Here is a 72089-nt window from a genome sequence, read left to right as displayed (position 1 = left end):
CACTGAACTTCACAGTGGTTATAAAAGGAGAAACCATTGCCCTTTATACATTGGAAAAGTTCTTATGTTCTTGCTTGCCTTGTGATCTTTTATTGCAAAACTTGCAAAATAAATTGATCTTGGCTGTTACCTGCACTTTTATATTTAACCCTCCTTCCTATGCTAAAGTTAAAGTCACAGACCAAATTATTTATCATAATCAAAGGAGAAGTGGGTCAAGCACAGATTTAATATCTATTTAATAGAATGTAATATCTATTTAATAGAACATTTAATAGAAAAATAATAACAATAACATATCCCTAAGGACCCTCATGACAAACAGTAGCCCTTCCTGAAATGTGAGAACCTGGCCACGTGCCTGTCTTTCAGAAAAAGGTCTGAATCTGATATGAAAATTCAGATGTTATTCATACAATATATTCACGCTGGAAAACTTGAACCTTTGGCCCAACAATCCCATTACTGGCTATACACCCAAAAGAATATAAATCATTCTGTTATAAAGACGTATGCATGTGTATGTTGATTTCAGCACATTCACAATAGCAAAGCCATGGAATCCACCTAAATGCCCGTGCGTGACAGACTAGATAAAGAAAATCTGGTCCATACATACCACGAAATGCTGTAAAAATGCCATAAAAAAGAACAAGATCATGTCCTCTGCAGGGGCATGGATGGAACTGGAGGCCGTTATCTTTAGAAAATTAACACAGGGACAGAAAACCAAGTACCACATGTCCGCACTTACAAGTGGGAGCGAAATGATGAGAACACATGGACCCACAAAGGGGAACAACACACACCGGGGCCTTTCGGAGGGTGGAGGATGGGAGGAGGGAGAGAATCAGGAAAAAATAACTGATGGGTACTAGGCTTAATACCTGCGGGATGAAATAATCTGTACAACAAATCTCCATGACACAAGTTTACCTATGTAGCAAGCCTGCACTTGTACCCCTGAACTTAAAAGTTAAAAAAAGAATTATCTTAATATAGATACAATAAGTCATCATTTCTAGAATTTAAAACGCATATCTTAATATGAATCAAGTGCATAAATGGTGGGAAAATGTTATTTTATTGGTTAATTTTTCATCCCTGACCTCTAAGAGGAATGAGTCCTCTGAAGAGTATTGACTCTCTTTTTCTCTTTCTTCCCTCCCTCCATAAAATGGCAATGGGTGTGGAAGGCTAGGATGAAGCATTGTCGGGCTTCTCAGGCCTTGCAAGGCTCTCTTTAGGAAAATAGGTAGAGGAATTAGACTCCAGTGTTACTGGAGTCGGTGAACCACAGTTACTCAGTGATTGCCCATCAAAATTGTTCCATCAGTCTTGGATTCTATTAGGTAATATTTTTATTTAGATTATGCATTTAGGTTCATCAGTGTAATTGAGCTATAGTCATAGTTTTCCTTTTTTATTTTTTAGGTTTATTATCAGTTATGCTAGCCTCATAAAATAAATGGAGAGTTTTCTGTATTTTTCCCATAGCCTGAAGTACCTTACATAAATTAGAAACTCTATTTTCTCAAAATGTTTAGTCTTAAGAACACTTTACACTCTTAAAAATAGAGGACCTCCAAAGCTTGAGTTTATATGTGCTACCAATATATCCATTGATATGCACCAAATTAGAAATTTAAACTAAAAAAATTTAAAATATTTATGCATCAATTTATTTTAGAATAAACCTATCACATATTAGCATAAATATTTTATAACAAAATACAATATTTCACCAAACAAAAATCATTCAGAGAGAAAAATGATGTGGTTTTATATTTTTGAAAATCGAATGAGTAGCGTCATAGAGGACAGCCAGAATTTCATGTCTGCTTCTGCATTCATCTGTTGCAATGTCATACACTGATGCAGAATTTTTGCCCCTTAGCTCAGCTAAATCCAGGTTGTTGTGTTGCAACCAGGAAAAATTAAGCACGTGGACACATTGAAGGGTGAACAGAGCAAAACTCTTTGGACAAAAAGGAAAAAAGAGAAAAATAGTGAAAGGGGGTCCTGCTAACAGGCCACCATCTCACAGATTGGGTACCAGGCCACCACACAGGAGCTGAAGAGGCCAGGCCCCTCTCCCTTGCACATGGCATGAACTTCCCATGGCTCCACTCCACTCTCCCAGCAGGCAGGGAGGTCCCCAGTCCGTTGTGGGCATGTGCAGACAAGACCCTGGGCAAGTTCCCTCATCTACACAAAAGCATCTGATGTAAACACTTGTGGGATGGGTTGGAGATTCTTTGGGGCCCTCCCTCATCTGTTTCCTGCATCTATCATTCCCCCTCTAAAGAAGTACTTCTAACTGCTATTAAGAGAAAGGATAAGGATAAGGATGACCACAACTTAAACAGTTTCTTGTTGATTCTGGATATTAGACCTTCATCAGATGCATAGTGAGTAGGCATGTTCTTCCATTCTTGAGGTTGTCTGTTTATTCTGTTAATAGTGTCTTTTGCTGTGTAGAAGCTGTTCAGTTTATTAGGTCCTGCTTGTCTTTTCTGTTTTTGTTGCAATTGCTTTGGGTGCCTTCATCATGAAATGTTTGGGCCTATTTCAGAATGGTATTTCCTGGGTTGTCTTCAAGGATTTTTCATAGTTTTAGGTTTAAAACTTAATATATTTTGAGTTGATTTTTTAATATGGTGTAAGGAAGGCTTTCCAGTTTCAATCTTCTGCACATGGCTCGCTAGTTATCACAGCATCACTCACTGAATGACTGCAGGTGTGCAGCATTATTTCTGGGATTTCTCTTCTGTTCCCTTGGTCCCTGGGCCTGCTTTTGTACTAGGACCCTCATGGATGACTTTGAGGAATTCAAGACTTCAGTGGAGAAAATAATTGCAGATGTAGTGGAAATAGTAACAGAACTATAGTTAAAATCAGAGTTTGAATATTACTGAATAGTTGCAATCTCATGATATAATTTTACCAAATGAGAAGCTACTTTTATGGATGAGCAAAGAATGTGGTTTGGTGAAATGGATTCCACTTCTGCTGAAGATGCTGTAAACATTCCTGAAATGAATGGATTTCAGAATATGACATTTAGAATATGACATAAACATAGTTGACGAGGCAATGACATTGAGAGAATATTCTTTTCCTGCTTTCATGTCCCACAGTGATGGAGCTGTCTAACAGAGCCTTTCTCAGAAGATAGCCCAGGCATTACACAACACATGACTGTCATTAATGACAGGGAAAGAGTTACTTGTGCCATTTTCTTTTTCTTTATTATTTTTTTTCCTGAGACAGAGACTACCTCTGTTTTCCAGGCTGGATTGCAGTGGCACAATCTTGGCTCACTGCAACCTCTGCCTCCAGGGCATCTGCATAGCTGGGGTTACAGGCTTGCACCACCACACCTTGCTTAATTTTGTGTTTTTAGTAGAGATGAGGTTTCACCATTTTGGCCTGAAACTCCTGGCCTCAAGTGATCTGCCTGCTTCAGCCTCCCAAAGTGCTGGGATAACAGGTGTGAGCCACTGCTCCTGGCTACTTGTGCCATTTTCAATGTTTTACTACTGTCTATAGCTTTTTGTCCTTCATATTCACCGTTACTATCATTTTGTAAGGTTGTGTGATTTTTTAAAATGACATTTGGAATCCCTTCTCATTTCCTGTTGAGTATATTCTACAGTTATTCTCTGTGATTGCTGTGGGGATGACGTACGATTTTATAATATTATAACAATTTATTTTGAATCAATACCAATGTAACTTAAATTTTATATAAAAACTCTCCCTTTCCCCAGGTTTTTACTCCACATTGTTTTGTCACTAATTAAAGCTTTCTACATTGTGTACATATTAACTTAGAATTATACTTATTTCTATACATTTATATTTTAAATCTTTAAGAAAAATAGAATACAATTCCAAAATTTCAAAAATACATGTTTTCATATTTTGCCACCTATTCACATTGACTACATGTCTTCAAAGTCTAAATTGCTGAAAGTTACTATCTATTTCCTTTTATTCAACCTGAATAATTCCCTTCAGTATTTCTTATAGAGAAAAAATAATGAAATCAGGGATTGGAGGCCCCTATACAATTTTGTTACATCCCAAATGTTCCTGAAACCAAGTATTGAGCTTTAAGAAATTCTGAGTAAGTGTTTGTTTGTTTGTTTGTTTGTTTGTTTTTAACTAAGAATTTTGTTGAAATAGAGGGTGAAGAACTGGAATAAGCCTGTAGCAGATTTAGTATTTACAAATGACTGCCCTAATGATTATTTCACATCTGGAAAAACATGTTATGCATGCTAAAGAAATTGGACATTTAAAATGTTTCTTAGGAACTATACACTTGACTAGTAAGTTTTAGGAAAATGTCACTCTTTTCTTCGTAATTACATTAATCAACCTTATTAGATGTGAAATAATTATTACTTAAAATAAGACAGTTGAGGTGGAACAGAAGGCAGTGGTTTACATGGTTTGTTTGAGACATGCTAAGGGTGAATGTCCATTAGGTGCTAACAGGGAGATGTAGAGCACACATCTGTTCTGTCCTGGAGTTTGGAGGGAAAAGCTCAGCTAGAAGTATTTTTGGAGTGTTTCTCAACCTAGAGGTGGTATTTAAAGCCAGATATCATTAAGGGAATGACAATAGACAGAAAACAGTCCAAGAAATTGGCCTAGGGCACTCCAAAGTGTATGGCCTCCCTCAATTTTAAGGAACAAATACTTTAAGGAAAGACTGTGGGCTGCAAGACGTGCTGGGAGACCTGGCTTGAGAAAGCCTCTTTGATGGGGTTAATGTGGCCGCCAGAGTAAGAACAGCTGAGAGTGAAAGTGTTAGCGTGCCCAGGTCAAGAACCACTGTCCTCAAAATGCTTTCACCAGGGTATCCCAAGTTTTCAAAAGAGTTGTCTGAAATGCAAATTTATGTCATGATTAGCTGATTTACTTCGTACCCCTAAAAGCTATGTAAAAGAATTACATGTCTTTTAAGAGTTGTTCCTAACATTTATCAAAGTTTGAAGACATTGTGCAATTTTGCAGACACAGTTTCCAAAAGATTTTTGGGATTTTGGAGAATTTGCTTTATTAGATGTATTATTCATCATTTTGATCTTAATTTGAGAGTAATATGTAATGGCTTTAGAACATTTTGTCTTTTATACTTTATAAGCATGCCTTACAGCTCTCTTCCCACTGTAACCACATGCCAAGGGCGAGGAAATTAACATGAGTGACCTAAACAGACCTTTTGCAGTAAAACACATGTTGATGAGATTACAATCCTGACCCCTAAAACCATCACTTACTTTATGTATGAAACTTTTAAAAAGATCAAGTATAATAATAGTATATTTTTGGAATCTAAGAACATTCTCTAGAGATGGGGTTGGTATTTAGGGGAATCCGATCAGTCAATGGTGTCCTCAATGTCCTGTCCCACCACAGCCCAATAGGGTCAGTGCTGTAACTGGGCACACATCAGAGGTCCAGGCCTGACTCTCTGCTCTAGCGTTTCTTAAAACATTGTGGAGAGAGTTTCCTTTTATATACAACATATAATTATCCAAAAAGTGGTGCCAATGTGTTTTTCCAAGCATACGTATACTCAACCCCCTCCTTCTAAACCTCTTCCATATCCCATGTCTAATCATTTCTCCTGGGTGGGTGCCCTCCCTCCTCACTGAACACCCCTCCCACAGGGTTGCCTCATTCCTAGGCTCTGGAAAGGAGCCTAGGAATCTGATCCCCACACTGCTGGAGGAAGTTCATGGATTCCTAGTCATCCTGTCAATATCCCTCACCCTCCAGACTCCATGCTGTGTGTGTTCTTGTTCCTCAAATAGCTAAAGTTGCACTGATCTATACCTGTCACCAGCTCCTTCTTTAGGAGTTGGAAATCATCCATGCCCACCTAAAAATGTCTATAAAATGGCTGTCATCATCTCCCACCCCCTGATCCTAACTTATAAGCAAATCACCATTTTCAGCTAATGAGTCAGAAAGAAAGAAACATACAAGTAATGGAGACTAAAGTAGGTAAAGAATCTTTAGAAGAGAGCATTCAATTTTTTCCAAGAGAAAAAAAAATTATTGTCTTTCCCTTCTGGCCTATGGACTTATATCTGGCTGACTGAAGTCACTAAGCAGGGTAGATTTGGCCAAAGGCGATGTGTCCAATCACCAGCATAAAGACGTCCTCTGTGTCACCATCCACACACAGGGCCTCTGGTAGACCTCATACAAAGTCCTCCATGTTAATATTCACCTGAAAATGGATAATCAGGGTGGTCAGCAAGACTGAAGAAAGAAAGGATAATGCATGATATGAATTGCAATGATTCCATTACTGGGAAGTAGCACAGTGATTTCCAGGAAGCTGCCATTGGTGTGGATGTTAAGAAGTTCATTTTCTGATCCCTGGAGTGTCTGCATTTTTTACTTTTATGAATATGACTTTATTGTATCTGTATTATCAAAATAATAAATTATTCAATTCTACTCCTTTGCCTGGAACTTAATACATACAACACAAATTCCGCCGGGCCCAGTGGCTCATGCCTGTAATCCCGGTACTTTGGGAGGCTGAGGTAGGTGGTTGTATCACCTGAGATCAGGAGTTTGACACCAGCCTGACCAACATGGTGAGACCTGATCTCTATTAAAAAATACAAAAATTAGCCAGATATGATGGCAGACACCTGTAATCCCAGCTACTTGGGAGGCCGAGGCAGGAGAATCATTTGAACGCAGGAGGAGGACATTGCAGTTAATGGAGACCATGCCGTTGTACCCCAAGCCTGGGCAACAAGAGCGAAACTCTGTCTCCAAACAAACAAAACACACACAAAGTCAAATGTTCAAACATATTCCTGTACATCTGCCTACAGAGCAAAGAGATATTCTGACCTTTTCTGTTTCAAATTCTCAATGGAAGTAGGAACTCTTTCTGCCCTACTTTGAAGAGGAAGAAACAAGTTATACACTCATCACTAATAAATGATTTTGAGTGTGAAAGGTGGACTTTCTTTTATTACTTTATTTATTATTTACTGCCTGCCTACCATATGCAACATATTTGGTTAGTTTCAGAAATGTAAATTGTTGTATATGATACAGGGTCCGATATCCAAGAAAATACAATGCATTAGAAATGTATATGTAGACATAACACAAAAAATAAAGGGACAAATAAATGCCTGCTTCTCATTAAATATTTCATTGGTGGTAAGAATTACCGATGCTTGCTATTGTTCCTTTTAATTAATAATTTTCTTTTTATTTTTACTTTCCTCTATATTAATACAATATCAACCATGGTATCTACCAGTTTTTGAGTTCTTACGATGTGCCATTGTGGTTACGTTTTTCACAAATTATCTCATCATTTCTATTACTTCTTAAAATGTCCACTGCCAGCAGTTACGTAACTTCTCTTTTCCCTCATTATGTGAGTGACCATCTATGACTCCTAAAACCTTAAAGCATTTGAAAGGCAGTCTTCAAATAGATAGAAACACCTGAAATCAGTAAAGATAGTAGTTACATGGCCTTACTGTCCATCAATACTGGGTTGCAGTCTTTTTTTTATCTTTTGTTTTAGGTCCAGGGTACATGTGCAGGTTTGTAAATTGCATGTCATGGGGGTTTGGTGTACGGATTATTTTGTCACCCAGGTACCAATCACTTGAATAGAGAGTCCCTTCCCCAGTGCTTGTTTTTATTAATTGTCAGGAATCAGATGATTGTAATTGTGCAGCATTACTTCTGGGCTTTGTTCCATTGATCCATGTGTCTGTTTCCATACTAGTCTCATGCTGATTTGGTGACTATAACCTTTCAATATAGTTTGAAGTTGGGTGATGTAATGCCTCCACCTTTTTTCTGCCTTGACTATTACAATCTTTTTGCTTCCATGTAAATTTTAACATAGTGTTTTTTTCTAGTTCTGTGAAGAATGTCGTTGACAGTTCGATGGCAATAGCATTAAATCTGCAAGTTGCTTTGGGCAGTATGGCCATTTTAACAATATTCATTCTTCTTGTCCATGAGCATGGAATGTTTTTCCATTTGTTTGTGTCATCTCTATTTCCTTTGAGCAGTGTTTTGTAATTCTCATGGTAGAGATATTTCCCCTCCGTGGTTATCTGTATTCCTAGGTATGATGCTCGTTTACCATTCCAACAATCCTAGGGCACACACACACATACACACAGGTACACACATATACATGGAGACATGCACACAGGCACACACACATTCACACACACACATACACACAGGTACACACATATACACGGAGACATGCACACAGACACACACACATTCACACACACAGAGACATGTACTTGCATACACGTACACACTAGTACACACACACACACACACACAGGCACACACACGTACACATTACAGCACCTATTTTTGACTAACAATAATAAATGAGTCCATAACACCCAACCTTCCCAGTTTCCAACCAGCTGAGGCCTTCAGATCATTTATGATTCTTTTTATCCTTCGTTCCCAAGCAGTTTTTTCACATTGATGCCACAGGCATTTATTGAGTGCCCTCTGTGTGGCTGACTTCTCAGCCTCGAAGCGACGAAAGTCAATGTGCTGGTGTCTCAGGCAGGGGGTTATGCAAGGCTGTGCCCTGCTCAGCAATATCAGAACCTCTGTGGGAGGTCTGAGAGGGAGGAACGTTGCAACCAGCGAGAGCAGCCGGATGCAGAAGCAGAAGCCCGAGAGCCACTCCCATGCATGTGACCAGCTAGTTTCACCCATGGCACAGACCTCATCTCACCAAGCTGGCCTTGCCTGTGGGCAAAGTCAGGACCATAGCAAGTGCACACTGTCCCTCAAATTTCAAACAGGGAGAGAATTAATGACTCAATCTGAGAGACTGTGCTTGTGAGTGTCCCAGAAAACAAACCTTGCAGGACAAAGGAACCCACAGTGCACACTGGACCTGCTTCCTGTTCCTGCAATGCTTCGGGTGAAAACGCAGAATGTTGAGGAGGTTTTTATTTCACTTCCCACTTTTTTTACTGTATGAATTTTAAGCACACATGTATTAATTTTATTTGTGTCAGCGAGGAAATTATCGGACATTCTGTTCTGTTCTCTTTAGCTCTGTTCTGTAGTTAAGAACAGTAATAAAAGGTGGACATAAGGTATGTAAGACTTATGCTTAACTTATGCTTAAGTTTTCACAATGGATAAGATGGACAATTATGCCATTGAAAAGAAGCTGCCTCTGTCTGACAGCTGTTATCTGGTGATCTCTCATGTCACAGTTCTACCAAGACTGAGCACATTGGTCTCTGTCATTTTGGGGGAAATCCCTCCAAAGCAAACCCAAAGCTGCTCCTACTTTACCATAACCAGAGTGTGCCACTTCAACTTCCCTGCAGTGAACTGCAAACGGGTGTGTAATGCATTTGGTGAGAAGTATGAAATAAATCAAACGATTTTTCCCCAAGTAGTGCTCCTTAGTATAATGGATATTTTAATATTAAAACCCTGCAAGATCAACAACCAATCGAAGAGTCTATTTCCCCTATCCACATATAGCTAGAACCTGGCCCACAAAGGAGAGTAATGTCCTTGCACACCTCTTGTTGTCTCATGACTCAGTACAGAAAAGGTTAAGACCATAACTAGGCCTTAACAGAACCTTTTCAAAATAGTGACTGGCTCCAAGGATCATGTAAATTCCAAAGAGAACTATTTACCAGTTAATTACTGTTGTCTGAAACAGTCATTCTCCCCAGTAATCATTTATTTTCTCCCCAAATAATTGCTTCTCTCCAACCTAAAACAAACTGTTTTACCAGAATTCAGGCCCCCATTTTTTCTGTAACCTCAAGATGGGATACAAGCTTCTGCAACTCACTGGGAAGCTGAGTCTTCATCCTGAAGGCTCCCATGTATACACAATAAACAAATGTGTGCCTGTTTTCCTATGACTCAATCTGCCTTACATCACCTGATTTTCAGTGAAACTTTAGGGCGCCAAGAGCCTTGGACCCCACAAGCACAATCTAGTCTCTCTCATGACTTTATGCCTCCTAAGCTGTCCTTCCTCATTATCTAATTTTTGGTGTCACAGTGGCGTCTTACATGAGAAAAGATTTAGTTGGTTGATATTCTCTGGCAAATACTTCCAGCCCCAAGAATCTCACAGCAAAGGTGCCACCAAGTATTCATGGCTTCCATTTACTTGCGGAACCTTGGCCATTCTCATATTTAAGCAAGAGAGTTGAGTGGCTCTGACCAGGGTGGAAGATGAGAGCAGCCTGAACTTAGACTGTGAAAATGTAAGAAATACATAAAAATAAGAGTAATTACAAGGAAGAGTTGTTAAGAAATTAAATTTTAAAAGTATGTAAAATGCTTAAAATACACAGAAAGCACTTGATATCAGTTAGGTCATGTTAATAATGATAACAATAATACTAAATATAATCTACCCACAAAATTATCAACCTCAGAATCCTCAGAGTCATGAGCTTGTCATGTCACTTTCATGCAGAAAAAGATCTCTGTGACCTTGAGAGGGGCAAGTTAGAGACAGAGAAATGGAAGCTCAGATGAGCCCTTCTAAGCACCCACTGTCCACCAGGTGCAGGGCTCCTGCCTGCTGACCACCGAACAAGGACAGCTGATCTAGGACCCTTCAGACCCCGGGGTCCACTTGTGTCTTCAGGAGCATCAGTGCCAAATCCCAGCACCTGCATGAAGTGTCCACCATTCAGCCTCACGGGATGGCTGTGCTTCATATCCATCATCAGCCCCAGCTAATCTGACTGTCTTTCCTCCTTTTCCTCTGTGAGATCCCAGCAGAAGACAAGGCTCCCGCGTTCTTTATTTCCACCAACCTCAATATGTGAAGAGCTCATATTATAACTGTCAGTGATTCAGAATGAAGCTGGAATTGATCTATTGCCTTTTTTTTGTTTCAATTCCTTCCTATCTGTGCAGGTGTATCTTACAGGAACATTCAGAAATGGTATGCTTGGTATGCTGAAAGAGGAGTTTGAATGTTCTTCTAGGCATTGTTCACTCTTGATACTTAAGTTGAAGTATTAAACATTCCAGTCTGTCTTTGTTAAGGATATAGGACTTAAACTTTACAAGATACAACATGATTATTAGATTGGTCATTTCTAGGCATTGATTCTACAAGAAGGCCTTAGTTATGTCTCACACCATCCATTGTATCACAAATCCCATCACAAATGGCTTATTGAGAATTCCTCGAACAAAGCTAGATTCCTGGTCCCAGGCCCACATGTAATGAGAGTCCTTGGAGGCACCCATTTCTACCTTCATTATAATGAAATTCTCCTGTATCGTGGCCTCATTTCATTTTGTGACTGTCTCTGCCTCGATACCTTGAATCTTGTTGACACAAAAAACCTGGTGTGAGATCACGACAAACATCTCTGTGTTCTTGTTTTTTCCAGCCCTTTCCTCTTTCTAGGACAGCCTGCTCGGCTTGCACCCTGTTTCCAGCAGGTTTCTGATCTCTTTCTTGTCCTAAATGCACCCAATCCAGCCTCACATGTTTTAGGAGTCCTTTTATGACCCCCTGGATAATGTTGGCCACCCTTTTCTGTGTGTTCTTCATTTTTATTGCTTCTGCTATGCAGGTCAAAGAACAACATTAGTAGAAGTTCATTCTCAAGGAAATTTGTCTGGATAAAATCACTAAATGGTGTTTTATTATTGTTATGCTGTGCTTTGCCCAACCTGTGTTCACTGAACATTGAAAAGATAAATTGCCTTGTTGAAAATGCCCATATGGAGAGGAACTGAGTGTGGCTTGTGGACATCAGCCAGCTAGAAACTGAGACCTTCACTCCAGTAGCCCAGAAGGCACTGGATCCTGCCAGTCACCCATGACCTTAGAAGCAGCTCATTCCCCACTGTGTCTTCAGGGAGACCCTGCTTTTGGATTATGTCTTCATTGCAGCCCATTGAGGATCCAAACAGAGGCACTAGCTGAGTTCTGTTTGGCTACACAAAAATCACTGCAACTTCTGCAGCTTGAAGCCAACACAAGGGGAGACTACATGGCAAGTATAATACAATATGACACCCAAGGAGACAGAAGGACACATGCAATCCTGGAAGATGGGGTAGAAAGAGTGTCAGGAAAGGTTTTGCAATGGCCTCTAAAGTGGAGTATCCAAGAATTATATGAAATTGTATTTCATTCAATAATAAATATTCTATAGGTGCTAGATACAAGCAGAAAAAAAAAATCTAAGCCCTCATGGATCTCACTTTCCAGGAGAGAGAATCAGACAAGAAACTAATAAATACACAGAATGAAGATCATGTTGTATGATGAGAAGTACCTTGAAGGGGAAGAAAGCAGGGACGGGGTAGAGTACAAAAGGAGTGCAGGGACAAATGAAATTATGAATAGCATAAGCAGAGAATCTTCACTGAGACAGAGACAACTGAGAAAAGACCTGAAAGAGTGGAGGCAGTGAGCCTTACTGACAGCTGAGGGAAGAGGGCTTCCAGCAGAGGGATCCCGAAGGGCACAGCCCCTGCAGCAAGGGCAGGCCAGGCATGTTCTGGGAACAGCAGGATTAGGAGAGAGGTCAGAAAGGAATGGAGGGCCACGTTTATACAGAGCCCTGTAGATCATTTGCAAGGATTTGGCTTTCACTCTAGGACAGATGAGGAGACACTGGATGATACTGAGCTGCTATGTAGAGAGTAAAATATAAGTTGATGAGAAACAGATGGAAAACTCGTTAGGAGGCTATTTTAATCACCAAGGCAAGGAATGGCATGACTTGGAACAAGATAGTTGTAGAACGGCTGATGAGAAATGGTCAGATTCTGGATATATTTTTAAGGTGGACATGGCAGCACTTGATCACAGATTTAATATTGGAGAGGAGAGTATTATTTTTTTTAAAAAGCAAGAATGACTTGGCAAATGTTAGTATTTATGACTGGAAAACGGAGTTTTTATCTTATTGAAATTGGGGAAATTGATGTGGGGCCAGATTTCAGGGTGGTTAAGGGTATTTTGCCTGGGATATCCTGAGCTTGAGATTCCTATTGGGCCCTGGAGTGAAGATATTCAGTGGAAAATTTGATATTCCAGTCTGAGTTTCCGGGAAAAGAATTGAGCTGCAGTTATTAATTTGGGACTATAAGCCTATTGATAATATTTAAAGCTGTTGGAATATCTAGGATTATCAGGGGAGTCTGACTTCCTGAAGATAGGGAAGAATCTAAGGACCATGGGACACCTCAATAATGAAAAGTGATGAAAACGAGAAGCAGTCAGTAAACAAGTCAGATACGGAAAAGGAGGAAGACAGAGAGTGTGATGTCATAGAAACCAACTTAAGAAAGTCATTTTAGAATGACAGGCCAGGCACAGTGGCTCACACTTGTACTTCAGCACTTTGGGAGGCCAAAGCAGGCCGATTACCTGATATCAGGAGTCTGAGACCAGCCTGGTCAACGTGGTGAAACTCTGTCTCTACTAAAAATATAAAAATGAGCTGGGTGTGGTGGTGCGTGCCTGTAATCCCAGCTACTTGGGTGGCTGAGGCATGAGCATCATTTGAACCTGGGAAGTGGAGGTTGTAGGGAGCTGAGGTCACACCACTGCACTCCAGCTCCAGCCTGGGTGATGAAGTGACACTCTGTGTCCAAAGAAAAAAAAAAGAATGATAAAGGACCAATAGTGATAGATTGTTAGATGCTGCTGATAGACTAAGCAAGTCAAGGACTGAGATTAACTCTTATTTTAGCAATGTGGTAGTAATTGGTGACTTCACTAAGAACATTTTTAGCAGGACAATGAGGGCAGAGAAAAAAATCTCAGTGACATAAGTTTAAGAGATGGTGGGAAGGAGATGAATGATTAGAGCTTGGGTTGCAATAACTATGAGCATATTGAAAACACCAGGAAGGATGGCTGAAGTAGGACTGCGCAATGTACCTCAAACACAGGAAAAAATTTCCAAGGAATCACAGCAAGCGATCACGAGGTAGAAGGCAGATGACTGCCACAAGGAGTGGTAGTTTGAAAAATGGATGTTTCTAGGGAGCAGGAGGGGGACTGGATAGATGAGGCAGTGAGGAGAAAAGAGGATGCCTGCCCTCCCTCCATGCTCCCTGAGAGGACAGAGGGAGAGGGCCCACACCTCCCCTTAGGAGCACTGCAGAAGAAACAGAATCCTCATGGAAACTAGGAGTTTTGATTAGAAAACAGGGGAGGGAACAGAAGCTGATAATATTAACAGAAAGTGAGGATTTTGAATTTTGTAATGAGTTACAGGTTCTAGAAGGTCCATCAGAAGGGTTTTAGAATTAAGGAAAGTGTGATAATGAAACTAGGCCTCATAAAACCTAAAAAGTTAGCACCAGGTGGCCCTAGATAGGGTCCCACCCTGCCTCGATAGGGTCCCACCCTGATAGGGTCCCACCCTGCCAATTCCGGGAAACAACCTCATGAGGTCCCACCCTGCCAATTCCAGGGGTCTCACCCTGCCTCGAAGTTCCCGGAATCAACAACTCCAGGAAAAAACCTCATAAGGTCCTGCTCTAACCAATTAGCATAAGACACCTTACTCAGGCCATAGCTAGACCCAATCATTTTGCGCCTTAAGCTTTGTTTGAATTTCGCGCCATAAGCTGTGTTTGAACTTGTGTTTGCCTATATAAACAGCCTGTAGCAAGCAGTCGGGGTCCCAGGGCCAACTTAGAGCTTGGGACCCTAGCGCGCTAGTAATAAATAACTCTCTGCTGTGAATCTCGTGTCGGTGATCCTTCGCGGCGACCCCTGCCCAGGAGGGAATCGACAGTTCGGTTCCAACAATAAACGGTCAGAAAACTGGAGGTAAGAGCTCTAGGGAACAAGAGTTCAGTTCAAAACTGGAGTCCTGGGCTCTTTCGATGACTGAAATAAAAGTGGGAGAGAGCCTAAGGAAATTACCCCTGGGAACATCAATGGCGCCTTGTGCTGAGGCTGAGCTTTGAAATGGGCAGCTGAGGGCTTGGAGGCTTCTGAGAAATATTCAGACCTCTAGGACCCTCTCTTGAATTCTGACCCTGGAGAAGAGGTGTCCAAAGAGTGATGGACTCACCAAGACAGTGAAACTCCCTCTATTTAAGTCAGAGTCATCTGGAGAATGGATAGAATGCATGTCTTTCAATAAAGTATAATGTTTCTTCTAAGTGTAACAGACATCATCATGCAAAGTAAGTTTAGGGTGAATGCCATGTCGCTTCTGTTTTTCTCTTGCAACTTGGATATATTAGAATGAAAGCTGACAGAAAGAAGCAGGAAGTCAGGAGCTCACGTTCTGTGTTCTTCCCCATGGACGCGAGGGCTCCTGATGAGTGATCAAACACTAGAAGCGGGTGAACAGTACCACATTATTACCAACGCGCAGGACAGACGCCAAGCTGAGCAGTGATGGTGTGCAGAAAATCCTCAGGGGAGAGACACCGGAGAAGGGGAGAGAAAGAAGAGCATTTCTGTCTTTGATTCCACACCTGGGAAGGAAGCAGAGTCAGGATTAGTGAGCCATATTCAGAATTATGCCGAGTTGGATGCCTTTATGTAAGCTCTCAGAAACTGCTCGGTGGTGCCCAGGCTGAAAGATGTGCTGAAATCAAAAGCCTTCCCTTGAACAAAGTAAAGGATTTTGTTGTTAACCCCAAAACACATTTCTTATGTACACTGAGTGTTTTCCAGAGACTCTCATGACCTAGTGCTTACTATGGAGGAGGGTTTTCATTCAGATGAAGGAAAGCTTTCCATCAATGCAAGCACTGAGACAATGTTGATTAATGGCCATTGCAACCCAGCTGTCCCTCAGAATGAGTGTGTTCACTGGAGGAAGTGGCAACATCCACATCAAATTAATGAAAGCAAATGTCTAGGTTTTTGGGCAAAAGCATAAACTTTGAAAGAAAGCATAGCAAGCATTAACCAGCTCGCCGTGTAGCCCACTTCCATATAACTGCTTACTCTTTGGAATCATGTAGCCTGTACCACAAGGTCGTAACCTCATGGGTAATGTCTCAAACAGTAGGAAATCTCACGTTTTCCACTCGAGATATTTTCTGCATCCTGCATTCTAAAAGTTCTACAGATGCCATCCAATCTACAGGTCCCTCCAAGGAACTGACTCAGCCCCACAATGCAGTTGCCACACCATTAGGCTTTCATAGCCACACCCTGGCCTGTCAGCACCCCGCCCTGCTCCTCAGCCCCCTGCCTGCCAAAATTCCTTGAAACCCCCATCTAAAACTCCTCAGGGCAGTGAATTCAAAGTTTCCTCCTATTTCCTCATTTGTTTGCCTTCAATTATTAAATCCCTTCTCTGCTGCAACAGCTGCTATTTGTTTGTGTTGATCAGTTACCACACAATGAGAACAAACACTGGGGTCTTCTACAGAGGCTCCTCCTGTCAGGTTTCCATGAGAAAGCTCCTGTAAGACTAAGGAGAAAGTGAAGCTCAGATGGCATCCTCCTCAACATCGTCTTCCAGAGGATCACACTGCACACCCAACAGCAGGGTCTCAGAATTCTTAACATTTAAAACCGTAGTAGATAAGTAAACAGACTTGCCGAAGGATAGGTTTTCTCCCCTCAATTCTTAACATATTCGCACTCACTCATGCACATCCTCATGTACAGTTTCCTAGTTACCCTCCCTAATCAGATGCTCTTACCAAACTGTGTCCTGTGTCCGATTGCGTGCAGTTGGGGGTGAAGGGAAGGGAGGAAGGAAAGAAAAGAGACTTGGCCCTGATGGTCCTCAGTCATGGGGAGACCAATCTTAGGCCACGCACTATTCCTTCATTGCCATTGTCAGGGCCATGTTTGCTACTTCTAGGACTGGGTTTTATTACCTTCCTTCACCTTTTCTGGTTTGCATTGGAAATGCAAATACCCACATAGGTACAAAGGGCATTTTCTTCCCTCTCCCTTCTGAAGTTTTGATAATTAGATTGTATAAAACAAACTGACAAGAGAAAGGTTAATATAAAAAGACATGCAAATTTGTATACATGTGCATGGACATCAGATTCCTGCAAGTAAGAGACTCCAGGGCGGTCCTGATGACAGAGGGTTTCATCACATCCTGAGGCTACGGAGAGAACAGGGGCTTCGGGTCACTGGGGGAGGTGGAGTCTTAGGTAATGGGGGAGTGGAAGAGGCGTGCATGGTGAGCCCAGGCTGTCCCCTCACAGATGTGAGCTTCTCAGGGTCTCCCCAAGCTGCCCTCAGGAAGGTAGGTGGCGGGCTATAGAGAAGTTTCTCAGTCAGACCTTTAAGGTGTCAGGATCTTAGTCTGTTTTTCCTGGAAGTTAATCTTTCCTTGATCCAATAAGGCATATAAAGAGGTCCTCAGAGAAAGGCTTTTATCCTCTGTTCACCTCACTAATGTACATTTCCTCAGCACTTACAAATCTGTATGAGAGAAGAAAGCTTTTCAGGTCTCTGTGTGTGTTGGCAGCCTCTCTGAATTGTGACTCCTCTGAATAGCCATATAAAAATATGCCAAAAAAGTACATTTTGAGTGTCACCTTTTTCTTTCCTTCACCCTGTATAACATGTCTTTAAAACAAAGAGTGTACCATGAGGTCCTCAGCCCGTGGCCCCACTCCTGCTCCTGAACAAAAGCTTCAACAAAAGGGATAATTTAAAAATGGGCAGTTCTATTTCATGGGCCAGTTTCCAAACACCTGGCACTAAAGTAAAAGACCTGTGCGACTCAGAACAGGTAGAATGACCCAGGCTTGTGCCTGGCAGGTCTAGAATGCCATTGAAGTCCCTTAGTCACTGTGAGTCAGCAATATTTTCCAGAGAAGGAGGTTGGAGATAACACTATCGAAACACTTTTAGATGATCACACCTGGTGAATGTGAGTGCCTTAATGAGGGGTGGGGTAGAGCAGACATGTCTGACACATGAAAGCAAATCGGCCTGCTCCACCCTTCACTGCAAATGGGCTGTCTCAAGCTGCTCTTCTCTTATTTAATCATGAGGCAAACAGTCACTTGCTTCAATAGAAAACATTTTCAACTTACTACACTATCCCATAAAGCAAAGGTATACGGTTGAAACCACCTGTGCTTTTAATATTTCTGGACCCCTCCTATATAACTATGAATAAATTTAAATGACTTGCTTATTCCAAAATGAAATTCCTATGTTATTTAGAAAACATGTTGAGGAAAATACTGGACTGGAGAGAAAAACAACTCACAAGGAGTCCTGTACTCTTCCGGTGACCTACTTCACATTTAGAAGTTTGGTTAGTTTTTATGCCAATCAAAACATCCTGCCATGTAACTATGGAGCATGTTCAGTAAAATCAAATGTTTTACCCACACAGACAATAAAATTGAACTGTAATGTTTTTGCCTTGGTCTTCAAAAATGCACCCAAAGGAGAAACACTGCATTTCCCACACAGGACAAACTGATTGGTTGCCAATCTCTTAAGAACGAAGAATGAAGTGTTTAGCTAGTTTGAGAGTCAAGAAAAACTGAGAAATGCAGAACTCAAGTTTCACACTAGAAAATCATTGTAATAACTAACAGAAGGAAAGAAAAACCCATAGTCTTGGCATGACCCATCATTTTTTAGGGAATTTTCCATACGTTCTCCGTTCATTGATTTTTCAACCTTGGATGCCAAGAAGGTATAAAAATCCCACATCCAGGCATCAATACAGAGCCTCTTCTCTCAATTAGAGAAAAATACCTAGGACTTGTGAGGATACCAGTAACCCTTTGGCCAAGTGATTAGCATTTGGTCCTTAACACTCAGCCTAGTACATTTTGGGTTGGGAGAAGGGAGGTGGAAAAATGGGGAATATTAACCTCATGACTAAACTAACACTAATGTTCCTTAGTTGAACAAAGGTTATCCTGTTGAACCAGCAAAATGGCTAGAGGTTTCTACAAACATTCTAGTTCATCCAAAAATTTTAATTAATTTTAATACTCTTAGTGAGGTGCTGAAAGAGGGACCCTAATGGAATGTGAGACTCCCAAACACAAAGAGATTCTAGATTTATGAAAAGCAAAGTCTATGACTTCACAAACTAGATTTTTTATTAAGGTCATAATGTAGCCAGGTAATTCTAGGCATGACTATTTAAAACAGGAATGTGAAACCAGAGCAAAGGCAGCTCTCCTTTGGCTGCATGATGGCATAACAGACCAGGAACTTTCCCCAACGTGGTGCTCTGTACAGGACAGCGGTGAATCAGCTCAGCTATACCATATGCCTTAGAGACTCTGAACATGAGACATGTGGAAAAGGACCCTAAAAAATAGTTACAGGCAGAAAGTAGGAAAAACAGCCAGATGGCCAGGCCTGGTGACTCATACCAGTAATTCCAGCACTTTGGCAGGCTGAGCCGGGAAGATCTCTTGAGCTCCAATCTGGAAAACACCTCGAGAATTCGTCCCTGTTAAAAGGAAAAATTAAAAAAAATTAGCTGGGTGTAGTAGCAGCTGTCTGTAGTCTCAGCTACTTGGGAAGCTGAAGCAGAAGGATTGCTTGAACCTGGGAGGTCGAGGCTGCAGGGCACGGGGATTGCACCATTGCACTTAAATCTTTGCAAAATTGCTTACAGTGGAACACAGGTTATGGAATGGAGAGAAGAACAAGCCTGGCTAGCAAAGGAGGTCTTGTTATTTAGATGAAATCTCCCAGGAAGCAGCCCTCAGAGAGAACAGCTGGGAAATGTTTTTCTTTAGACCTTTAAAGGTATCAGATTCTCAGTTAATCTTTCCCTATCCAAGGGAGATTCTCAGAGAAAGCCCAGCTGTGTCAGTGCAAATTTTCTCTACACATGCAAGTCTTTCCCACTGCAGACAGTTTTTGGCCTTTCTAATATTTCCTGCTTTTCAGAATAGCTGTCTTGAAATGTGTCAAAGAAATTTATTTTAGTGCAAAATGTTTTCATTCCCTTGAAGCTCCACTCTGACTCCAACTAAGACAAGAGGGGATTTATAACCATAGAGCAGGGTGGGGTCAGAGGAGAAAAAATTACTAAGAGGAAGCACCCAGAGGTGAGGGTGGCAACAGCAAGGCAGAAAACTGGAATCCCAAATGATGTGGTTTGGTTCTGTGTCCCCAGCCAAATCTCATGTCAAATTGTAATTCCTAGTGTTGAAGGAGCAGCCTAGTGGGAGGGGATTGAATCGTGAGGGCTTTCCTCTTCCTGTTGCCATAATAGAATTCTCGTAAGATCTGGTTGTTTGAAAGTGTGTAGCACCTCCATCTTCTCTCTCTCTCTCTCTGTTTCCTCTCTCTCTCTTTCTCTCTGTCTGCCTCCCCCTCTCCTGTCAGCTATGTGCAGACATGCTTGCTTCCCCTTCACCTTCCTCCATGATGGTAAGTTTCCTGAGGCCTCCCCTGCCATGCCTCCTGTACAGCCTGCAGAACTGTGAGTCAATTAAACCTCTTTTCTTTGTAAATAACCCAGTCTCAGGTAGTTCTTTATAGCAGTGGGAGAATAAAATAATACAGAAAATTGGTACCGAAGTGAGGCTTGATATAGATACCAGAAAGTGTCAAAGCAACTTTGGAACTGGATAGTAGTCAGACATTGGAAGAGTTTGGAGGGCTTGGAAGAAGATGGAAAGATGAAGGAAGGTTTTAAACTTCCTAGAGAATTGAATGGTTGTGAAGAAAATGCTGATAGGGATATGAACAATGAAGTCCAGGCTGAGGAGGTCTCAGATGGAGATGAGAAACTTACTGGGAACTGGAGTAAAGGTCACTCTTCCTATGCTTTAGCAAAGAGATTGGCATCATCGTGTCCCTACCCTAGAGATCTGTGGAGCTTTGAACTTGAGCGAGATGATTGAGTGTATCTGATGGAAGAAATTTCTAAGCATCAAAGTAAGCAAGATGTGGCCTGTCTGCCTCTAACAGCATATTCTCATATGCATGCCCAAAGAGATTATCTGACACTGGAACTTATATTTAAAAGGGAAGCAGAACAAAAAAGTTTGAATAACTTGAGCCTGGCCATGTAGTAGAAAAGAAAAACTCATTTTCTGAGGAAGAATTCAAGCCGGTTGCAGAAATTTGCATAAGTAAAAAGAGGCGATTTTGATAGCCAAGCCAAAGGGGAAAATGCCTCCGAGGTTTTTCAGAGACTGTCATGTTAGCCCCGTGTATCACAGACCTGGAGGCACAGGAGAGAAAAATAATTTCATGGGCCAAGCCCAGGGCCCTACTGCCCTGTGAAGCCTTGGGACATGGCACCCTGCATACCAGCCACTTCAGCCCCAGCCGTGGCTAAAAGGGCCTCAGATACGTGTTGAGATCTTGTTTTAGAGGATGTTTGCCCCAGTGTGTGGTCGCTTCCATGTAGTGTTAAGCCTGTGGGTGCTCAGAGTCCAAGAGTTGAGGCTTGGGAGGCTCTGCCTAGATTTCAGAGGATATATACAAATGCATACATGTCCAGGCAGAAGCCTGCTGCGAGGGTGGAACCTTTATGAAGAACCTCTTCTAGGGCAGTGTGGAGGGGAAATGTGGGGTTTGAGCTCCCACACAGAGTTCCTACTGGGGCACTACCTAGTGGAGCTATGAGAAGAGGGCCACCATCCTCCAGAGCCCAGAATGGTATATCCACTGAAGGCTTGTACTGTGTGCCTGGAAAAGCTGCAGACACTCAAGCCAGCCAGTGAAAGCAGCCATGGGGGCTTTACTGTGCAGAGGCACAGGGGTAGAGCTGCCCAAGGCCCTGGGAGCCCACCTCTTGCATTAGTGTGGCCTTGATATGAGACATGGAGTCAAAAGAGATTATTCTGGAGCTTTGAAATTTATTGACTGCCTTTCTGGGTTTTGGACTTGTATGGGGCCTGAGCCCCTTTCTTTGGGCAATTTCTCCCTTTTGGAACAGAAGCATTTACTCAATACCCGTACCCCCATTGTATCTAGGAAGTAGCTAACTTATTTTTGATTTTATTGCCCTTAGCTGGAAGGGACTTGCCTTGTCTCAGATAAGACTTTAGAATTGGACTTTTGAGCTAATGTTGTAATAATTTAATACTTTGGGGGACTGTTAGGAAGGCATAATTGTCTTTTGAAATGTGAGAAGAATGTGAGATTTAGAAGGGGCTGGGGCAGAGTGATATGGTTGGGCTCTGTGTCCCCACCCAAATTACATGTCAAATTATAATTCCCACCTGTGAGGAGGAGCCTGGTGGGAGTTGATGAATCATGGAGTCAGAATTCTCTCTTGCAGTTCTCATCTTATGGTTCTCATGAGATCTAGGTGTTTGAAAGTGTGTAGCACCTCCCTTCTCTGTATTTCTCTCCCTTCCTCTGTCTCTCTCTCCTGCCAGCAATGTAAATACACACTTACTTCCCCTTTGCCTTTCCCCATGATTATAAGTTTCCTGAGGCCTCCACAGCCATGATTTCTATATAGCCTGTGGAACTGTGAGTCAGTTAAACCTCTTTTTCTGTAAATTACCCAGTCTCAGGTAGTTCTTTATAGCAGTGTGACAATGGACTAATATACAAGAATATAGTCACAGCAAAGTTTCACTCTTCTCATATGTCCTCAGTACTAATGAAATATGCCCATGCTCTGCTCTTGGCCTATGGGAAGGTGGGGTTTTCAATGCCTTACATCATCTGGGGACCCAGGGCTGGAACTGCTCCCTCAGTGACTCACTAGTGGTGGGATTGAGAGAGATAGGGGGTCCATATGCTTAGGAAAGTGGATGTAATTGGGCTGTACCAATGAGGAGTCTGTGTAAAGGAGGGAAGTTCTGTGTCTACAGACCACAGAGGGAAGATATGTTACTATGGGTAGAAATTATGAGCTCCTGGGAACATCCAATTTCAATCTTCTTTTACCTAATTTGGGACATAACTGTCAAGTATTTTTTCCTTTATACTGGAGAATAATGTTAAAAATGAAATCTCCTGCCAATCTACAAAACTCCTCTATAAAAATGTAGAAAACAAAGTATATAATATTCTTATTCAAAAGTCATTAAACCACACTGCAATGTGCACCACAGGTAATGTCTAAGGAGATTAAAAGGCAAAAATGAATTTGACCTCTTTAAAAAACTGAGGAGTACAACCTTTACACACATCTTCTCATGATAAATGGTAACTGGTCCTCATATAAGAAGGTCTAACAACACTGTTTTTTGATAATATTCTCTCATGGCTTCATCCCAAATTCACCTGGTAATTGGGTTAGCCATCTGTGCTAGTCAGTCACCTTTATCCCTAGGAAAAATGACATTTCTCCATGACAAGCAGGCAGTTGTAGCTTGGAGCAAGGGACCCAGGGAGATAGGAATTTTCCTTTATTAATGTTTACATTTCCAAAGAGCTGGCTCTCTTACTCTTAACAAAACACTCACATGTTGCAATTCTGGTAAGAGGCTCAGTTGGCTTTTAAAAATCTTTACATGAATATCAAAGGGACTGAGGAAGGATTTACAAATACAATTTTTTTCTCAAGGAAATATCTAAGGAATGGGCAGAGAAGAAAAGTCTCCGTCCTTGTTGGCAATAGAAAAAACTCAGTTTTAACAATTGACCCTTACAGAAGTCTAGAAACTTGAAGATCAAGCAAACATGATTTCTAAACAGAAGTATTTAAGAAACATAATTGCAATTACATGATCTCCTTTATGAAGTGGATATTGACCTGATATTTTAATGATCAAATATAAGTGGTTATTTTGACTTATGTCAGAGTTTGCTGTGCAGTTAATCACATTTTAAACCTCTAATACTTAGCTTGCTGCTAAGTACTAGAAGCCAGAGGTAAGTGTCATATTAGTCAACCTTCATTCTCACCTGACTGTAGATACTAACTATGAAAGCTAGAAAAACATTTCTGCTATTGCTAAAGTCAAAGAGAAACAAAGTTGAACACTGGTTAAAATGGTAAGGATGGATTTTATTAATAATCCAGTGTTGTAACAGGGAAGAGGTCCAGTGCGAACTGAACTGAACTTTGATTTGTACAAGGTGACTCAGCATTTTAAGGGAGAATGGGCAAGAGGGAAAGGCTGAGCAGGGACTGAGTGGAATCAGCAAAGTGGAAAATTACAAAAAACAGGAAGGGTCTGGTTGGCCAATGTGATTATTCCCTCTGGGTTTGCAAACTAGAGCTAACAGAAGTTGGGCTCCTGCCCTGACATGAGGATTCAAAGAATAGTAGCCTGTTTTTGGATCTTTAAACTATTTTACCATCTTTCTGTTAGAACCGTTTTGTCAGTGTTCAGAGAAATGGGAGGAAGTACCCTATTTTCAGACATCTATGTTGCTACATAACCAAGAGGTTAAAGGAAATAAACTAATGGTGCAGCACTTGGAAAAAGTTTGTCCTGACTCCCAGGGAGAGAGAGAAAAGGAGCTAGAGAGTCAGCAATTGTTAAATATGCTCGACCCAGTTGAAGCTGGTGCCACATTACTTAGTCAAGATGGGGAGGAACCACCACCCCTGGAGTATAAAGAGGCTGCAAACACAGTCTCTCCCTCCTGAACTAGGCAAGGCACTAATTTGGCTGGAAATCTACCAAACTGGGGCAGGGCAATTTCCCCTCTGACAATATCCCAATTAATCAGCAATGGACTTCAGCTCAATATTATTGGGCATACAGGCCTTTTCCCACATCTGATTTACTGAATTGGAAAACTTCCAATCCTTTCTACAGGGAAGATCCTCAGAAGATGACTGAATTGTTTACCACTGTTTTTGCCAGCCATCACCCTACGTAGGCTAATGTGCAAGCCCTCCTAAATATTATGCTTGCTGCAGACAAGAGAAAGCAAGCATTAGGCAAAGGAAAGGAGGAAGCATGGTGTCTTCATGAAAAAAACCCAGATGATACCCCAGACCCTGATGAGATTCTACACGCTGACCCAAACTGGGGCCCAAATGAGGTGAGTGGAGCCGGGATGAATCCTCTGGGGTGTTCTAAAGGGGGATAGGTCACAGGTGCCAAGACTTAAAAGTCTGAAAAAAGTGCAGGAGCTTCAGCAGAAGCCTAACAAGGATTCCCTCAGAGTCCATGGATGGATCTGTCAAACATATGGAAATCATACAGACTTAGACCTGCAGGACCCTGAAAATGTCAGAATGATAAACATGACTTTTATAGAGCAAAAATGCCCCACACATCAGAAAGAAGTTACAAAAGCTGGAGGGGGGCTATTGGAATGAACGCTTCTCAATTAATTAACATTGTGTTCAAGGCCTTATAATAGCAGAGAAACCAAGGAAACCAAGGCACTACTGAAGGCAGTGATACTTACAGCTGCCATGGGAGGAAACCTGAAGAGAAAGGAACTCCCGAGGTGGAAAGGGGAAGTAGAAAAAGATCAACGAGCTTACTGTAGGGTGACAGTGCACTGGAAGAAAGACTGCCCCAAGCCGAGTCAGGGGGAGCCCAAGTCACCTGTGGCTGTTAAGTCTGGAAAAAATCCAAGGAGGACCAAGGATACCCAAGGTTCCCAAAGGCTCCAACCCTATCCAGCGTTAAGATTTCACCACAGGAGATGTGGGTAAAATTGACAGTAGGGAAACAAAAATTGGAATTCTTAATTGATACGGGTGCTACTGATGTCCCAAAGTGTGGACTTTCCAACACCTCTGTCAATATGGTTGGGGTGAATGGAGAGCTAAAATTGGGGGAGGGTTGTGCCCCTTATTCTGCAAGGTGGGTAATGAGGTATTGATAATAGCTAATCAATTATTTTATGTGTGGGATTGCCTAACCTCCATGCTTGGTAGAGATCTCTTGTGTAAGTTATAGGCATTAATTGTCTTTGAACCAGAGAAATGTCCGATGTGCCTCCAGGTACCCCCAGAACCCAGATTGTGGCTACAGGCCCTCCTGATGAAATCAAAGACTCCACACCTTGAAGTAGAGATGATTCCACCAGAAGTCCTCAATAAAGTAAAGCCGGAAGTATGGGGTTCCAACCAACTGGGAAGGACAATTAATGTGAATCCCATAAAAGTCAGGCTGAAGGAAGGCACCCGACCTGATTAAAAGAAACAGTACCCCTAAAGAAAGAGGCTCTAGAAGGCACACAGCCAGTACTGGTTCGACTCTTTTGACATGGCTTAATAAGACTTTGTCAGCCCTTGTATAACACACCCATCCTGCCAGCAAAGAAGCCTCACTCACACAAGTACAGGTTTATGAAAGATCTAAGGGTGACCAATAATATTGTGGAAGACATCCACCCCAATGCGACCAATTCATGCACTATGTTTACTTTCTTTCCCAGAGACCATGAATGGTCTACAGTGTTAGATTTACAGGACACTTTCTTTTCTATACCAGTGGATCCAGAAAGTCAATTATTGTTCACTTTCGAGTGGACAGACCCTGAAACAGCTTGCACGATTTCAATACTGTTGGACAGTGCTTCCTCAAGGGTTTAAAAATTCCCCAACTGTATTTGGGGAAGCAGTGGCTCAAAATATAAGAGACTTACAGTTGGAAAATGGGATACTACTACAGTATGTGGATGATCTGCTAATCTTAAGTCCCTAGAGACAAGAGTGTCAAAATAACACTGTACAGACTCTAAACCATTTGGCAGCCTGTGGGTGCAAAGTCTTGAGCAAAAAGGCACAGATATGCAAACAAACTGTAGAATACTTAAGATTTCTATTATAGAGAGGCACCAGAGCCCTGGCAGAAGAGAGGCCAAATGCAATTGCCTCTGCTGCAATGCCCACAACCAGAAAGTAGTGGAGGGGCTTCCTGGGAATAGCAGGGTTCTGTAGAATTTGGATTCCCAATTAGGCACTGACAGTAAAACCACTATATGAACTGTTAAAAGGGGCCAACCACAACCACTTTGTATGGGAAGTAAAACACCAGACTGCATTTGAATAACTAAAGCATAAGTTAACATTGGCCCCAGCTTTGGGACCACCAAATTATCATAAACCCTTGCAACTTTATGATCATTAAAGACTGGGTCTAGCACTTGTGGTCCTAATGCAAAAATATTGCAACCAGTGGCTTATTTTTCAAAACAGCTTGATTCAGTGACAAAGGGCTGGCATCCTTGTCTCAGTGCAGTAGCTGCCACATACCTGTTGCTCAAGGAAGCTAAGAGGCTGACTTTAGGTCAGTCCATCATGATTTATGTGCCCACCAAGTCCTGGAGTTATTAGAGCAGAAGGATGGCTACTGGCTAATGGTGGGCAGATTAGGCAAGTATCAGGCTATCCTGCTCGATGATCCTGAAGTAAACTATACGCCACTGGAGCCTTAAACTCTGCCGCTTTGTTGACACCTACTGGACAACCAAAGGAACTAGTACACAACTGCCTAGCGGTTATAGATCAAGAGTCACCCAGTCAACCACATCTGAAGGACACAGCCCTACAGGGTGAAGACTGGATGCTCTTTGTGGACAGAAGCAGCCTAGACACCAACAGAAGGAGGAATGCTGTCTAGGCTATAGTGACTCTCTTGGAGGTAATAGCTGCAAGAACTCTCCCAACAGGGACTTCTGGGCAAAAGGCTGAGTAAATCGCCCTTATGGGAGCCTTGCAACTGACCGAGGGGAAGAGAAAAATATCTAAACTGATTCCAAATATTCTTTCATGATAGTCCATGCACACAGAGCTATTTGCAAGGAAAGGAGACTGCTAAAGGCAGATAATACTAAAATTAAATACGCAAAGCCATGTTGGGACTATTGAAGGTGGTGACAACCCCAAGGGAAATAGCTGCTATGCATTGTCCAGGCCATCAGCACAGGAATTCCAATCTAGCTAGAGGGAACACTTTTACGACTGCACAGCCAGGCACCCAACCAAAGCGGTGCTGAGGTCCAGGCACCTTTAATTTCCCAAACAGATCTGACAGCTTTCAAATCGCAGGATACTCTTGAGGATTAAAAAGGCTGCCAAGGACAGAGGATGCATTCAGAATAAGAAAGGTTGAAAAGTAAATGATGAAGGCTTGGTTTGGGTGCCAACACACCTCGTTCACCCAGTGCCAAAATATACTCATCACAGCATGCATTTTGGATGAGATGCCTCATTAACTTTCTTGCAAAAATATATAAAAGGAAAAGGACCGAAGGCTCACTTGGAAAGTATAACACAACATTGCGACCTTTGTGCTAAAAATGAGCCCAGTAACCATAGCAGAGGACAGCCTGGACAATAGAAGAGAGGTTTTGCATTGGCAAAATAAATTTCTGAATTGACTGGGGCATGTCTCACATGGGTGGGGCTCACAATACCTAAAGAAATTAAAAGCAGAAACTAAAATAGATATTTTTGAAACAATGTTATTATTCACAATAACCTTATTTATAATAATTCTATTCACAATAATCAAAAGGTGAAAATGCAAGTGAGTATCAGCAAATAAAAGGATAAACAGAGTGTAGTGTCTACACACAAACAGACATTATTTAGTTTTAAAAAGGAATGAAATTCAGATTTGTGTAATAATATGGTTGAACCTTGAGGACATGTTACTATGCTAAATAAGCCAGACACAAAAGGACAACTACTGTATGAGTCCAACTATGTGAGGTGCCTAGAATAATGAAATGAAAGACAGGAAGTAGAATGGTGGATGCCAGATGATGAAATAAGGGGGAAATGGGTAGTTGTTGTTTAAGGAGTAGAGTTTTTAGGTTGAGATGATTAAAATTGTAGTATATGTGTACTGGTGATGCTTGCTCAACAAGGTGGATGGACTTATGCTAATCAGCTCTATGTTTTAAAATGGTTAAATGATGAATTGTATGGTATATATATTTTACCACACTAAAGAAAAGGTTTAATGACCAATGACAAAGCCAGGCTACACTGAAGATCTACACCCACTTCCTTCTTCCCTAGACCCTGGAGAAATGCAGAGATGCAGGTTTAAGCAAGTCCATCAGGGTGTCCAGTTTCAATCACTAACTGCTGGAACTGATCCTCAGACAAGCCAGGACCCAAGTACAAGCCCACCCACAACCAGATGAGCCCTCAGGGCCACTGGGGCCTTCTCTGACTTTATGCTCTTCACACACTTCCTTACATTAGAATAATGTAATTTCTCAGAATGTTGTGCTTTAATTTTTTAAGAGAATGTCAAAGGCTAGCCATGACACTGTTATGTGTATTTCTTTTACTTTAATTTTTTCATAATTATTAAATAATGTAATTGTTCAGAATTAGTATCAGAATTGTTTCATAAATATTAAATAATATAATTGTTCAGAATTGGAATTAAATAATGTAATTTAGGTCCCAAAAACTTTTTTATTTTCAGTATTTGTAACTTTTATTTTCAGTTCACGGATGCACGAGCAGGTTTACTATATAGGTAAACTCATGCCATGGGGGTTTGTTCTACAGAGTATTTTGTTACCCAGGTATTAAGCCTAATACTCATTTGTTATATTTCAAAATCCTCTCCCTTGTCTCAATTTTGATAAGTTGGTGGAGGCAAGAACCTGAATAGAGTGCATTCAAGAAAATGTAGGAAGAGAAGAATTAGATACACAAGTGTAGAAAGTATTCAAATAATGGGTTATAAATACACCTGAGAATTGAGAAGTCCCTGGAGAAACTAATGGAGTCAAATGACAATTTTCTTTGAGATGGCAGAAAACACAGCATGCCTACATGCTCTTAGGAAGATGCTAGTAGAAAGAGAAAAATTGCTGATGCACAAGAGAGAGGATGAGAATTGCTGAATCATGTTTGAATTCATTCCTGTTTCTGCTGTAAAAAAATTATCACAAATGTTGTGGCCTGAAACACCATAATTAATTTTCTCACGGTTCTGGAGATCAGAATTCCAAAATCTGGTTTAACAGGCTAAAGTCAGGTTGTCCACAAGGTTGCATTTCTTCTTGAGGGTCTAGGGGAAAATGCTTTTCCTGGCCATTTCCAGGTTCCAGAGGATGTGTTCCTTGGCTCATGGCACTTACTCTATCTTGAAAGCCAACTGCATGGTATCTTAGGATCTGTGTCTTTCCTTACATGTCGTCTTTGATTGTGGCCCTCCTGGGTCCTACCTGTAAGGATTTTGAGATTACATTGCCTATCCAGATGATTCAGGAAAACCCTTCTATCTTATGATCCTTAACATAATCACATCTGCAAAGTTTGTTTTGCATGTAAGGTAACATAGTCACAGGTTCCAAAGATAAAGGCATGAGTTATTGATGGGAGACAGTGGAGGAGGGGAAGCATTATTGAACCTATTGTACCAGCTTTGTGGAGAACTTGAAGCAAGTAAGCCTTAATTTTCTAGCCTTGCTAATAGAAAGTACTATATCACCAGTCACTAGGCCCTGAAAAAATCTAGATTTCATCTCACATATAAATAAATAAAAACCTGTTCTTTAGCTCTGATATCATTTATACCCTATCATATGCCCCCTTCTAGATATAGTCCCTTTATTCCCTTAGTTTACAGTGATTTCCCAGGATTTGTGGGCGTCTTTTTCACTGTACATGTAGAAAACTCCAGCATTTCTGTTCTTTACATTCTCAACAACTGAAAGTTTCTACTCATACCTAGATTATACTTCAGGCAATACTTCCAGGTTAGAACTTACACCGACAAAGAAGTACTTGTAACTGCTCTGTCTATGAACCTTTAACACACTTCATACTAATGAAGCCTCTTACTCTTTGATTTTCACTACACATCAGTTCATCAAGTTCTTGATTCATTAAGGGTTGCGGACATTGGGTCTCTCATCATTCCTCTTTCTGTCCTTTCAATCTCCACACAGGTCTACATACTCAGATTTGTTTACATAATTAACTAAATTGAAATCCTCAGACTACATTCATTCTCTCTAGATTTCTCTTTAGGTTTTCTGCTGGTTGGAGTCTCTTGTCCTTGTACCTATTCATCTGTGCTTATAGCAACCAAACTGGATCAATGCGCATACACCCAGAACAAACTGCCCTGCTTGTACTTTTGTAGACCATCTTCCCAAAAGCTAAAATCCTACACCACAGATTGTTATTCATTTGATCTGTAGAAAAGTTTAGGTATTATCATGTTTCATTTATTTTATTTTTGGATTTGTATAAAATTACAGTTTACAAGTGCAGTTTGCTACATGGATACATTGCACAGTGGTGAGGTCTGGGTTTTTAGTGTAGCTATCACCTGAATAATGTCCATTGTATTTACCCAATAATTTCCCAGCCTCGCAACCTTCTGAGTCTCCACCAGTGGAAGAAGGAGGATCCAATGGGCAGATATTAAGTGCCTATAGGTGTGCCTAGCCATGGGATTGGGAAACCTCTGCTGTTTGATGAATTTTAAAGAGGTTATTTGGGTTTTCTTGTAATTGTTGTTGTTGGGTTGAGTTCCTTATAAATTTTGGATGTCAGTCCTCTGTTAGATTCACAGTTTGCAATTATTTTCCCTGTTGTGTAGGTCATCTGTCCTCTGTTGATTTTTTTTTTTTTTTTTTTTTTTTTTTTTGCTTTAGAGAAGCTCATTGGTTTTATTTAGTCTGAGTTCCTTGCCAGGACCTACTTAAGAATTTTTTGCCCCAATAAGTTTTCCTTAGATTTTCTTCTAGCACTTGATAGTCTCAGGTCTTACATTTAAGACTGATTTATTTACAGTTGTTTTAAAAGCTTGCAAAGCTATTTTGAGGTATGGACAAGGTTGCAAATGTCTAACTTTTTGAAAATATCAATTTTTCATTATGGTTTTAGGGGTTAGGATTGTATTATCACCAACATGCATTTTACCATAAAAGCTTTGGTACGGTCACTCATGTTTATTTCCTTGCCCTTGGCATGAGCTACAGTGGGAAGAGTGCTGCAACCCAGCCCTAGCCAATGCTACATGAGAGGGACTGTGCTGCAGGCTTCTGAGAAGGTTTCTCTCACATCTAGAAAGAAGCTTTTAAGATTCGGCGGCCCCTCTTCTTCAAGTAGCTCTTGTCCTATTGCCCTGGGAGTTCTAAAATTGCTGCAGCAGCCTCCACTCAGCCTGAGGATGACATCAATACACAGAAGAAGAGTCAGGAAAAGATGAGAGAAGTTACAGATGCTCCTGGGCGACCCCCAGAGCTTACCATTCCTTAGACTTCTTGATATGGTGCTAACAGATTTGTATGTGAAATGAGACAGTTTCCTGATTCCCCTTGCAGGACTTGTGACAGGGGTGTGGCTCACCTGTTCAAACTCCTTGAGGGAGGGGGAGCATGGAGATGGGCAGGTGCACAGGCCAGGGCAAGCGCTTTGGGCTCTGACTTCATGGTAGGGTCTAGGGCTGGGTGCCTGCAACCACAGTGTTACAAAGCTCTTTCAGCTTTGCCATCTGCAGACGGCTTGAGTCTGCAGCTCCATGGACTCTCTGACTTATCTCAAAGGCAGAGGGCCAGTTTGACAGCTTTCTGTATCCCAAGCACTTGCCAGGCATCCCAGAAGAGTCACATCACATGTGGGCTCAAAGGATGAGTGCAAGATTTTATTGAGTGGTGGAGGCAGCTCTCAACAAGATGGATGGGGAGTCGGAATGGGGGAAAGGAGTAGGAAGGTGATCTTCCCATGGAGTCAGGCTGCCCAGTGGCTGGACGATTCTCCAATCCTCCAAGGCCAAACTCCTTTCAGTGTCCAATGCCCCTCCTGTTCTCTCTTTCTGGGTGTCATTGTTCTACCGTCCATCTGGTTGCCTCCTTGTCTCCTCACCTGCTGGTCTGCCCTGGATCTTAGGTTTGGGGGTTTATATAGGGGCAGACTGGAGGCATGGTGGGCCAAAAGGCAAATTTTGGGGGTGTGAAAACTGAAATGCTTGTTCTCATTTAGGGGCACAGTTATCCAGGCTGGAGGGTGGGGCCTTTGCTGGGAAATCACCCTCTTCTACCCAGTATTTCCCTGTCTCCTGTCCATATCACATGGAGTTTCAACCATTCAGAAATAGGTTTTTCTCACCTGGTTTTATGCTAATCAAAACAACTATAAAAATTGATAATTTTCTCTTTACAATCTCCCCTGCTGTTGACCTATGCAAGAGACGTCAGAAGGTGTGCAAGCTGCTGAGTCACTCTGACTGCCTCAACTCCAGTAGATTGCAGGGGTGAACAATAGTATTGAGAAACAGTAAAATAACAAACAGTGCAGAAGAGGCAGGCATCTCAAAAAGTGCTTGGTGGAATCGTCACTCATCCAGAGTGAACACGGTGTCACAGTTGTTTCTTCAGAGTTCACTCTATGAAAAAACTGAGCAATGTGGAATTTACTTTAAATTTCATGGGTTGTGAAATTTCATCTAATGTCATAATTAAAACTTCCTACATATTGTTTTAGGCATCTCTCTCTTTTCCCCAAAATTTTCTCCAGGGCATCCGCAGTACCTCAGCCTCCTCCACAGCCTCCCAGCTCTTCCTTTTTCCTCCTGTACGGCTTTGGGCGTCCCACCATTTTCCACAGCAATGCAGCAAACTGTGAGTTTCCACAGCCTCTCACAGACATGACTTCACCCACAAACCTCTGTGAGACTCAAGTGTACCCCTTCTTCTTCACATCGGTCCTCTTCACCCCAGCAAATTGAGTCAACCAAACAGGAAATCTCAGGATAAACAGTGCTGGCAAACATCATTTTGTTTAAAGTATCATATCAATATATATTTGTTGAGAAAATATTCAAGTTCTTTGCAAACTGTAACACTTGTTTAGGAAAAAAGATAGGGAGAAGAAATTAGGATCAGTTATTTACTTGAGGCACATGAGGGTTCTTCATGTATGACTCAAGGACATCCCACTTCTTTCCTCCCTGGTCTTCCATCTTCCATCTGCTTTCCTCCTCCTTCCCATCACCCTTTCCTCATGTTCCTCTCCCTCTCCCTCACCTATAGGACTGAGAATTCCTGTGGTCTCCTGAGATCAGTTTCTTTCCCCCCGATTGTATACAAGCTGTGGAAAGTTTTAGTTCTTGTCGACTCCACGACCCACATTGGTCAGGCAGAAGCCCCCGTTTACAAGGTACCCGTTGAGCCTTGGCAAGGTGCATGACACACACTTGGTCACTGGAGTAATGATGAGTAGAGAATGACAAATAGAAGAGGGGAGCTTTGAGCCTGAGCTCCCTGGAGCATAAGAGTGGTTGAGGCTTGGCACTTGCCACCTAGATTTCACACAACGTGTCAGGAATCCTGGATGCCCAGAAAGAAACCTGTTCCAGGGCTGGAGCCCCAACACAGAGCTTTTATTTAGGCAGTGTTGAGCAATAATATGTGGCTGGAGCTCTGCAGAGGGACCCCATAGGTGCATTGCATAACGAAGCTGTGGGAGAAAGGCCTCACCCCTAACAATTCCAGAATTATAAATCTACCAGCCGCTTGCAACTTCAGCGTGGAAAAGCCAGGGGTATTAAACTCCAAACTGTGAGGGCAGCCATGTGGGCTGCACCCTGCAAAGCCACAGGTACAGTGCTGCCCAAAGCCCCAGAAGCCTATCCCTGGCACCAGTGTGCCCAGAATGAAGGATATGGAGTCAGGAAGATGATTCTGCAGCTTTAAGATTTAATTTCTGCCCTGTTGAGTTTATGACTTGCATGAAGCCCCTTCTTCTTCTCTTTCAACTGATATTTCCCTTTTGAAATGAGATTGTTCAACCGCTGCCTATAAAACCATTGTAATTTGGAAGTAAATAACTTGTTTTTGATTTTACAGGCTCATAGCTGGTAGAAATTTGTCTTGGATCTCAGATAAATCTTTTGCATTTTAGACATTTAAGTTGATTCTAAACCTGATAAGGCTTTGGAGATTCTTGAGATAAACTGATTGGATTTTGTATGTAAGAAAGAAGTTTATGTCTTCAGCTTTTTGTCCTTTATATCCTCAACTAACAATATTTTGGGGTGTCTATGATTTCTTGCTAAAATTTGGATTCCCGTTTCAATTTATCTTGTGCATAGTCTGTAATTATTTTCTTTGTAGTTACCATTGAAATGACATACTGCATCCCATAGTTATACCATCCACTTTGAAATCCCAATGTGAATTTAACTTTGATTCCATTCAAAAACTCTACTTTTCCACAGCTATGTTTCCACTTCACATTATTGATGTCACTTATTACAACTTTATACATGGTGCATATATTAACAGAAATGTATTCTTATTCGTACACATTTGTAAAGTAAATCTTGAAGAAAATGAGAGTAAAAAGAAAATTTCATAAATACATGTTTCCATGTTTTTCATATACCTACCTTTACGAGAGGTCATTATAGCTCTATATGACTTCATGTTGCTGTCTAAAATTCGTTCATTTCAAAGTGAATTGCTCTCTTTAGCATTTCTTATAGGGCAGTTCTAATGGCAATGAACTCCTGCAGCTTTTACATCACATAGTCTTAATAACTTTTTGTTTTTAAGAAATAATTTGGCTGGGTGAGGTGGCTAATGCCTGTAATCCCAGCGCATTGGGAGGCCAAGGTGGGTGGATCACACAGTCAAGAAATAGAGACCATGCTGGCTACCGTGGTGAAACCCTGTCTCTACTAAAAATACAAAAATTAGCTGGGCATGGTTGTGCACACCTATAGTCCCAGCTACTTAGGAGGCTCAGGCAGGAGAATTGCTTGAACCTGGGAGGTTCAATGAGCTGAGATCACATCACTGCAATGAGCTGAGATCACACCACTGCACTCCAGCCTAGTGACAGAGCAAAACTCTGTCTCAAAATAATAATAATAATAATAATAATTTTTTGCCGAATATAGAGTTATTGGGTGAAATTTTTTTTTAATTGATCACCTTAAATATATCACCTACCATATCCTCCAAAGACTCTCATAAGAAATCTGTGGATTACCTTGTCCAGGAAACCTTGTACCCCATGAGTCATGTTTCTCTTCCTACTTTTTGTTTTGTTTTGTTTTGTTTTCTTTCTTTATTGTTTTTTTAGGGGATGGAGTTTTGCTCTTGTTGCCCAAGCTGAAGTGCAATGGTGCAATCTCGACTCACTGCAACCTCCGCATCCTGGGTTTAAGCTATTTTCCTGGCTTAGCCTCCCAAGTAACTAGAATTACAGGTGTGCACCCCCATGCCCGGCCAATTTTTTGTATTTTTAGTAGAAATAGTGTTTCACCATCTTAGCCAGGCTGGTCTCAAACTCCTGACCTCAGGTGATCCACCCACCTCAGCTTCCCAAAATCTATTGCTATGTAAAGATTATCTCTGGCTTTTAGAGTTGGATGATAACACATATAGGTCGGAGTCTCTTTGAGTTTATGCTATATGCAGTTCTTTAAGTTGCCTGAATTTGTAGATTCTTGTCTTTAACCAATTTGAAAAAGTTTTGATGAGTTTATTCTCCAAATAATCTCTCTACCACCATGGGTTTGCACTTCTCCTTCTGGGAATCCAATACTATCATACTGGTTGGCTTGAAGGTGTCCCATAAGTCCCATAGGACCTGTTCACATTTCTTTATTCTTGTTTCCTGTCCTTAGACACAGGAATTTCAAGTGCAGTATCCCTATGTGCATTGAACATATCTTCATCCTTCTCAAATTTGCTACTGAAACACCCACTGGTGAGTTTTTCATTCAGGTATATTTTTTAGCTCCAATTTATTTCCTTTTCTTTTTTATAGTTTCTGTATTATGACTATATTTTGATTTTCTTACTTTTTCAGATTTTCTGTAGTTCTTAATCCATATTTTTCATTAGCAATTTTAGCATATTTAAGACAGCTGTTTAAATGCCTCTCAACTAATTTTAATGCCTGTGATTCTTCAGGAATGATTTCTATTAATTTATTTTCTTTTCCATAATGGACTGTGATTTCTTGTTTGTTTGTATGCCTTGCTATTTTATTTTGTTTTTTTTTTTTGCGCCGGAGTGTTGCTCCGTCACCAGGCTGGAGTACAGTGGTGCCATCTTGGCTCACTGCAACCTCTGCCTTCTGGGTTCAAGTGATTCCCCTACTTTAGCCTCCCAAGTAGCTGGGACTACAGGCATGCGCCACCATGTCCGGCTATTTATTTATTTTTATTTTTATTTTTTTTTAAGTAGAGACGGGGTTTCTCCATGATAGCCAGGATGCTCTCAGTCTCCTGACCTTGTGATCTACCCTCCTTGGCCTCCCAAAGTGCTGGGATTACAGGCGTGAGCCACTGCATCTGGCCTGTATGCCTTGTTATTTTATTTAACTGGGCATTTGAAAAAATAAAACATCTTTGTAACTGCATATAGATTTGTTCTGTCATGACAGTCACCAACTCATAAGTGTGGCAGGTTCTCAGTCAAGGCATCAGCCCTACATAAAACCTCAAGGCCTTCTTAGTTTGTTTCTGAGCACGCACCTACATGGATTGTTTTTGCCATTTTATTTTTCACCAAATAACCAATGGCTTTTGAATCACTTGCTATTACAAAATTTTGTATCCCAGTTTCTCCTCAGTGGCTTAGATGGACTATTGCATGTCTCTTCCCCTAGTCTTTTGCCTGTAACATCTGTATGTGTATAGTCACCCTGAATCTCTACTGAGCCACTCCATAAACAAATAAGTTTATTTCACTCAATTTTAGGTATTTTCTGATGTTTCCATGAGTCATATGGGAGTCTTATAATCCACCATCTTGTTGAAATTATCCTCTGTGAAAAATTTCAATATCTTTATAATATTACATTTATGTCAATGTATAACAATTTACCTATGTTTCAATTTCTGTTTGTTTTATGAAAAAGCCAATAGAAGCAATCAGGTCACTGCAGGTTGTGACTCTTCCAAGATGTGAATCATGGATCATGCAAATTACATTCATGTTCTAACCTGCCCTCCAGAGGGAAGATAAAGTAAAAATTATCCCATGTGAGGATTATTCACCAGTTTATATGTCATTAGTTACCAGTTTTTCTTTATGAATAGTGTTTAACAATATTATAAAGTATATCTAATAGTTACCAGGTTTTTGGCTTGTTACTTTTTGATAGTAACTTATAAAACTGGCTGGAAAACACAAATAAGATAAGGCACAGTTTGCGTGTTACAAATTATATCCAAAGTCCAAAAGCTGTTAATAAGAAATCCTCTAGTAAAACCACATGGAATTTTATTTTTTATTTACACCCACATCAGCAACACAAGTTTATCGGGACTGCACCTTGATCAGGAAGGGATATTTCTCTTACAAGGCTAATAAGAAAGAAACAATAAATTTGCTGATGAAAACAGTAATGCATTTAAAAATTTTAACTTTAGGCCAGGCGCAGTGGCTCACGCCTGTAATCCCAGAACTTTAGGAGGCCGAGGCAGGCAGATCACGAGGTCAGGAGATTGAGACCATCCTAGCTAACACAGTGAGACCCCGTCTCTAATAAAAATACAAAACAATTAGCCGGGCATGGTGGTGGGTGCTTCTAGTCCCAGCTACTTGGGAGGCTGAGGCAGTAGACTGTTGTGAACCCGGAGGCAGAGCTTGCAGTGAGCCGAGATTGTGCCACTGCACTCCAGTCTGGGTGACAGAGTGAGACTGCATTTCAAAAAATAAATAAATAAATAAATAAACTTTAATTTTTAATTGAGGGCAATATTTTAGTGAAATGCTCATTAGTCATTCCTTTAAACTGTGTGTGTGAGAGAGAGAAAAATAAAAATTAATCATTTCAAATAATGCAAGATACAGAAGGAACATCACCATGAAACAAACAACAAAAAAGAGCTCTGTAACTGGAAGTTTCTACAGTCTTATGTAAACTCACAATTTGTTCTACAAATCTCTTTGAATAATTTATGTCTCATAAGTAGAGACTTGGAATAGCAAAAATACTTCAGAGAGAAATTAATGAGTGTATCATGACTGCATAATCATTTACTTAGGAATTTTCTTAGATAAGAAACGGTTGAACTGGATTCAATTTTTATCATAGCTTATGTAAGACTGCCTCTGTCCCTCCTCTCACATGCCATTGGTTAACAAGCAGACAGTGTGTCCAGGGGCGTTGCCTGCTTATTTGTCTTATAGCCTGTGAGGGAGGAAGAAAGACACATTTGCCAGTCAGGCCAGTGACAGAAATGGATTCGAAACATCAGTGTGTGAAGCTGAATGATGGTCACTTCATGCCTGTCCTGGGATTTGGCACCTATGCGCCTGCAGAGGTAACACTAATGTTTTTAGTGTTGAGAGTTAAAGGAGCAAAGCTAGAGTAAGTGGAAGCTGACCAAGTTGTCAGACTTGTGTTCCCAAGTTACTCTGCATGACTCCCCTTTAAACGTCAGTCTTTGTTCTGCAATGCAGTCTGGTCACAGGGTCATCTACTGCTTATTTGGGGCACTGTTTTGTCTTCTGTTTATGTTTATTTCACAGCCTGTCAGAGTCTATAAAACTCCGCAGAAAGAACACGGCCTGCCTGCTCCCTCTCTTGAAGATTGATTGCAATGGGAGTGGTTTCTCTGTTTCTTTGTATAGTTGAACAGATATTTACTTCTTCCAAGAAGACACAATTCAGAGGAATCTTTATGGCAAAAGTTAGTGGAGACGGGTTGCATGAAATCTGTTGGGAGAGTATCACTGTTCTGATGGGCGGCCTCGGGCACCAAACTGTAATACTAGAGCTGGACTAAAGAGAATTTCCCATGTACTACTCTCAGCTCTGGGAAAATTACCTGAAAGGATAAAATATCCTCATTTTAAGAAAAAAAAAATACTAGAACCTAACAAGGAAAATTTAAATTCTTTGTCTTTGTTTATATGGGTCAGATTTGTATCAAAATATTATAACAGAAATTTCTTGTTTCTCTGACAAGAAAATTAATGGAATAGATTTTATTTTCTAGGTTTAGCTCTTTCTATACTGGAAGAAAACTTGTATCTCAAGACTGTCGTGGGAATACGATGTGTGTGAATAGGGACTAGTTATATAAAATTTGAGTCTCACATTTCTCATCTATACAATATAAGGATTTACAAAGGGACATTTTGAAGACCATTGACAGGAGTGGTTTACTTTAATATAAATTGTCTCGGAGAGGAAGTAAAGATGAGAACACCACTGAAACTCCGGCCTTGGTGAGCCTTTGAGTGCTCGCACAGCAAAGAAATGATCAAGGATGATATGAGGAGTGGGCTGTGAGACCCAGTATCTAGTTCCTTGTAATTTCGTGGGAAAAAGAAAGCCTCTGAAATACTTTTAAGATAGGAAAACAGTTTGCTTTGTTTCTGTTTTTATCATTTAAAAGATATACTTTCAAATCTGTATCCACATTTGTTATATAAGTCAATAATTGTAACTTTCACTGCAATCATGTTTCCTTAAAAAGTTGCCTTGAATTTGTGGAGCCGAACCCCATTTTGCTAATCACTTACTCCCTGCAGTCTATTTCTTATACAAATCAATATCCTTAGTGTATACATCTCTACTCCTAGTATTTAGTTCTGTCATGTAGACAGAATGGCCAAAGGCTGGGTAGAAAAGACTTAACATAATAGACTGCTATCCATAGATAGACAGACCTGTTTCCAATATAAACCTGCTGGTATTTGACAAGGTGGATTTCTCGCTATTTCCTAACTTATAAGAATGGTGGCTATAAGTAACTGCTTGTGCAAACTGTGGAGTTTCTGTGCACCTGCTTTCCTTTTGGAGACTGGAAGTTTTGTATCTGCTAGGCAGAGTGAGTCAATGTAAGCAGTCCCAGATAAAATCTTATTAATGGAGTATGTAGAGAGCATCTCTTGTCGACAACAGTTCGCATACATTGACAAAATGTGATGCTGGATAAAGTCAGAGCGTTCTGTGCAGCAACAGGTTGGGAGAGGAATCGCAGGAGCTTACACTGCATTCCTTCATAATTCCTTCCATGTGGCTATTTCCCCTTCTCTCTTTTCCTTCCTTCCTTCCTTCCTTCTTCCTTCCTTCCGTCCTCCTTCCTTCCTTCCTTCCTCCCTCCCTCCCTTCCTCTCCTTCCTTCCCTTCCTTCCTTCCTTCCTTCCTTTCTTCCCTCCCTTCTTCCTTCCTTCCTTTCTCTGTTTCTCTCTCACACTTGCTCTCTCTCTCTCTCTCTCTCTCTCTCCTTTTTCTTCTTTCTTTCCTTCTTTCTGAGACTGAGTCTCGCTCTGCCGCCCAGGCTGGAGTGCAGTGGCCGGATCTCCCCTCACTGCAAGCTCTGCCTCCCGGGTTCCCGCCATTCTCCTGCCTCAGCCTCCCGAGTAGCTGGGACTACAGGCGCCGCCACCTCGCCCGGCTAGTTTTTTTGTGTTTTTAGTAGAGACGGGGTTTCACCGTGTTAGCCAGGGTGGTCTCAATCTCCTGACCTCGTGATCCCCCTGCCTCGGCCTCCCAAAGTGCTGGGATTACAGGTGTGAGACACCGAGCCCGGCCATTCCTCGTGTTAATTTCACCATACTAAAATTAATTAAGATTATTTCTATAACTGTAGGTTGCATCCTGTTAATTTTTCAAAAAAAATCACTGAACCTGAAATTATTTTTGGGACAGTTCCAAGTTAGTGATCAAGCAGTGATTTTCTGTGACTGCAGAAGTTCCTGCTATGCCCAACCTTTATTACTAACTGGGAAGGACCCAGGCTGACTGGGATGGGCTTATGATTCTACATATAGAACTCATCCAAAAAGGAGGAAAAGCTGATTTTTGTGAACGTCACTGCTTGTGCCTGAACTAACCCTCAGGCACATTAGTCAGAAAATATTACCTTTGGTTGCTCCCCCAGGTTCCTAAAAATAAAGCTCTAGAGGCCACCAAATTGGCAATAGAAGCTGGGTTCCGCCATATTGATTCTGCTCATTTATACAATAATGAGGAGTACGTTGGACTGGCCATCCGAAGCAAGATTGCAGATGGCACTGTGAAGAGAGAAGACATATTCTACACTTCAAAGGTACCGTGCCTATGATGAACTTGTGTGTACATATGTTTATGGTAATTGTGTGGAGGTGGCAATTCTATGACTGGATCCATAGTTGAGGGTGAATTGTGCTTATTTATTTCAATTTATTCACAATTATTCATGTAGTAAAACTAAAATCAAAAGCAGGAAATGAAGATGACTTTCTCATCTTTGCAGTGTTCCAATTCATGACTTCAAAGTGCCTTTCCTTTCTGAGCTCAGCACAGATCAGTATGGTTTAACATAGAATATAGAATCAGAAAGAATCCTAATCATATTATATTATTACTTACCTCCTGGGTGAGTTTCTTACATTTGTTACGATTCTCAGTTTCCATTATTGTGTTGATCATACCGAGAGAGAAAGCAATATAAGCAAGCTCTGTATTAAATAATAATGCCTACATTGTCTCAAATTGTGTCCAGCACAAGTTGACATATTAAAAACTGTGTTTGCTTCCTAAGCTTCTAAACCACAAAGATACTTAGTCTCACCCATTGGGCTGAATAGAGGAAATAATTACACTACTAACATGAGTTGTAAAACATACCAAAGATAATTCAGATAATGGGTATGCTTATGATTTGATAATAATTTTTATCCTTTGAGTAATTTCACTCTTTCATTCAATATATGTACTAACAATATATCCAACATATTACAAAGTTCATCAGGATATGGCAGAACAAAAGGCATCACAAGAAAAGAGAGAATAATTTTGCCTGTGGTCATTAGTTTTGAAGTAGTAGAAAATGTCTAAATATTAGGTCGAGCAAACTAGTAAAATTGGCTCACGTTTTCATTACACAACTTCCTTTCTCTCACCTCTGCAGCTTTGGTGCAATTCCCATCGACCAGAGTTGGTCCGACCAGCCTTGGAAAGGTCACTGAAAAATCTTCAATTAGACTATGTTGACCTTTATCTTATTCATTTTCCAGTGTCTCTAAAGGTAGGCAGGTTGTGTGATCAAATTTATTTCACTTTTGTTGTCAGCATAAATATTGTTCTCATGGATATTTGAACTAAGCATTTTCCTAGATTGTTTTCATGGATATTTGAACTAAGCATTTTCTTAGGAGGACATAGGGATTATAACATGGAAGAAGAGCCCTAAACACAACTCCTAATTCCCTTTCTATTGAATACATTTTGAATCCATACTTCCATGATGCATGTGTACAAGAAAAGAGAGTGCAGAATCCTCAAAGCCTCTGTCTCAAAAACTTGAGGAAGTGATAATCATCTCGTTGAAGGCACAAGGTCTTAGTTATGACTCCTGAGTTCACCTTTTGGGATGTTAACAGACACAGAGTTTCATGAAGTTGTGGTGTCCAGAAAAGCTGTTGCACATAGGGTGAACAATGAGTTGCCATCTTCTTGCCTCTTTTCAAGGGGCAAGAATTCAGTCCGAGTGTGTCTTAAACTACAAACCTTCATGTGAAACCTTGTTGCTTCTGCTTCCTCTTTTTTCACACTGGAGTTTTTATTTTTGCTTACCCATGAATTCTTGTGTCATTCATAACTTTTGTTTTAAGGTTACAGAAAACTACTCAGACTAGTTAATGCAAGGGTGTATTAGATATAAAAATGGGAAGTCAATGCCATAGCTACATTCAGAATTTGATAAAATCTCTAAAAATGTATCCTTTCTCCATCCTTATCTCTACTTTATTACAAAAAGCTTTTTAAATATTTGTTCCAACCTTTTTCATTGATGGCATTTATGGCTTTGGAGCACTTTCAGGCTCATGGTCATTACCGTGAGCTCCTGTGCATCTCCCAACTTCCAAACTAGCCTTGAAAACACCTCCATGGACCATGATTGGTTCATGGTCCTGTCCATGGAACATCACATGTTCAGGGAGATAAAGAACTCTCATAGTGGCATCTGGGTCAAAAGTACAATCCTTTATTCCTGGATATCAAGGTCTTTTGCAGTTGAAGAGAGGTATTGTCACAGAGAAAATAATAGGAGCAGAAGAAAGTAATGTAAGTCAATGATGACACTCCATTAGCAACCAGAAAGATGATATTTATTTATACATATAATAGTTATAAGAGATTAGAGGAAGTCTGTCCCTGAAGACATTCCTTATACCTTCATATGTAGCACACTTTGTACATATCACTCTCAGGAGCATTGCGTCACCTACCTCAAGGAGGATTAGTGTCCTTAAATGTACCTCAGAGCATGGCTATGTGTGGGGAAATTTATATGGGGAAATTGATTTGTGACATCACTAAATTGACTGCTTCTACTTCAGCCAGGTGAGGAACTGATCCCAAAAGATGAAAATGGAAAATTACTATTTGACGCAGTGGATCTCTGTGCTACATGGGAGGTGAGTGCTTGGAGGAGAGCACAGATAAGAAAGATGAGATAGGAGACATCTGTTTCCTATCTTCCAAGTGCAAGAATGGAAAATGCACCATTGGATCAAAAACTTAGGAGTTTTACAAAGATAGTTTTTGTAAGCAGTAAGGAAAAAGAAATGACAGGCATACAAAAGAGAGAAGTGGAGGAGAAGGGTTGGGGGTAAGGAGGACTGGGATTTCTTTCCTTGCCTGTGCACTAATCTCTCCAGTTTCCTAAGGAGGAAACAAATTCTTACTCTTGCAATCACTATCTTCTTCCCCAATTTTCTGTTTTATTTTCTCCCTTTTAAGAACCATGGCTACATAGTTTGATTGTCATATCTAGACAGTTGTTTCTTTCACAGTTCTGTGTCACATTTATCTTGATCTTCAGTTGACTACACTAATGACACCTCACAATTCCTTTTTCCCAGGCCATGGAGAAATGTAAAGATGCAGGATTGGCCAAGTCCATCGGGGTGTCCAACTTCAATCGCAGGCAGCTGGAAATGATCCTCAACAAGCCAGGGCTCAAGTACAAACCTGTCTGCAACCAGGTGAGCGCCCTCAGCCTCCTCTCTTTTCTGCTCTTCATGCCCCTCTTTCTGTCCTATTGCCAAGTATCCATTCATTTAGTCCCACTTATCTTTGTAAAAGAGAAGATTCTAGAGAGCAAAGCCTCTGTCTAGAAAGGCATAGAGGGCTCCTACTGGTACCCAGCTTAGAAAAGTCTTATGGAAAGTGTTGCAACTTTGATGCTGAATTGTGAGTTATATTTAGGGGAAGTCAATTCAATCAAGGAGGCTAAGGATTGTCAATTAGATTCAGGGAAAGGTGGACTTACCCCTAAGCTATGAAAGATGACCAGAGAGTGGATGGGTCAAGTCGATTTGGAGGAAATTGTGCATAGTTATGAAGCCATGAAAAGATGGAATGAGCAGTACATAAGGAGAAAGTGAGAGCAAGAGAAGAGAAATACTAGGGATTTCCATGGGGTTCAGATGTCTCAGTGCCTCTTGGTATCTCTGCTTTCACACTCCTTGACCAAGGGCATAGATACACTAAAAATTATCTGTAGACAATGAAGGTCATCCATGATAGAAAGAGAAACTGACATGTTTATGGAGATATCTGTTCACAGTGGATGAAATCAATGCTGAGGAAGGTTCAGTAGAACATCGAGCTGACCAATGACTGCCCCGCTCCTAGTCGGCTGCTGTTCTTTGGAGTCTGTCACGCAATCAGCTGCTTAAACACATCTATTCTATGCGTGGTTCTTTCATAGCCTAGACATAATTCCATCTTTTCCTTGCATCCTGATTGATGATCCCAGGCCTCCTTGATCAAACTGACTGCCCCCAAGTGTTACACACATTTCAGCATTAAAGTCACCACACCTTTCCCAGTACCTTACACTTTTTTATTTCATTTTTAAAAATTTAGAGTTAATGAGTAAAGATCAACAGTGGAAATACATAATGTATAAAATGTGTGAATTTGGTATAATGATATGGTGCCATGATAATTACATAAAAGCGATGAGAAATTAATGTGGTTTTAATACTAATAGTTCCCCAATATTTTAATATGGCAATTTTCAAACTTTCTAAAAATTTGATAAAAATACTACTGGAGGCCCATGTTACCATTTCTGTTCAAAATTACTACCATTTTGCAATGTTATATAGGGATATATTTGCATAAATATATATAATGTTTCTAGAACCTTTTCAAGGTAAATTGTAAAGATGCCAATTGACCCCTAGAGACCTCTCCAAGCATGTCACAGGAATGATGATATTCTCCCAGTTACAGTGTCATTACTGTATCTAAGAACATCATCTACAGTGCCCTCATGTCATTTGGTGTCCAGTCTATATTTGAATTTTCCATTGTTTAATCAAAATGTCTTTTGTAGCTCTTCTTTTTTAACCAGAATTCTGTTGTTTTTATACCATTGTATTTTGATATCAGTTAACTTGTTTTTCCCAGTTATTGAAGGTTTCTGTAAATTAGAAGTTAGATGAGAATGTTTTATTACATTGGTTTAAACCTTTGGGGCAAGAAAATGTTTTTATCATGCCGTGGTTTTCAAACTGCACCACACTAGACTGCATACAATCACAGAATGCCCCACTAGCAGTGAAGCTAGTTTTAAAAACTTGGTTAAACTAACGATGGTCAGATCTGTTGTTTTTAACACATGTTTTCTCTTTAACGATTACTAGTAGTCTGCTGGGGGATAATTATCGACAGAAGAAGTCATAGTCCCATGACAAATTTTCACATATGATTGAGTATACATCAGTGATTTGAACTTTTTTGTATTGTATTTCTGTTTTCTTGTTTGTTATTTCCTTGGGTTTTTTACAGAAAATTTTCAATTTTAACCACTTGTTTAACTACTCTTACCTGACATTTTACTAAAAATAGTTTCTCAACAAGTAAAACTAATAAACTATTATTCCGCTAAGTCCGGGTAAAAGTTAATGTCTTCCTTCAATTAGCAATATACTGAGAATGTAATTACTATAATGACCACCATCAGAGTAGACAAATATTTGTGTTCTTTTTCTCATTCTCTCTCTAATTACTATAGACTCATGGATTTTTGTCCTATGCTTTTTAATTCAATTTACTTATTTTTCAATGCTTATACTACTCAGTAGGTATATATGTACATATATATATATGTGAAAGAAGAATTTGGTCAAAGACTCCTGAGGGTAGGTCTAAAAGACAAAAGCACTTGTTTCACAGGAAACCCACTGGTGACATTTGAGATGTCATCATACAAATCTATCATCCAAAAAGGAAAAGTAATGAAAGATTATTAAAAGTATCAGTATTTATACATATATGTATGTTTTCTAGTTCATCCATTATATATGGATATATATGTATCTCATAGATGGCATATATGATATGTATAAAATATGTTAGATGAATTAGAAAACATACATATATATGTATACATTTTGGTTATTAATTAGGAAACTAGTTATTTTGTCTTTCACACCTCTCTCATGACTCTTTGACCAAATTCTTGATTTCTGGCACGATATGATGCCGAAAGCTCAAAGAATCTTGCCTCATCCCAGCTCTGAAATTGGCCATGTCTCCTTCTAGTGGTCGGAGTTATTGAGAAACCAGGATAGGGTTCGTAGAGTTGCTTGTGCTCAGAAATAGCATTTCTGTTTTCTTAGGAGAGAGGGGCATAAAATTTATTTTTATGAAAAAGATCATTTATTGACAATAATATTCTCAGTTCGAATTTAATGCTCTATATTATTCGGCTTCTTTTACTTTGGTCATTTTAATATTAATACAACTTTTGGATTATCTGATGCTTTTCCATCTTGCACATCTGCAGGTGGAATGTCATCCTTACCTCAACCAGAGAAAACTGCTGGATTTCTGCAAGTCCAAAGACATTGTTCTGGTGGCCTATAGTGCTCTGGGATCCCATCGAGAAAAACCATGGTAATAAGAGCAACAGGAATTTTACGTAAAACATTGTTTTGATTTAAAAAAATTTAATGAGCTCACGCTGTTTCCTGGAGTTCACCGACAGCTGACTTGGGATGAGGGAAGAATTTGCTTTTCTGACAAGATCCCAGGTGATGTTGAGGTTGCTGTTCAGGGGCCTCACTTGAGAAGCTCTGGTGCAGAGTGGATGCCATAGTCTGTTTAGGGAGCCACCTAACAAACTGTATCCCCAGCCTCAGGGCTTCAGCATTTCTGCCTTTCCTTCCAGGGTGGACCAGAACTCCCCGGTTCTCTTGGAAGACCCAGTCCTTTGTGCCTTGGCAAAAAAGCACAAGCGAACCCCAGCCCTGATTGCCCTGCGCTACCAGCTGCAGCGTGGCGTTGTGGTCCTAGCCAAGAGCTACAATGAGCAGCGGATGAGAGAAAACATGAAGGTGAGGGGCCGGGCTGTGGGCCTCAGGGCTGCTGCACAGTGTCCTTCACACGTGTGCTTCTTGTAAGGCTCTGAGGACACCCTTGGGCCAGCTCCATTTCCCTGTATTTCCTATGCATGAACTCTTTGTGTACATCAGAAGGATTTCTTCTACTCTGGCACAGGAGAGGCAACACAGGTGGAGAGAAATAGGATGGGATCAAAACCAGAGATTTGAATGAGCGTTAAGTCAGTGATATCCATATCCCTCTGTTAGGGATATGTCCTTTTCTTTATTTTCTATAATAAGGTGTTTGATTAAATGTTTTTTAGTCTCCAAATCATTGTTGGTTTTTTTTTTTTTTTGTATATTTATGTAGTATACATTCCTTATATTTATTCTCTTAGAATTTTATCTTTGTGAATTGTTTAACTCTGCTTTTTTTTTTTTTTTTTTGTGAGGTGGTTGTCTTTATTTTATGTGTAGGAGACCATATTTATACCAATACCTAAGGTTATAAAACAAACCCAGTTAACACAGAGGCTTAATGCAAAAGCATTTATTGAGCTCAAGATTCCATGGTTAGAAAATTAGCCTGGGCTCAGCCTAAACTCAGTCCAGTCCTTCTGTTCCTGGCCGGGCTCTCATGTGCATGCAGGGCAGTGAGGCTGCTCTGCTTCAGGATGTCCATGGGGCATCTGTCTGAGCGCCCCCTTCTCCCATGCAGTTCTTTATCCTCCAGTCATCCAGCCCAGGGTTTGTCTCAGAACCGGGCACGACCCCAAGGCAGTGAGTGGACACGTGCAAAGCCTTTTCATGTCTAGGCTCAGAGCTGCCAACCATCGTTTCTGGGAAATTCTATCACCTAATGCAAGTTACAGGATAGGTCAGACTCAAGGGGTGAGGAAATACACACCACCTCTTATTGGAAGGAGCTGGAAATTCATATAACCAAGCAAGTGGATACAGGGACATGTGATTGTTAGAGGGCATGTTCCTAAATAATCTATCAGTTATATGATATGTGTGATATAATATATTAATAGGTATATGTATGAATATGAATATATGTAAATTGATGTATTATTTCATATATTCTCAAGAATACATCCAAGTCTCTAAAGAATATCCAAATACATACATATATATGTATGTTTTCTAATTAGTTATATATAGATACATTAAATATGCATCATATATGGTGTATATATTGTAAATCCTATGTCGTATATATGACATATATCACATATATGTATATGTCACTATTTTCTAAAACCTTAAGTAAAATCAGTGTAGAAATCCATAGGATACTCTGAAATAATGACATAGAGAATGAGAATGAGAAAGAAAGTAAAAAATGACAATGAAACAATAGATGAATCTAGGTAATAGCATTCACTATATGATTTTTAAAATATTTTTAGACATTAGAAAACTGACAAAATAAAAAGGAAATGTCATGAAAGACTGTGGAAATTATCAGTATTTATACGTTTGTATGTTCTCTAATTCATCTAGTATACATAGATATATATATATGACATATGTGTTATATATGTTCAATTAATTAGAAACCACACATATATGTATTTATTCTGGATATTAATTCTTTAGAGACTTGAATGTATTCTTGAAATAACGTCTCCCAAATTTTACCTGTGTTGTCATATTCTCTGTGGTTATGTTTTCACAAACAAAAGTTTCTGTACTTCATGTATACTCATTTTTCATGTCTCTTTCTTGTGGTTTGTGAGTTTTGTGTCTTATCCTGTATTGGGACTATCACAATATTTTACTGTGTTATCTTACAAAATTATTAATATTCTTTCCTTATAAATTTGGTTAATTCAAATAGGATTGACTTATATGAAATAAGGAACCAAACATGCATACCTAATTTTTAAATTTTTAGCAAAATCTCCCACCAACATTTATTGAAAAGTTCACATTTGCTCACATAACTTGATTTTTTTACCTGTAACATATATGAAATTTCCATGAACAATTATCTGGCCTCTCTTCCATCTTCAATTAACTTATTTACTTTTCTGTACTATGATGTTAAAAAGTAAATTTTACTTCCAGTATGTTACAAATATTTTTCTAACTTCTTCATTTATTTAATAATATCTTAGCTATTCTTGACTAATGTGTTATTGAAAATTTTGAATTGTCTTATTAACTTCTGCAAGCAAATAAATGTTTTAGTCTCTTCTTGACATTGTAATAAGCCTGCAGATCAAGGTGGAGAGAACGGAATCTTTGACAATATGGAGATTTCCAATCCATGATCATAATATGAATTTCCCACTTATTAATAAACGGTATTTTAATAAATAACATTAATTTCATAACTTTCTCCATTACTGATAATTATAATAGTTTTTGAAAAGTTTTCATTTTGTTATGAGGGTTTTCCAATATTAGAAATCTTAATAGAAATATTAAAATAATAATGCAACACATCTTCTTACCTAGATTCATCAAGTGTTACATTGCTGTCATTTTTTACTCTTTCTCTCATTTTCTGTATTACTCCTTCAGTTTCCCTATTGATTTGTACGCTTATTTGATTTAATGTATTAGAGTGACATCTTTTTGATATTTAGAGTCTCCCAAATTTATGCAGTGAGTACCCATGCTTTTTTAATGTGAAATCATTAATATTTAGATAATCATAGGCTCGAGTAATGTTGAAAACTAATTTTTCCTATTATTCCTGTGCATTGGAGAGATAGATATTCAACATTATTCATCAAACCTACTAAATTACGGTAGACATTACAAAATTTGCCTCTAGATTCTTGTGGGTCTTCTAGGTACATGACCCTATCATGTGGGCACAATGTCAGCTGTTTCTTCTTCAGCATCTTTTGAGATATTCTCTTTATCTGCAGTGTTGTACAGTTTCAAAATACTTTATCTCGGAATGGATTTCTGCTTACTCTTCGTCTGGTTTTCATTGACCCCTTGAGTGTTTAGAGAGGTCTTTCATAAATTTTGGAAACGTATCAATCTCTTAAGTATTGTCTGTGCACCCTACTGTCTGATTTACTTGGTGTTTCCCAATTGGCAATGATGTAATCTAAAAATAATTAAAGTTTTCTATTACTTTGATAGGTGTTTGAATTCCAGTTGACTTCAGAGGACATGAAAGCCATAGATGGCCTAGACAGAAATATACGATATTTGACCCTTGATATGTAAGTAATTTTGGTGATGGGTGTCCTAATTTATTTTCAGAGGAGGAATGTAGGATGAGTGTTGAGAGTTACCTCCACACTAGGGGCACAGAGGCCAATGTGAGACAGAGGTGAGACAGGAGCTTTCTGGGCCTCTCCTCCTGGATTCACTCCAGAGCTCTGTTCTCTGGCAGGGAGAGTGGCCCGGGGTCAGCGTGGGTTGACTTGTGCCTCTGCTCTTATAACTCCATGGAACTTTCCAGAGCAGCCAAGATCATTGCTGAATGTGCACCTTCCATGTAGGCCTCGCATTTCTACCACTGTCTAGTGGCCATGATGCAGATATTGCCCATGTGGTCACGTTAGATGTTTCCAAATTTTTGCTTATATGTTGTTCTTCCCAACCTGCACAATGTCTTACCAGATGAAAGGCAGTTCCACCAACCTTGTGGGCCAGGTTCCAATTCCGACCTACTTCACATGGAATTGCTTGCCAGATCCTGTCAATTTACCATTTTCAATCTTTTCAAACCTTTTCCCTCCTTTTCTTTGCATCTTTTCCCATGAGCCAAACACAGCATTTGCCTACAAAAATTCTGTCTTAGTGAAGCGAATAGGAGCGCTTGGCCTTGATGTTCTGCAATATAGAGATCTCAGTGCAGAGAATGAAGAAATTTTAAAATCAAATGAAGAGTGTAGATGCAAAAGCACCATTGTTGGAGATAATTTATAACCAGTAACAGACGTTTATTATTCCTCTATGTTCTAAAGTTCTAGGATTCACAGAAAGTCACTCATAAAATGAGAGAAAAAAGAAGTTATGTAATTGATGGCAGTGGAGATTTTAACAAGTAATAGAGATGATGAGATAATGTGTGAAAAAAACACGCACAATGGCACATCATAAGTACGCAAAATTTGGTAGATATTATTAGTAGTATTTTATTATTTAGAGGAAAATACAAAATGAAAAAGGAAATCATAAAAAAGAAGGAAAAGTGGCAAGCATTAGAAATTTTTTACAACCAATTAATGTTTTCTGGCATCATAAAATCAATCACTAGTGCTATTTCGTAGAATTCAAATATGATCTGGAGTAAACCACTTGCAAGCTTCTGAATGTTTGCTCTTGGTGTAATCACAAAGGATAGGCTCAATTCCCTAATTAACAAGTTGTAACTGTATATGTGAGCAGTCATTTATCTGTGTCTTTATATTTTCGGTTATTTCTGCCTATAAAATGGTTTATGCATTGCAGCTCTTTGGATATTGGACCCTATATCAAACACAACAATTTACATTTCTGAATCTAACTAAGTACGTTGCATATGATAGGCAGGTAATAATACGTTAAGTGATTAAGTATTATTGCTACTAGTATCATTGTCACACGCAAAATTGTTTGTTAGTGATGAGCATATATCTACCTTATTCCTCTTCAATGTAAGGCAGAATGAGTTCCTGTTTTTACTGAGAATTTGAAATAGAAAAGTCAGAATATCTCTTTGCTCTGTTGACAGATGTAGAGAAATACGTTTGAACATTTGACTTTGTGTGTTTTATGTGTTAAGTTCCAGGCAGAGGAATAGAATTAAGTGATTATTTTGAAAATACAGATACAATAAAGTTATGTTCATTAAACTAAGAAACACAGATTCTAGAGCAGTCAGAAAATGAACTTCTTAACATCTACACTAGTGGCAGTTTCCTACATTGTACTACCCGCTAGTAACAGAGTCATTGCCATTCACAGTGTATATACTTTTTTCTCTTTTCAGTTTTGCTGGCCCCCCTAATTATCCATTTTCTGATGAATATTAACATGGAGGGCATTGCATGAGGTCTACCAAAAGGCCCTATGTGTGGATGGTGACACACAGGATGTCTCTATGCTGGTGACTGGACACGTCGTCTCTGGTTAAATCTCTCCTGCTTGATCACTTCACCAAGCTACAGCTAAGCCCATTGGCCAGAAAAGACAGACAATAATTTTTTTATCATTTTGAAAAAATTAAATGCTCTCTCCTAAAGATTCTTCACCTGCTTTGGTCTTCATAACTTCTATGTTTTCTTTCCTTCTGACACACTAATGACCCAAAATTGTGATTTGCCTATGTGTTTAAGGCCAGGGTTGGATGATGATAACAACCATTTAAGATTCATTTCTGCAGTGGGAATGGGTGGAGGTTCACCCTCTGGGAAAGGGGAAGGTGACAGGTATTGGTCAGTGCCTCTCTAGCTCTTGTTGGAAGAAGCACATGCAGCATGGAGTCTACAGGGTGAGCGATATTGACCAGCAATTCATGGGCTCCCTCCAGCAGTGTGAGAGTCAGAGTTTCTGGAGCCTTGGGAGGAGGCATCCCTGTGAGAGGGGGCGTCAGGGAGGTGGAAGGGCACCCACCAGGAAAAGTGATTAGAAGTCAGGTATGAGGAGGTTAAATAAGAGAGAGTCAAGCACATCTCTGCTTGGAAAAACATTTCAGCACCCTTTCCACAATTTTTTAACAAACCCAACAGCTGAGAGTCAGGCGTGAATCTTTGATGTGTGCCCAGTCACAGCGTTGACCCTATTGGTCTATGGTGGGGCAGGACATCAAAGTCATCATCGACTAATCACATTCCCCTGACTACCTCATATTTAGAAAATATTCTTAGATTGTAAAAATGTGCTGTTCATTGGTTATATTCAATCTTTTAAATGTTTTATACATTAAGCAAAGCATAGTTACAAGTATAAAACAGAAATATCCCAAAGTCATTATGTATTGCACTCAAGATTAAAATGGGAAATAATAAATCTAATAAATCATGTGTTCCAAGACTTCAAGCATCTTTTGGGAACAGGGTATGTGAAACAGCACACTGTTTTCAAACATTGGTAAATTGTAAGAACAACTCTTACAAAGGCATTTCATTCTTATACATAATTTTCAGGGGAACTAAGTCAATCAGCTAATCATGAAGACATGATTTTCATTTCAGACAACACTTTTGAAAATGTGGGATAGTCTCAGGGCTTAATGATCAAAGCATTTTGAGAACAGTGGTTTTTAAGCTGGGCACACTTTCTAACACATTTACCTGCCACTCTTCTTACTCTAGTAGCCACGTTAACCCCTTCAGAGATTCCTTCTCAAGGCATGTCTCAGAGCTGATAGGCATCCCACCAAGTTTTGCAGCTCACAATTTTTCCGTAACTTACTTACTCTGTAAAATTGGAGGAGGCCATAAACTTTAGAGGGCCCTAGACCAATTTTTTTGGATTATTTTTGGTCTACTGTCATTCCGTTGATGACCTTAGATATTCTCTGCATTAAATATCACCTCTAGGCAGAGAAATCCCCAAAAAAATATTTCTAGCTCAGGTTTTTCCTCCAAATTCTACAATGGAAGATCACAGTGTGAACCCTGCATCTCCACATTAAAGTCTAAACGACATTCACACTTAGCATGTCTCAAAGAAACCTCATGTAAACCACGGCCATCCTGTTCTACCTTAACTTTCTGAGTCTAAGGAATGATAATTTCATATCTCATAAACCCGATTGATATAATTGTCAAGAAAAGATTGACATTTTGTTAAAACTTAATAGTCAAGTGTGTAACGCTTAAGCAAACTTTCATATTTCAAATCTCTTTTGCACGTGTAACTCTGACTTCAAGATGTGAAATAATCATTGGGTCAGTCATTTGTAAATACTAAAACTGCTATGGACTTTTTCCAGTTTGTCACCATCCATTTTTATAAAACTCTTACGGTTAAAAAAAAAAAAATTTACTCAGAATTTCATAAAGCCAAACACCTGATTTCAGGAACACTTGTGATGTCAGAAAATTTTATAGGGACCTCCAATCACTAATTTTACTATTTTTTCTCTCAAAGAAATACTGAAGGGAAGAATTCAGGTTGAATGAAAGGAAATAGTAACTTATAGCCATATAGAGTTATAAAGACTTCTTGTAAAAGTAAATATATGGTAGCATAAAATCATGTATTTTTGAAATTTTGGATTCTACTCGTTATTTTACTTCAAGATTTAAAATACAAATGTCTAGAAGTAAGTATAATTCTAAATTAATATGTTTGCAATGTAGGAAGCTGTAATTACTGACCAAAACCATGTGAAGTGGAGAAAACCTGGGGACGTAGATGTTTTTTACATGAAATTGAAGTTAAATTCATATTGATTTAAAGAAAATCATTTTAACTTTATAAAGTTTTGTCATCTCCACAGCAATCACAAGAAGAATAATTGTAGAATATATGCAAGAGGAAACTCAGAAGGGAATCCAAACTTCATTTAAAAAATCACGCAACCTCACACAATGGTAGTAACGGTGGATATGAAGGATAGAAAGCTATAAACCTCATAGGAAAACACTGAAAATGGCACAAGTGACTCCTTCGCTGTCACCAATGACAGTCATGTATTGCATAACGCCTGGACTATCTTCTGAGAATGGCTTTGTTAGGTACCTCTGTCATTATGGGGACATGAGAGCATTAGAGATAATTCTCTCAAACACTGTCATGGCCTTATCAACTATGCTTCTGTAATGTTCTAAATCCTTTGCTGTCATTCCAGCAATGTTTACCACATTTTCCTAAGAAATGGAATCCATTTCACCAAACCACTTTTCTTGCTCATTCATAAGAAGCACTTCTCGTTTGTTAAAATTACATCATGAGATTGCAAGCATTCTGTAACATTCAAGCTCCAATTTGAATTCTAGTTCTCTTGCTATTTCTACCATATCTGCAATTACTTTCTCCAATGAAATCTTGCATTCCTCGAAGTCATCCATGAGGGTTGAATTCACTTCCTCCAAACTCCTGTTCAAGTTAATGTTTTGCCCTCCTGTCATGAATCATGAATGTTTTTAATGGCATCTAGAATAGTAAATCTTTTCTGGAAGGTTTTCAATTTTCTTTGCCCAGGTTCTTCAGATGAATCACCATGGTAGCCGTAGACTTATGAAATATATTTCCTGAACCACAAAACAAGAACATCAAAATTACTCTATGATCCATGGGAAACAGAATGCATGTTGTGTTAGCAGACATGGAAACAACAATAATCTCTTTCAACCTCTGTGTAAGAGAGCTCTTGGTTGATTAGGTACCTTGTCGACAGGCAGTTCTCATTTCAAAAAACTATTTTGCTTTTGCTGAGCAGTAAGTCATAACAGTGGGCTTAAAATATTCAGTAAACCATTATTTAAGGAGATGTACTGATATCTAGGCTTTCTTGCTTTATTTATGGAACACTTGCAGAGTAGATATAGCTTAAATCTTAAGGATCCTAGGATTGTTGGAATGGTAAATGAGCATCATATGTTATAATATAGCTAGCCAGGGAGGGGAAAGATCTCTTTTTAAAAGCTACTGGAAGAAATCAGAGATAACACAAATGACAAAACAAGTACAGGGGGCAGCAAAAGGTAACAGATGTCAACTATAAGATCTCATCAAGAACTAAGAAAATGGAGAAAAGTACAAGATGGCAGAAGGGAGGCAGTGCTGGCATGCCTCTCCCACTTGGAGATTAGTGTGTAGGGATTTACATTGTGAGTTTCTTTTCAAGAACCAACACAGAGACTTAACAGAAACACGAAAAAATTTCACATACACTTTGAAGAAGTCACAGGCACAGCCCTACTCCATGAAACAAGAAAAAATCATCACATGCCCAGATTCTGAGGGGACAGAGTTCACTCCAGAGTATACATCCCCACTGGGGATCTGGAAATTCAGGCCACAAGAGAAGGCTTTAATCCTATGCAGAGTGGGAATGGATTTAGGGAGCCAGTGAAATACACAAATAGAAGCAGCAGTGGGAGGTGCCTTGCAGGCATTCCCAGTCTTCAGTGTGAACTCAGGGAAGCCATTCCTGACTACATGTCACAGGGGCCCTTGGCGAAGTCAGCAAATGAGCTCAGAGAAGGGTCACAGGGTAAAAGAAGCTCCCAACTGAATTTTGTGATATAATCTCAAATGGGGACACGTGCCCTTGAGTAGAACCCACAAGGGAGAGCTGGAAGTGCATTGCAGACATGAGTGCAGAAGCCGGGTATCCAGACTTGTGGGCAGACCAGGGGGGATGTGGCCTGAAAGCCATGATGATTATCTCTGTGGGGAAGCTGATGGCCTGGGGCTGGTCTGAGTTTTGTGCACACACTGTCTGGATATAAATCTGGCACTGTTAGCAGAGCATTACAGGAATGAAAGGAATGAAAACTGCCTTGCTAACTCCCTGGGTGCTGGGTGAGGCTCACTGGGGGGGGGGCGGAGAGCAAGCTATTCAATCTTAAGTACAAGGCATTTGAGGTCGGGGCATGGAAAAATGCTGAGGCACTGTGTGTATGTTATTTGTGCTGAGAATCAAACTCCTTGGCCTTGAAAATAGGACAGGGAGTGGTGTGTGTGGTGTGATAAGGAATGCTGAAAACGGTCTCCTGAGAATGAGGTTTGAGTGCTTTTACAAGGCCACAGATGTCTCGCGACTTGACCTCATAAAGCCATCTAGTGCAGGTTTGTGGTTTAACAAGTCCTTTCAATAAGTACTTGGCGGATGGATGCTGGAGTGGACTTTCTTAGAAGAGCTGCCCCGCCACCACCCCGCACCATGCCACTCAGCTACAATTGTCTGAGAACTCACTGTAAGCTGTAAGCAGCCCACTACTTCCCATTCCCTTTGTGAATTCTTCTGTGCAGCAGAGGCAGTGAAACTCTCCTCTGAAACATTACCCCAGCAGCCTGAGAACCACCCCCTGGCCCTCGCAGGGGCTGCAGCCTGATTCATTCAAGGAGACTCAGAGTGCAGACCCACCTAAACCTGGACTCACTGGTGGTACCCCTCCACCCACCCTGGTAGCTTCACACAAAGATACACTATTAGGAGCTTCATAGCCCACCCCACCCCATCCCTCATTGCCTGAGAAACCACTTTCCCTGGGCAACTTAGGGCAAGCTCAAATCCCACTGTTACCACCACAGCTGGTGCTCTTTTGCAAGTGCCACCCCCTAGCTGGAGACCAACCAACACAGTCCACACAGCACCTCAACGAAGAATAAATAGAACTGTTCCCAGGAGGGAGAAAACACCTGCATGACCTCAGCTATTATCACTGTGTACCACATCCTGACCAACCAGAGGTCTTGAGTGGGTTCACATGACGAGCTCACTGCTCACATAACCAGCATTCAAGAAGCCAGCACACTAAGCTTATCTACAACCAGGGAATCTCAGAGTCTATGTCACTCCCCTACCACCTCAATCAGAGCTGGTGCTGGTATCCACTGCAGGGAGACTGGTGCTGAGAGGAAGCCTGGGCTGGATGGCTGGAGGATGACGAACTGCATGGAGGAGACGGAGGCACCCCAACGGATGCCCCATGGCCATCTTGAAGCAGAGCTGCCTCACTGCCCTGCACACACGAGAGCCCAGCCAGGAACAGAAGGACATGGCCACATTCAGGCTGAGCCCAGGCCAGTTTTCCAAACTTGGAATATGAGTTAAATAAATGGCTTTATATTAAGCCTTTATGTTAAGAGGGTTTGTTTTATATCCCAAAGTATTCATATAATCTTGATCTCCTCTGCATACAAACAGGACAAACAACGCAATAAAAAAGAGTCAGAGTTAACAAGCACTTCACAAAGATAAAACTCTAAGAGAATAAATATAAGAAGTATATACTATGTGAGTATATATGGAAAAGAAAGAAATTCACAATGACTTGGAGACTAAAGAACACCTAATTAAATTCCTTGTTTTAGAAAACGCAGAAAAGGAGATGTCCCTGGCAGAGGGATACAAAGTCAATTGTCAACTCAATGCTGAAACCCAAATCTCTTGTTTTGGTCCCATCCTAATTCTCTCCACCCATGCTGCCTCTCCTCTGATAGAGTGGAAAACCCTTACAATGAACATAAAGCATTTGTGCATAGAATACGCCAGGGAAATGGAGCTGGCCCAAGGGTGTCCTCAGAGCCTTACAAGAAGTACACATGTGAAGGACACTGTGCAGCAGCCCTGAGGCCCACAGCCCGGCTCCTCACCTTCATGTTCTCTCTGATCCGCTGCTCATTGTGGCTCTTGGCCAGGACCACAACCCCACACTGCAGCTGGTAGCACAGGGCAATCAGGGCTGTGGTTCGCTTGTGCTTTTTTGCCAAGGCACAAAGGACTGGGTCCTCCAAGGGAACCAGGGAGTTTTGGTCCACACTGGAAGGAAAGGCAGAAATGCTGAGGCCCTGAAGCTGGGGATACAGTTTGTTAGGTGGCTCCCTAAACAGACTAAGGCGTCCACTCTGCACCAGAGCTGCTCAAGGGAGTCTCTTGAACAGCAGCAGCAGCATTACCTGGCATCTCCTCAAAAATGCAAATTCTCTCCTCTCCCCGAGACAGTTGAGATTGACTACAAAAGACTGAGCATGCTTTGATTAAACATTTCTCATCAAAATAGTATTTTAGATAAACTTCCTGTTGCTCTTAGTACCATCTAAGTTTCGTTGCGATCCCAGAGCACTACGGGCAACCAGAACAAGGTCTTCTGACTTGCAGAAATCCAGCAGTTTTCTCTGGTTGAGTGTAAGTATGACATTCCACCGGTAGATGAGCAAGATAGAAAAGCATTGCATAATATGAAACAGTTATGTTAATATTAAAAGGACTAAAGTTAAAAGAAGCTGAATAAATGATGTGTAACATTAAACGTGAACTGTCAAGTAATAACATTTTTCATCAAAATAAATTTATATCCCTGTCTCCTAAAAGCAGCAGCCCTTTCTGAGCACAGACAACTCTAGGAACCTGATCCTGCTTTCTAAATAACTTTGACTACTACAAGGAGACCTGGGATCAGGTAAAATTCTTTTGAGTCTTGGGCATCAAATTGTGCCAGAGAAAAAGAATTTGTCAAAGAGACATGAGGGCAGGTCTGAAAGACAAAAGCACTAGATTCATAGAAATGTCACTGGTGACATTTGAGCATCAAAATAAAAAGTCTATCTGCTATATAGATGTGAGCATTTAAAACACAGTAAAATTAATTAAAAATCATTTTAAAAAATCCATGAGTCCACAGTAATGAGAGAGAAAATTAGAGAAAGACCAAAAGTATGTGCCTACTCTGGTGGTGGTTGTTGCATTAAGTACATTCTCAGGACACTGCCAATTAAAGGGAAGTCGTTAAATTTTTACTCTGGCCTACAGAAATAACTGTTCCTTATTTTTACTTAGTGATTCTTTTTTCTTTTTCTTCTTTTTTTTGAGAGGAGTCTTACTCTGTCACCCAGGTTGGAATGCAGTGACTCAATCTCGGCTCACAGCAACCTCAGCCTCCCAGGATCAAGCAATTCTCCTGCCCCAGCCTCTTAAGTAGCTGGGATTACAGGCACCTGCCACCACACCTGTCTAATTTTTGTGTTTTTAATAGAGATAGGATTTCACACCATGTTGGCCAGGCTGGTCTGAAACTCCTGACCCCAAATGATCCACCCACCCTGGCCTCCCAAAGTGTTGCGATTACAGGTGTGAGCCACTGCGCCCAGCCAATAATTTTTTTATAGTAAAATATCAGGTAAGAATATTTAAAGAATATTTAAACAAGTGGTTAAAACTGAAAATGATTTTTAAAAACCCTAAGGAAATAACAAATACAATAAGAAAACAGAAGTTCAAAATCACTGATGTATACTCAATCCTATGTGAAAATTTGACATGGGAATACGACTTCTTGTTGAGAATTATCACCCAGCAGATTAGTAGTTATTGTTAAAGGAAAAACATGTTAAAATGAACAGATCCGACCACCCTTACTAGCTTAACCAAGTGATCAAAACTAGCACGACCACTAGTACGGCAACCTGTCATTTCATGCAGTCTAGCGTGGTGCAATTTGAAAAACACAGCACGTGAAAGACACTTTCTTGCCCAAAAGGCTTAACCTGATGTACTAAAACATTCAAATCTAACTTCTAATTTACAGAAGCTTTTTCAGTAACTTGAAAAAACAAGTTAAACAGTATCCAAATAAAACAATCTGAAAATCACAGCTGAATTATGGTTAAAACAAACAAGAGTTACAAAAATTATTTGATTAAACAATGGGAAATTTGAATATGGACTGGGTATTAAATGACATGAGGGCATTATAGTTAATTTTCTAAGATACAATGACACTGTAACGAGAATATCTTTCTGTTACATGCTTTGTGAGCTCTGTAGGAATAAATTATCATCTTTACAGTTTAGATTCAAAAGGTTCTGAAAATACTATATGCATTTATGCAGATGTATCCTATATATGCCTATATATTTGGGAATGTGGCTAAAGGTCAACAATTTGAATATAAATGGTAACGTGCATGTCCCACACTATTTCAAAGTTCCTTAAGGTTTTAAAAATGCCAAAATAAAAACCTGGAGAACTACTGGGAGGTGACAATGTGCTAGCAGCCCTCACTCTCAGCACCTCCTCGGCCTCCATGTCCATTCTGGCGGCGCTTGAGGAACCCTTGAGCCCGCCACTGCACTGTGGGAGCCTCTCAGGGCTGGCCGAGGCCAGAGCCGGCTCCCTCTGCTTGCGGGGAAGTATGGAGGGAGAGGCGCGGGCGGAACCGGGGCTGCGCTCGTTGCTCACAGTTCAGCGCGAGTTCTGGCGGGCGCCTCACTCGGAGCGGCCGCCGGCCCAGGGCAGTGAGGGGCTTGGCACCCGGGCCAGCAGCTGCGGTGGGTGCACTGAGTCTCCCAGCAGTGCCGACCCGCGGGCGCTGCGCTCGAGTTCTCGCAGGGCCTCACCTGCTTCCCTGCGGGGCACGGCTCGGGATCCTGGACCTGCAGCCCGCCATGCCCGAACCCCCACCCTGTGGTGGGCTCCCGCGCGGTCCGAACCTCCCAGACCAGCACTGCCCCCTGGTCCGCGGCACTCGGTCCCATCAACCGCCCAGGGGCTGAAGAGTGCGGGTGCAGAGCGCCAGAGTGGCAGGCAGCTCCGCAGAGGGCCCTATTCCGGGTTCTGCTAGGTGAAGCCAGCTGGGTTCCTGAGGTGAGTGGGGACTTGGAGAACTTTTATGTCTAGCTAAGGGATCGTAAATGCACCAATCAGCACTCTGTGTCTAGCTCGGGGATTGTAAACGCACCAATCAGCACTCTGTCAAAACGGACCAATCAGCTGTCTGTAAAATGGACCAATCAGCTCTTTGTAAAATGGACCAATCAGCTCTCTGTAAAATGGACCAATCAGCAGGATGCGGGTGGGGCCAGATGAGGAAATAAAAGCAGGGTACCCGAAGTAGTGGCAACCTAGGAGGATCCCATGTCGGTTTGTGGGTGATTTGTTCCTGTGTTATAAGTTTTGCCGCTTTTATGAGCTGTGAAAGTAGTTGGGAGGGATTGAAGTTTTGCTCTTGAAACCAACAAAACCAGGAACCCACCAAGATGAATGAACAAGTCTAGACCTGCTGCCTTGTGTTAGAGGTGTAACACTCAGATGAAGAAGGTCTGTAGGTTCTTTCCTATCAGTGAGACCACAAACCCACCACAAGGAAGAAGCTCCAGGCACATCTGAATGTCTGAAAGAACAAACTCCGGGCACACTATCTTTAAGAACTGCAAAACTGTCTTTGAGGGTCTGCAGTTTCATTCTTGAAGTCAGCGAGATCAAAAACACACCAATCCTGGAGAAACTACTGACGTTAAAACCACCTGAATTTTAGCGGTTTTATTGGAATATCTTGGGGCTATGTGTTATACTAAATTCACAACTTTTATACTCTAGTTCAATCAGACCTTTACTGTTTGACTCTTACATTGTAAAAAGTGAGTTTGAACAAAAATGTGTAAGTTAGTGGGAAAGGTGCAGTGACCTTAATGCTGAACAGCATGTAACACTTAGGGAAGTCGGTTTGATCAAGGTGGTGTGGAATTGTCAATTAGAACGCAGAAGAAAGGTAGACTTAACCCTAAGCCATGAAACAACCTTGCATGGAATAGATGTGTTTGAACAGTTGGTTACATGACCCCAAAGAAGAGCAGCAGAGTAAGAGTGGGGGCAGTCACAAGTCAGTTTGATGTTCTGCTGAACTTTCCTCAGTGTTAATTTCATCCACTCTGAACAGAGATCTCCAAAAAATAATTTTCTTTCTATGATAGGTGGCTTTCATTGTCTGCAGCTATGCCCTTGGTTAAGAAACGTGAAAGCAGAGATACCAAGAGGCACTGAGATGTCCAAACCCCATATAAACCCCTACTACCTCTCTTCTCTTATTCTGTTTCTCATAATGTACTGCTTATCTCATATTTTTATGGCATTATATCTATGCAGTCTCTCTCCAAATCACCTTCACCTAGCCACACTCTGGTCATCTTTCATAGCTTAGGGTTAAGTCGACCTTTCCCTGATTCTGACAATCCTTGGCCTCCTTAATCAAATTGACCATCCCCAAATGTTACACAATTCAGTATTAAAGTTGTTCTGCCTTTTCACTAAGACTATTCCAAGCAGAGTACAAATAAGAGCCCTCCATGCCGTTCTAGATCGATGCTTTGCTTTTGGGAATCTTCTGTTTCAGAAAGGTAAGTGGGACTGAAAAAATGAACACAAGGCAGTAGTACAGAAAAATGAGCAGGGATAAGAGAAAGGAGAGGAGGCTGATGGCATTCACCTGGTTGCAGATGGGCTTGTACTTGAGCCCTGGCTTGTTGAGGATCATCTCAAGCTGCCTTCAGTTGAAGTTGGACACCCCGATGGACCTGGCCAGTCCTGCATCTTTACACTTCTCCATGGCCTGGGGAGAAAACGATAGTGAAAAATCATTTGTGGAATTGGCTGCAGATCAAGATAAATACAAGGTAGAAGTGTAAAAGCAACAACTCTTAGGATATGACAAACTAGCTAGCAGTGATTGTCAAGAAGAGAAAAGTTAGCAGTGATTGTCAAGAAGAGAAAAATTAAAACAGATAATTGGGGAATAAGATAGAACAAGAGTAATAATTTCTGTTTACTCCTTAGAAAAATTAAGGGATTAATGCACAGCAAAGGAAAAGGGTTCCTGTCATCTTTCTTCCCCAATTCTTCTCCTCCCGTATCACCTGTTGAATTCCTGGCATGGGTTTTATTCCCCACAACTCAGTAAAGCCACCTTTGAAAGCTCCTAAATTTCTGGATGAATGGTGCATTTCCCATTCCCGCACATGGAAGACGGAAACCAGATGTCTCCTATCTCATCTTTTGTATTTATGTCCTCACCTCGTAGCACTCACATCCCACGTGGCACAGAGATCCAGTGTGTCAAATAGTCCCTCTCCATTTTCATCTTTTGGGATCAGCTCCTCACCTGACTGAAGTAGAAACAGTTTAGCGATGTCACAAATCAAGTTCTCCACACATAGCCATGCTCCCAGATACATTGAAGGACACTAATCCTCTATGAGGTAGGTGAAGCAATGCCCCAGAGAGTGATATGTACAAAGTGTGTTACATATGAAGGTATAAGGGATGTCTTCAGGAGACAGGCTTCCTCTAATCTTTTACAACTATTGTATGTATAAATAAATGCCATCTTTCTGGTTCCTAATAGAGTGTCATCATTGACTTACATTACTTTCTTCTGCTCCCATAATTTTCTCTGTGGCAGTGCCTCTCTTCAACTGTAACAGACCTTGATATCCAGAAATAATGGGTTGTAGTTTTGACCCAGGTGCCACTATCATAGTTGTTTATCTCCCTGATGATGCGATGTTCCATGGACAGGACCATGAACCAATATGGTCAATGGAGGTGCGTTTCAAGGCTAGTTTGGAAGTTGGGAGATCCACAGGAGCTCGCTTATGGTAATGACCATGAGCCTGAATGTGCTGCAAGCCGTAATTGTCACCGATGGAAAAAGTTGGAACAAAATTTTTTTAAAAAAAATCCTTTTGTCATAAAGCAGAGAGAAGAATGGAGAAAGTATATATTTTTAGAGATTTTATTGAATTCTTAATGTAGCCCTGACTTTGACTTCCCATTTTCAAATCTAATACATTGTTGCATTCAGTAGCCTTAGTAGTTTTCTGTAACTTTAAATCAAAGGTTACGAATGACACAAGAATTCATGGTTAAGCAAAGACAGAAACTCCAGTGTGAAAGGAGAGGGAGCAGAAACAACAAGGTTTCCCAAGTCTGCGTGAAAGTTTGTAGTTTAAGACGCAACCAGCCTGAATTCTGCCGTATCTGTTTACCCTTGAAAAGAGGAGTGAGGATGGAAACTCATTGTGCACCATGTGTGCAGCGGCTTTTCTGGACACCACAGTTTCATGAAACTCTGTATGAACATCCCAAGAGGTGAACTCAGGAGTCATAACTACGACCTTGCGCATTGAAGGAGATGATTGCCATTGCCTCAAGTTTTTGAGGCAGGGGCTTTGAGGATTCTGCACACTCTTGTGGTCATGCAACAGAGAAGTAAGGATTCAAAATTTATTCAGTAGAAAGGGAATTAAAGTAATGTTTAAGGTTCTTCTTCCATGTGATAATCCCTATATCTTCCTAGGAAAAAAATTAGTTCAGCCATCCATGTAAACAATGTCCATGCTGAGAACAGAAGTGAAATTAATTTTATCACATGAGTTACATACCTTTAGAGACACTTGAAAATGAATAAGATAGAGGTCAACAAAGTCCAGTGGAAGATTTTTCCGTGCCCTTTCCAAGGCTCATCAGACCAAATCTGGTTGATGGGAAATGCACCAAAGGTGCAGAGGTTAGAGAGGGGAAGTTGTGTTGAATGAAAACTTGAGCCAATTTTTACGAGTTTGCTCCACCTAATTTTAGACATTTGCTCCAGCTAATATTTTCCAGTACTTCAAAACTGATAACAAGAGGCAAAATTATTCTCTCTTCTTGTGATGCCTTTTGTTCTATCATCATATCCTGATGAACTTTATTATATGTTGGATATATAGGTAGTACATATACTGGTGACAGAATGAAATTACTCAAAAAGTAAAAATTTTTATCAAGTAATAATCATGCCCATTATCTAAATTATCTTTGGTATGTTTTACAACTCATTTTAGTAATGTAATTCTTTTATCCTTTCAGCTCCATGGGCAAGAAGAAGTATATGTGGTTCAGAAACAGAGGAGGCAAGCAAAGTTTTTAATATAACAACTTGGGCTGGACACAATTTAAGACACTGGAGGTATCATTATTTAATACTCACAGAGGTCACGTATATTGCTTTCTCTCTCTCTGATCAAAATTATAATGAAAACTCAGAATCATAACAAATGTAAGAAATTCACCCAGGAGGTAAGAAATACCATAATATGATTAGGGTTTTCTCTGATTCTAGTCTATATCAAACCATATTGATCTGTGCTGAGCTCAAGAAAGTAAAGGGACATTAAAGTGAAATTTGAGTACAAAGCCATCATCATTTCCTGCCTTCAATTTTAGTTGTAATACATGAATATTTGTGAATAAATTGAAATGAATAAGTACAATTCACCCACAACTATTGATCCAGTCACAGAATTGTCATCTCCACACAATCACATTAAATACCTGGGCAAACAAGCTCATCAGAGGCACAGTACATTTGAAGTATAGAATATGTCTTCTCTCTTCACACTGCCATCTAAACTCTTGCTTCGGATGGTCATTCCAACCTGCTCCTCATTATTGTAGAAATGGGTAGAATCCAGCTTCTACTGCCAATTTGGTGACCTCTGTAGCTCTATTCCAAGGAACCTGGAGGAGCAACTAAAAGTAGTTAGTATTTGCTGATTGATGTGCTTGGGAGGTAGTTCAGGTACAAGCATTGACCTTGACATAAATGAGCTGTTCCTCATGTCTTGGATCAGTTCTCCATGCAAGATCACAAGCCCATCCCAGTCTGCCTGGGTCTTTGGTAATGAAGATTGGGCATCCCAGGAACTTCTTCATTCCGAGAAAATCACTGGTTGACCACTGGCCTGAAGGTTCCCAAGAACACATCCAGTTTTGGAAATTTGCTGTAAAAATCAACAGGACTCAACCTACACTTATAGATATAATCTTAATGAGTTTTAATGTAGTGAAATGAACACAAGAAAAAAGGCACATAGAAGGAATTATGAAAGAATACAGTGCAAGCTCCTGTGATTCCTGTCTCATGATCTTGCATGGAACACACTGACTTCCTCCAGCATCATATTTTGATGATATATGGAAAGTGTTGTCTACAGGAGTTGCTCCCCACATATCCGTTCCTAAGATTTTCACTGGTTGCTGCTTACATTGACCCATTCTACCTAACACAGACAAAAAGTCCAGTCTCCCAAAGGAAAGCAGGTGCACACAAGCCCCACAGTTTGCATAAGCAGTTACTTACAGACACCATCTTTTTCAATTAGAAAATAGCGAGAAAACCACCTTCTCAGATACCAGCCAGGTCTGTTTTGGAAATAGGCACATCTATGGAGAGCAGTCTATTATGTTAATTCTTTTCTACACAGCCATTAGTCATTCTGCCCTGCATGACAGAACTAAATACTAGGAGTAAAGATGTAGACTTTAAGGATGTTGATTTATAGATAAAAAATAGAGTGCAGACAGTAAGAGATTAAAATGGGTTTCAGATTCGAAGTTAAAGTCAACTCTTTTAGGAAAAAAATCAAATTGCAGTGAAATTTACTATTATTGACTTATGTAACAAATTTGGGAGCATATTCGAATGTATATATTTTAAATGCAGAAACATAAATAACACAAAGTATTTTCCCTGTTTAAAAGTATTTCAGAAGCTTTCTTTTTTCCCATGAAATTACAACAAGTTAAATACTGGGAGTCAGGGCCCTGTCCTCATAGCATTCTTGATCTTTTCTTTGCTATGTGAACACTGAGAGGCTTATCAAGGCTGGAGCTTCAGGGGTGTCCCCATCCTTACATCCTCTCCCTGCTTATCTATATTACAAAGTAAACCATCCCTGTCCATGGTCTTCAAAATATACGTGCAAGTCCTTACAACTTATAGTTGAAAAAGTGAAGCACAAATTTGGTGTAACTAGTCCTTATTCACGCACTTTGTAGTGACAGGACAGTCTTGGGGTACAAGCATTCTCCCAGTGTAGAAATAGTTCAGTCGAGAAAATAAACTCTGAATTTTGTTCACTTGTGTGTCAGAGGACCAACTTACCATTTTCATACAAATCCAGTGCACACTAACGAGGACCAAGAATTTAGACTTTCTTAACTAGGTTCTTTTTTTTTTTTTTTCTCAAAATGAGGATATTTTTCCTTCCATGTAATTTTCCCAGAGGTGAGAATAGTACCTGGGAAATTCTCTTTAGTCCAAGTCCAGTATTACCATGCGGTGCACAAGATCACCCATCACAACAGTGATACTCTCCAAATAGATTTCATGCACCCCATCTCCATTAACTTTTGCCATAAAGATTTCTCTGGATCATGTCCTCTTAGAAGAAGAATGTATTTATCTTACTATAGAAAGAAACAGCGAAACCACTCCTATTGCAATTAATACCTAAAAGAGGGGAGCAGACGGCAGTGTTCTTCCTACTGGGTTTCATAGACTCTAGTAAGTTGTGAAATAAACATGAATGGAAGACAAAACAGTGCCCCAAATAAGCAGTAGATGACCCCTTGACCAGACTGCATTGCAGAACAAAGATTCACGTTTTCTCTTTGTACACAGAGCACAGCTCTACCCTAGAGAAACTGAGACCACGGTAGTCATGCAGAGCACACAGGAACACAAATCAGCTTCCACCTATTCTAGCTTTGCTCCTTTGAACACTCAACACTAAAAATATTATTATTACCTCTAGAGGTGCACCAGTGCCAAATCCCAGGACAAGCACAAGGTGACCATCATTTAGCTTCACACACTGATGTTTTGAATCCATTTCTGTCACTGGCCTACCTAGCAAATGTTGTTTCTTTTTTCTTTCCTCACAGGATATGAGAACACTGGATGGGCAATGCCCATCTCTGCATACTGTTGAATGGTTAACTAATGGCACATAAAATGAATTATGTAGGCAGTCTTACTGTGAAGAAATCCAGTTGTGAGGTTACAAAAACACAAGCAAGAAAATAAAAACAGACACATGTGACTTAATTGAACTAATAAGCTTCTATAAAGCATTGTGTATAATAACGTGTGAGTTCCTTAGTTATAGAGAGGCTATGTGCACTGGCTATCCCAGATGTGGGTTGTAGTAGTTTCATAGTTGGTGGGTGGTCAAGTTCACTGTCTCCTTGAGGTTGAAGTGGCAAGTGACTTTTGAAGCTTCTCTCATTCTCCTGTGATGCACACTTTTTAATTTTTAAATTTTCCCTCAGTATTTTACTTACTGAGTTGATGAATCAGGCTTCAGGCCAGTAGAGAAGGTATTCTGGGGTAGGCACTGTTGGTAGCTAAAGCAGGTGAGTAGATGTAAAGCCCAATCGTGGGCAGAGGTCCTGGCCTTGATGAAGGTGGTTAGGGGACCTCTCAGTTAGATGTGCTGAGGTTTCATCATGGTAAAGAATGGGAGCTTACTCAGCTCCCCTGCCAGGTCAGCAGGAAAGCTATCCCCATCCTAGCTTCATTCCTGTCCCAGGGTTCCAGCTGTTCATATCAGATAGGCACCTCTTCTCATCTATAGAAATGTTGGTGTTCCAAGTTGGGAAGAATTATGACTGCCTCTTGTACAAGCCTGCATCTGGAGAGTGCTTCTCCTGTGGGGAGAAGCAATCATCATGAATTGTTCCAGGAAGGCTGTCTATAGGTGCATCCACTCTGTGTTCCTGTGGGAGTAGCGCCAGCTGTGTCTTCAGTGGTACATCAGCGGGGAACAAGGACCCTTTCTCCAGGAGCTTTGTCAGTCACAGAAGCTGCCTGCCTGTTGGGGTAGAGGTGCAGGCTTTTCCTACTGCACCCAGCTCTGCAATTGTTTGTCTGCTGTAAGAAATTTCCCAACAGCGGAAAGACTTGGGACTCAAGGGCTGCCGTTCAGGTTTTTCTGTCCCACTGGTGTTCCCTTATGCAGTACTCTCTTCCCTCCCATCGAAATGGGACTTCCAGAGAGCTGGACTATGGTGATTGCTACTGCTCTTCTGGGCCTAGCCATCCAGTGGGATTCCCAGACTCCAGGCTGGTGCTGGATTTGTTGGCAAAGGATCCAGTGAGATGACCTGTCCTCAAGTCTCCCAGCAGTGGATACCAACCCCAGCTCTGATTGAGGTGGCAAGGGAGCAACACAGACTCAGAGATTCCTTGGATGCAGATAAGCTTAGTGTGCTTGATTGCCAGTTACGTGAGCAGTGAAGTTGTCATGTGGACCCACTCAAGACCTCTGGTTGGCCTGGGTGTGGTACACAGTGACAGTAGCTGAGGTCATGCAGGTGTTTTGTCCTTCCTGGGAACAGTTCCCTTTATTCTTCCTAGAGGTGCCGTGTGGACTGTGTTGGTTGCTCTCTTGGAGGTGGCACTTGCAAAAGAGCACCAGCTGTGGTGGTAGCAGTGGGATTTGAGTTTGCCCTAAGTTGCCCAGGGAAAGTGGTTTCTCAGGCAATGAGATATGGGGGCAGGGAGGCTATGAAGCTCCTAAAAGTGTGTCTTTGTGTTTAGCTACCAGGGTAGGTGGAGGGGTACCACCAGTGGGTCCAGGGTTAGGTAGGTCTGCACTCTGAGTCTCCTTGGATGAGACAGGCTGCAGCCCCTGTGAGGGCAAGGGGGTGGTTCTCAGGCTGCTGCAGTAATGTTCCAGAGGACAGTTTCCCTGCCTCTGCTGCACAGAAGGGTTCACAAACAGAGTGGGGAGGAGTGGGAGGCAGTGAGTCTCACCCAGCACCCATGGAGTTGGCAAGGCAGTTTTCATTCCTTTCATTCCTGTAATGCTCTGCTCACAGTGCCAGGTTTACATCCAGGCAGTCTGTGCACAAAACTCAGACCAGCCCCAGGCCATCAGCTTTCCCATAGAGATAATAACCATGGCTTTCAGGCCACGTCCCTCCCGGTCTGCCCCCAAGGCTGGACACCCACATTCTGCGCTCATGTCGGCAATGCACTTCCAGCTCTCCCCTGTGGATTCTGCTCAAGGGCACGTGTCCCCACTTGAGATTATATCACAAAATTTAGTTGGGAGCTTCTTTTACCCTGTGACCCCTCTCTGAGCTCATTAGCTGACTTCGCCAAGGGCCCCTGTGACATGTAGTCAGGAATGGCTTCCCTGAGTTCACACTGAAGACTGGGAATGCCTGCAAGGCACTTCCTGCTGCTGCTTCTATTTGTATATTTTGCTGGCTCCCAAAGTCCCTTCCCGCTCTGCATAGGATTATAGCTTTCCCTTGTGACCTGAATTTCCAGATTCCCAGTGGGGATGTGTGCTTTGGAGTGGGCTGTCTCCCCTCAAAATGTGGGGATGTGATGTTTTCTGCTTGTTTCATGGAGTAGACTGGTCCCTGCTTCTTCTTCAAAGTGTATGCGAATTTTTTTGCTGTTGTTTTTCTTTTAAGTTCCCGCATCAGTTCTTGCAAAAAAAATTGACAGTGTAAATCTCTACACACTAATCTGTCCTTCCAAGTAGGAGAGGCATGCTAACACTGCCTCCCATCTGCCATGTGGTAGTTTTCTCCATTTTCTTAGTTCTCCATGAGATCTCTTGATTGGCATCTGTTACCTTTTGCTGCCCACTGTACTTGTTTTTCATTTGTGTTATCTCTGATTTCTTTGAGTAGCTTTTAAACTTTTTCTTGTAGAGATCTTTCCCCATACTTAGCTATATTCCTAAGTATGATGT

General features: G+C 40.7%; 1 protein-coding gene and 1 long non-coding RNA gene across 4 annotated transcripts; both read left to right on the top strand.

The window, feature by feature from the left end:
• The first annotated feature begins 22455 nt into the window (after positions 1–22455).
• Positions 22456–26460, top strand: LOC116269506. The gene is made up of 2 exons (XR_004177116.1): positions 22456–24934; positions 25852–26460. It is a non-coding gene; the product is annotated as an uncharacterized LOC116269506 (long non-coding RNA).
• Positions 26461–38836: 12376 nt separating this feature from the next.
• Positions 38837–58864, top strand: LOC101023297 (aldo-keto reductase family 1 member C1 homolog). Of its 3 annotated transcripts, none has more exons than XM_017962517.2 (9): positions 38837–39123; positions 41695–41862; positions 42706–42822; positions 44138–44215; positions 44663–44785; positions 47602–47711; positions 47986–48151; positions 51251–51333; positions 58619–58864. In XM_017962517.2, exons 1-9 carry the CDS (start codon positions 39040–39042, stop codon positions 58830–58832), a joined length of 1143 nt encoding a protein of 380 aa, XP_017818006.1. In that variant the 5' UTR covers positions 38837–39039; the 3' UTR covers positions 58833–58864. The 3 variants fall into 3 exon arrangements, with proteins under 3 accessions (XP_017818006.1, XP_017818007.1, XP_003903385.1); XM_017962518.2 differs by lacking the exon at positions 58619–58864 and adding an exon at positions 55548–56237; XM_003903336.5 differs by lacking the exon at positions 58619–58864 and adding an exon at positions 53091–53356.
• Positions 58865–72089: the final 13225 nt, after the last annotated feature.

The sequence above is a fragment of the Papio anubis genome, chromosome 11, assembly GCF_008728515.1.
Source record: "Papio anubis isolate 15944 chromosome 11, Panubis1.0, whole genome shotgun sequence".
Lineage (NCBI taxonomy): Eukaryota > Metazoa > Chordata > Mammalia > Primates > Cercopithecidae > Papio > Papio anubis.
Note: the sequence above shows the minus strand (reverse complement) of the source record. Positions and strands in the feature narration are given on the sequence as shown.

Excerpts from the sequence above, each read along its gene's own strand:
- LOC101023297 (XM_017962517.2), top strand. The coding sequence starts at position 39,040 with ATGGATTCGAAACATCAGTGTGTGAAGCTGAATGATGGTCACTTCATG. Across the intron at positions 41,863-42,705 it reads ACATATTCTACACTTCAAAG|CTTTGGTGCAATTCCCATCG; the intron begins GTACCGTGCCTA and ends TCACCTCTGCAG. Across the intron at positions 44,216-44,662 it reads ATCTCTGTGCTACATGGGAG|GCCATGGAGAAATGTAAAGA; the intron begins GTGAGTGCTTGG and ends CCTTTTTCCCAG.